Source organism: Scardinius erythrophthalmus, assembly GCF_964197995.2.
Source record: "Scardinius erythrophthalmus genome assembly, chromosome: 4".
In the NCBI taxonomy this organism is placed as follows: Eukaryota; Metazoa; Chordata; class Actinopteri; order Cypriniformes; family Leuciscidae; genus Scardinius; species Scardinius erythrophthalmus.
Window position 1 is genome coordinate 7130097 of NC_138224.1, and position 60983 is coordinate 7191079.

General features: G+C 37.9%; 5 protein-coding genes and 1 pseudogene across 8 annotated transcripts in view; all 6 read right to left on the reverse strand.

Moving 5' to 3' along the window:
• Nucleotides 1–4228, reverse strand: part of LOC308690047 (putative polypeptide N-acetylgalactosaminyltransferase 8) — a 6136-nt pseudogene extending 1908 nt beyond the window's left edge. Inside the window, exons 1-5 of the transcript in view lie at nucleotides 4036–4228; nucleotides 3262–3478; nucleotides 3020–3186; nucleotides 2742–2925; nucleotides 2220–2417 (exon numbers count right to left, since the gene is read on the reverse strand). The product of the transcript in view is annotated as a putative polypeptide N-acetylgalactosaminyltransferase 8 (transcript). The remainder of the gene's footprint in view (nucleotides 1–2219; nucleotides 2418–2741; nucleotides 2926–3019; nucleotides 3187–3261; nucleotides 3479–4035) is intronic.
• A 4530-nt stretch (nucleotides 4229–8758) lies between these two features.
• Nucleotides 8759–12412, reverse strand: rad51ap1 (RAD51 associated protein 1). 3 transcript variants are annotated; one of them, XM_081364291.1, is made up of 10 exons: nucleotides 12004–12412; nucleotides 11730–11773; nucleotides 11518–11647; nucleotides 11297–11403; nucleotides 11125–11202; nucleotides 10890–10961; nucleotides 10591–10713; nucleotides 9975–10142; nucleotides 9256–9393; nucleotides 8759–9147 (listed from the first exon to the last, which is right to left on the reverse strand). In XM_081364291.1, the coding sequence occupies exons 1-10, from the start codon at nucleotides 12018–12020 to the stop codon at nucleotides 9020–9022; spliced, it is 1005 nt and encodes a 334-aa protein (XP_081220417.1). In that variant the 5' UTR covers nucleotides 12021–12412; the 3' UTR covers nucleotides 8759–9019. The 3 variants fall into 3 exon arrangements, with proteins under 3 accessions (XP_081220417.1, XP_081220416.1, XP_081220418.1); XM_081364290.1 differs by having other exon boundaries at nucleotides 10881–10961; nucleotides 12004–12396; XM_081364292.1 differs by having other exon boundaries at nucleotides 11518–11608; nucleotides 12004–12213.
• A 1061-nt stretch (nucleotides 12413–13473) lies between these two features.
• Nucleotides 13474–16028, reverse strand: fgf23 (fibroblast growth factor 23). Its single transcript, XM_081364297.1, has 3 exons — nucleotides 15515–16028; nucleotides 15220–15323; nucleotides 13474–14309 (listed from the first exon to the last, which is right to left on the reverse strand). The coding sequence occupies exons 1-3, from the start codon at nucleotides 15753–15755 to the stop codon at nucleotides 13878–13880; spliced, it is 777 nt and encodes a 258-aa protein (XP_081220423.1). The 5' UTR covers nucleotides 15756–16028; the 3' UTR covers nucleotides 13474–13877.
• A 1929-nt stretch (nucleotides 16029–17957) lies between these two features.
• On the reverse strand, nucleotides 17958–27510 carry fgf6b (fibroblast growth factor 6b; the record flags this gene model as incomplete). Its single annotated transcript, XM_081364301.1, has 3 exons — nucleotides 17958–24881; nucleotides 26627–26730; nucleotides 27162–27510. The coding sequence occupies 3 exons, from the start codon at nucleotides 27508–27510 to the stop codon at nucleotides 24705–24707; spliced, it is 630 nt and encodes a 209-aa protein (XP_081220427.1). The 3' UTR covers nucleotides 17958–24704.
• A 12666-nt stretch (nucleotides 27511–40176) lies between these two features.
• Nucleotides 40177–43948, reverse strand: tigarb (TP53 induced glycolysis regulatory phosphatase b). Its single transcript, XM_081364296.1, has 6 exons — nucleotides 43797–43948; nucleotides 43454–43491; nucleotides 42865–42986; nucleotides 42668–42745; nucleotides 42274–42384; nucleotides 40177–41107 (listed from the first exon to the last, which is right to left on the reverse strand). Exons 1-6 carry the CDS (start codon nucleotides 43826–43828, stop codon nucleotides 40700–40702), a joined length of 789 nt encoding a protein of 262 aa, XP_081220422.1. The 5' UTR covers nucleotides 43829–43948; the 3' UTR covers nucleotides 40177–40699.
• A 597-nt stretch (nucleotides 43949–44545) lies between these two features.
• On the reverse strand, nucleotides 44546–58975 carry ccnd2b (cyclin D2, b). The gene is made up of 5 exons (XM_081364304.1): nucleotides 58606–58975; nucleotides 57365–57580; nucleotides 54692–54848; nucleotides 53686–53834; nucleotides 44546–47164 (listed from the first exon to the last, which is right to left on the reverse strand). The coding sequence occupies exons 1-5, from the start codon at nucleotides 58798–58800 to the stop codon at nucleotides 46997–46999; spliced, it is 885 nt and encodes a 294-aa protein (XP_081220430.1). The 5' UTR covers nucleotides 58801–58975; the 3' UTR covers nucleotides 44546–46996.
• Nucleotides 58976–60983: the final 2008 nt, after the last annotated feature.

The window sequence follows — 60983 nt, forward strand, 5'->3', positions numbered from 1 at the left end:
CTTTTGTCGCACTTGAACTTGGAATACACACAAACAAAAAATTTACTGGATTCGAGGAGTTTATCTGGTTGTAATAAAAAAGTAACAAATCCTTCCCTTGCGGGTCAATTTGACCCCCCATAGGAATGAATGGAATGCGATGAAAAAATAACAAAAACACACAAATTAAAGGGTTAGTTCAGGATTTTAGACATGAATCTCTATAGCTTCCCCATAAGCAGTTAGGTGCATTGACCATGACTTACCCCCGACAGCGTACTGTGAGCCGAGCTCCGGTCCAGTTTTGGTCAAGATGAAATTAGTCCGGCAAGTTTGCTGGGGTCACGGCAATAAAGCTTTTTTCTTCTCAAATCAATATGTGTTCAAAAGAGTGATATATTTGCGTCACTAAAACGTTGTCTATGGAGAGGTCAGACCTCGTAATGGCTTGGCACTATTTTCTCCCCTGTCATAACACTGCGCGCTGCCGCTATCTACAGCCAGCTGCGAGCTGCGCAGGCGCACACCACTTTTTCAGTTGTTCGGCAGTGTTTACAGCAGTGTTTACGTGCTCAGAACAGCTACACGAACGAGCTAACATAGCTACTCACCAAGAGCGATCAGTTTGTACAAGCTTTGTAGAAAATGGTGCGGACTTGTGACTATCCGGACTGTACAAACAAAGATGTGGCGCTTTCTCCTCACACATTTCAAAGATTTCCTGTGGCAGATGTTGCTCTGAGGCGACTTTGGCTCATTGCTCTGGGCTTCAATGTGAACTCCAAATTGGCGAAGATAAAGAAGCTATCCTTTTGATATCCTAAAAGATATCCTTTTGGCTGTGTGTCGAAGTCAATGTTGTCATCGTCGCTGCTGTAGTCAGACATGTTATCGTTCTCTTTACGCGCTGTAAACAAAGTGACACGTGCGCGGCTCGCAGCTGGCTGTAGGTAGCGGCAGCGCGCAGTGTTATGACGGGGGAGAAAATAGTGCCAAGCCATTACGAGGTCTGACCTCTCCATAGACAGCGGTTTTGTGACGCAAATATATCACTCTTTTGAACACATATTGATTTGAGAAGAAAAAAGCTTTATTGCCGTGACCCCAGCAAACTTGCCGGACTAATTTCATCTTGACCAAAACTGGACCGGAGCTCGGCTCACAGGACGCTGTCGGGGGTAAGTCATGGTCAATGCACCACACTGCTTATGGGGAAGCTATAGAGATTCATGTCTAAAATCCTGAACTAACCCTTTAAGGCACAAGTCTATAGAATATCCCCAATGCAGAACACACTCGCATGCATTGCATACATACACACATACACAAAATTCCCATTAAAATTAATGAGGGGTCATATGACGGGGCCAATGTGTTTTTATCAGTCACAATGCAGACTGCACACAGATATAAAGTGGTTTTGATTTGAACACATGTACAATGCAGATAATTATTTTTAATGTCAAATTTCTAATTTGTTTATTTAACTCTCATAATATTATTTCTATTCACATGGCTTTTTTGCTCCTTGGAAACCATGATAATGATATTTCAACTATCCAGTCAAATCAAATGTGTTATGTGGCATTCAGTGACATGCTTTTTAAATGATACATAGGCCTCTAGGTGAATAATAATAATAATAATAATAATAATAATAATAATAATAAAATTAATAATATACATCTAAATAGATAATATAAGATCAAAAATAAGATTTAAATCTTGTGGGAAAATAAAGAAAATAGTTATAGAAATGTTCAGTCTATTTGTATTCATAAAGGACCAAATTAAACAAATTAAGTATAAAAAAAATAGTAATAATACTATATAGGTTAGGCTATTCAAAACACTACGTCCTTGTTGCTTAAAGTCAAATCACAGAATAATTTGTCTAATCAAACAAAACCATTTTTATCTATTTATTCTATCTTTAACTTGGCATTACAGTTTACATTACAATCAAATATGTCATCACGTCTATCTTTAAGAACGTGCTTGATTATTTATTAATCAAATCTAGTAATTTAAAGGTAAATAAAATAAAAAATAACAAAAAAGCTGCAAAAAAAAATTGCATCAAAATAAAATGATATAAGCTTTCTGGACAAAAAATAGGTATAAGTTTAGGCCTTCGCGAGGGAAGGCCATGTTACAACTATGGGAGGAGAGGATGCATCAAATGTTCTCTTTAATACGGAGTCACATCTTAAACACAATATTGCAAAACACACACTCACTTTCCTGGCTGTGAAGGGTCTTTCTGATCGTACCACTTCTGTGGGAAAGCCACGTACGTGCACCAGAGAGCCCAATCAAAACCATGAGCATAGGCAGGATAGTTTATCACTTCCAAGTCATAGTAATTCACTTTGTCAAACACTGGGCTCAGGACCAGTGTACGATCAGCCTGGATACGTGCAAGCAGAGGCTCCGCCCTAAAAGTGAGAGAGTACTTGAGAATGTGATTTCATTATTACACTGTTATTGTGTTCAGTTGTCCGTGTCTGTGGTGGTTGTTCACAAGTGTTGTCATTGTTAACTAAATTTAAAGCTATTCAAATAATTTTCGGTAATTGAATTACAATGAAATATAAACATAACAATTACTACTAAAACTAAAAGCTAATTCAAAATATTAGGAAATTACTCATTTGAAAACACTGCTTCGCACCAGTTATGCAATTTTGTTTTAATATCATCTAGCTGAGCAAATATTGATTGTTTTGCCAGATACTGAAGTCAGCTGAGCAGTTTCACACCATTGGACATGGACCTCAATGTGGGCGTCCAAGATGGCAACCACATCTCCGGTGGCAGCCTCCCAGCCTGAGATTCTGGCCTGGGACAGGCCTCTCTGCTCTGGATGGGTCACCATCTTCACCAGGCCTGGGTGCTTCTCATTGATGGAGCTGACATAAACATTCAGCTGTGTCTTCAGCTCTTCTGTGGAAGACATACATCCAGAATGACTAGCTCAGTTTGTTTATAATATGCATCTGTAACTATAGGATTTGATGAGGTTTTGAGAGAAACGAACCATTTCTGCTGTGGTCGTCCACCAGTATGATCTCTTTGAGCAGGTGGGCTGGAGTTCTGTTGATGATGCTGCAAATGGCTCTTTGAATGATAGACAGAGCCTCATCCAGATAAATCAGTACCACGCTGATGGTGGGCAGATTGTGCGGATATTCACGGCCAATGCATCTACAGAACAATGACAAAAGGAAAATTGATGAATGCAAGAACGTCAGAGTGTTTCCATGAACCGCTGAAACTCACCTGTGGTCTCGAGTGTCCGGCAGCTCCCGGTCCAGAGGCATCTGGTCACTGAGGAAGGCATTATAGCCGAATTTCTGAAAGAGATCTTCAGCCTTCCTCTGGTCGTCCTCAGAAAGTTCCACAGTCCATTTCTTGAAGAGATATGAGTTTGGAAACAGCTTCTTTGCTGGCTTCTTCACTGGTTTCTTCTTATTTCTCACTTTGAGGCTTTTCTCTTCTGCAAAATTGTTTGTGTAAGTCAATAAAATTTGTGTATGATGTAATGTAGTATTCATTAGAACTTTTTTTACTCTGGTAAACCAGCGAAGTTGAAACCTTACAGCTCATATTAACAGATTTCTGCTGTTTTATCTATTTGAAAATCATTGTCTACTTCAAATGACATTAATACAAACTGTCCATGTTTCTTCAAAATAATGATGTTGTGCATGTGAAACTAAAGGTGAACTCAGTACTTTTTTTTCTCACGAATTTTAATACTTTTGAAATACCATCATGTTTCTAAAAAGATGTTTAAAAAGAGATATCCCGGTCATATTCGTGACCTAGTAACAGCTGTTTGATTTTTTTTAAATCATTTAATTAGAAAGATCTTCATTTGTGTTCCGAAGACATGAGGGTGAGTAATTAATGACAATTTAAATTTTTTAGTGAACTAACCTATAAGATTATGACAGACAGTCAGACAGATAGATAAATAGATCTTTAAAGAGCGCATAAAGGGTAACATGTGAACAGAAATTATTTTTGTCAAATTTGATAACAGAAACTCACCAACAGCGTATAAATGAGCCTCCAGTTTGTCCAGCTTGTTGAGGAGAAGTGCGTTGTGTAACGAGAAATTCTGCTGGACTTGGTGAAGCTGCTTTTCTTGAGTTTGGATTTCCCACTTGACAGAACTCATATAGAGAAACACCACAGCGACAGACAAGACTGGAAACAAACTCTTCACACAGCTAATTCTCATGATGATCAGAACAGCAAAATCACAGTTTGAAAACTATCAAGATGTTATCCCTCTTCACGCACCAGTTAGTCTGTGGGCCCTAGCCCATGTTGAACTGTTAGATTTTGTGACACCAATGTTTGCTGAGTGGTTTTTTTTTTTTTTTTTTTTTGCCTTGATGTTTTTTACTCTAACATGATCACATTTTTCTTGGGAAGTAAAAGGAGGAGACCAGGACATTGAATCCTGGTAAACACTGGGTACAGCTTGGAAAATATTAACTTTACCAAACTTTCTGAACCTCAATCATATTATTCAGTAAAACCTTAAAAAAAATGTTTTTGATTAATTCTGATTTAGCCTAAATGATTCCAAACAGCACTTGTTACACCAATAACCATTTTATGTAAAATTAAATTGAGATGTACCCACATAAAGTTCACCAAAGTCAGATATTTTATTTTAAGTCACAATAGGCACATAGTGAGAGTATTCCCAAAGAGATTATCACCTGTTGCAGTTTTCAGTATTCACAAAACCTGTGGCATTGAAAGACTTACTTAGAAAGAGTTGACTTGTAGTATTGTAGCATTAATTTATTTAGAAACACCCTGCCTCTGCAAACAAGACTTTTACAATTTCCAGAGGCTATTTAACAAACTCTAAAGTTTGTGTTTGCAGTTTGTCTGAAAACAAAGTGCTGGGTGAGCTGGTTTTCAGTTTTATTTGCATAGTACATTTAATATATGGGCCATTCTACAGAATTGGTTCAAAGTCAGAGTTGGAAATGTCTGGAAAAAAAGGTATGTTTTTGTATGTTTTCAAATTTTGTATGTTTGCAAATTGTATAATATCCAAGGTACACATTTCTAGTAATTGTGCAGTTAACTAGATGTACCGCATGGCGGTACAAAATATGACCGCCGCTCAGGCCTGCACTGGCTTTCCACAAAAATAAATGACGTGGAGCAATTTGGCTGTATTGCATGTTTATGTATATACCTAAAAAAAGTAGTAGTATGTGCATGTCTGTCTGTGTGTGTGTGTGTTTGTGTATGTGTGTGTCTGTGCGTGTATGTATGCGTGCGTACATGTGTGTGTGCGCGTGTGTGTTTGTGTGTGTGTCTGTGCATGTGGATTTGTATGTGTGTGTGTATGGGTGTGTGTCTGTGCGTGTGGATGTCAGTGTGTGTGTGCATGCTTGCGTTTGTTTGTATTCCTGCATGTGTGTGTGTGACAGTTAGGATTGCCAACTTCAGAAAAGGAAAATGCGGGACAATCGTGGTTATTTATAGGAAAATGAGGGACACTCAAAATATTTGTACTGTATCACACAGTGTACGTCATTTCAGTGTCTGCAGTTAAGTTTGTGTTTAAAAGGTTATCAGACATAACGGGACAAATAAATTAGGCCCAAAATACGGGACGTCCCGCCTAATTCGGGACAGTTGGCAACCTTAGTGACAGTATCATCCTAAACCAGCAACCCTTCGCTCAACACCACCATCTACAGGCCGATGAGTGTACAGTCACTAAATTTATTTTATACCCCCCATGGATGAAATTCTACGAAACTTAGCATACCCCCAGAGGATGTCAAGTTAATCATACACATGAAATATGGTGCAGTTCTGAACATCTCAACTGAAGATAGGGGCGATTAAAGCAGAATAATATTGCATTTTCATTTTTTATGGGAGGGGCGCAAATCACAAATGAGTGATTATGGGCTAGGTTGATGTGGGCCTTTAAGAGCAACATACCATAAAAATGTATTCATCCTCGGTGCCACGGTTCAGGTAGTTATTTAGGAAAAACTGAATTTTTTTGGGTTTGGGGGGGCCCAGCGCGGGGGGGGAGTGGCCCCCGGGGACCAAACAAAATTTTTCCGTAAGTCTAGTGGGGCTACATGCCCACCAAATTTCATGTTCCCCGGTGTTTCGGTGTCCCTGGTATCGTTGACGAAAAATTCAGTAGATGACTAAAAAAAAAAAAAAAAATCATTGTATTTTCAGAAAGTTTTGGAATATTTTTCCTCTCCCCAGATTTGTCGCTACCGAAACACAACAATAAATAATTTAATAAGAAGGCTTATAATGACCTATTAACATTTTGTTTACATCTACCTTGCTATTTTTAAAAAAAGTTTTCACAGGTAAATCAATAACAATTACAATTTTAATAATATTTCAAGTGTATTATAAGATTTGTTGTATTTTTAACCCAATTTTTCTTTGTAAAAGGCATTAAGTTAATCATACTGATTTCAAAGTTAAGGATTCATTAGTTTGAATATACATTGAACCAAACACTATAATAACAACATCTTAGTTGATAATTCAGTATTATTTTAGACAAAACATCCATGACGGCACATTTTCTGTAGTGTAATGTTTTAGTAACATTTTACAGAATTTTAACTTGCATACTAAAACATACTAAGATACTAATGATTTGCATCACTCTACAAACATTTTGTTTATTTCTCCCAAATAAATGATTATGTGTTCCCTTTTGTCACTACCAAAACAATGATGCCATGTTTCAGTCATGACAGTTTCAGTAGTAACAATTTAAGATACTTTTGTGCCTAGTTCAAAGATGATTACCTAGCACAATTCTGAACAGTTATACTCGCATAAAAACTAAATTTTATCGAATAACACTAAAAAAAAACATGATGTCACAACCCAAAACTTCACCACATGTTTTGGTAGTGACTGTTAAGGTAGTGACAATTTAAGATACTTTTTAGCCTAGTTCAAAGATGATAGCCAGCACATGGTAACCTAGCACAGTTCTGGGGTCTCATTTATAAAACTGTGCGTAGGAACCTTACTAAAAGTGTACGTGCGCCCGAAAGCCAAAAATGGCGTACGCAAAAAAATATTCGGATTTATAAAACCGTTCGTACGCCAGAACCTGTGCAGAATTCACTTTATAAATCCCAGTCAGCGGAAGATTGTGCGCACATGCGTCTCCGCCCCGAAATAACCATATATGGAGCTTACAACGCCTAGTTTTACTATGCAGATCCTCATCTGCATATCATTTGCATATGATTATTCATCCACGTGATAACGTTTAACGGTACAAGACACATTACATTAATAAAAATCAAGTAGTTGCCTATCCTTGCCTTGTTTTTGAATACATAAATCAAATAGTGTAAAATACATTTCAGAGAAAGTTTTTCTCAATCTTTTCCACAGGCCGAATTGTATTTTTAATTGATATTTTTAATGGAAACAGATAGGCCTTGGGCATTATTTGCACGAAACTATTTTCTCAGACAATCTGGTATTATCACGATAAGCAGTTATCTCTGTGGTTAAAACATTAAAACACAGCATGCCAGAAGAAAAGTGTTCAAAAACACTGCATCCATTCCACAACAAATATTTCTATTGACTGAATTTGAATATAAAAATGTTGTAACTTCTCAGTAATGATTTCATGTTTAAGTGCTTAACTCCATTAATTTGAATGGCATATTTAATCTAAATGTTTATATCAGAAGTAAAACATAGTTTAAATCATTATTGTATTTATTTAAACTGTTATTTGCATCAGTTTCACTAAACGGCCCAACGCGCTCGCTGGCGCGGACATTTAAGAAGGGATGGATATTTGCTTCAGTGACAGGCTTGGTGAGTGAAATTATATTTGTATTATCTTTCTGTATATGTTAAATTTTCTTTGTCTTTTTTGGTCACTTTTAGACAGAAAATCTACTTAACTCCAGCTCACCATCGGTGTCGCCAATTCCCTTTGTCTCCAGAATGTGCGTACGCACGGCTCAAAGTTTGCTTAAAGGTGCGCACATTCTCCCGTCAAGTTTGTTTTTTATAGATCACAACCTTTGCGTGGGAACTGGCGTACGTACGTTTCCAGCCCCGTTTTGTGCGTACGCACGCTTTATAAATGAGACCCCTGAACAGTTGTACACACATAAAAACTCAATTTTAAGTAATTACACCCAAAAAGGTTTGCTTAATTGCAAAAAAGGGTAGGTACTAGTGATGTCAACCAAAAGAGAAAATAAATCAAAAATAATTTTTTAAAAACAACAATGGAAAAAATTAAAACAAATATTTCAATATCATTTTCACAAGTTGAAATTTAGGGGTTTGGGTTCGGGACAGCCACTTCCCAATTGAAAGTACCCAATAAATGATGATTTTATATATATTAAGCTCACTTATATTTTAAATATTATTGTGGGATTCAATAGATAATAGAAGGAGGATCTTAGTAAATATCTAAAATTTGAATAATTAAATGCTTATATATAATGGCTCATATATAATGTTTCAAAGAAGCTTTACAAAAGTAAAGCTCCACCCCAGATGACCGTGGCAAGGGCAGCTTCTCTAGTGTTCCCCACTCATTCATTCATGGCTTGTTTTGGCAACTAGAGGGAGACATGGCTTGAGTGTTCACTTAAGACAGGCGCCGTTTCTGAAATCGCCCCCATACCGTCATTCACTATTCCTAACATTAGTCCACTAATATATCACTTCAGGGAGTGAATGAAAAAATTCAGATTTTAGCATATTACAGTCTTTAATGTTTATCAAAAAGTGCATATTTACAGAGCTAAAACACACCACACAAAAGACATTTAAAAATATTACACTGACAACAAAAAATAATTTATTCCCTACATATTACTGTAAGGGATGAAAGACCTTAAAATTCTGGACAAATGTCAGTACTTTGAAAATAGACATCTTACCATTTTTTTTCCCTGCCATGGAAACCTAAAGATGTGCAGCTTCTCATTCTATAGTTTCTTTAAAACTAGTCTGTTTAGTTCACAGCAGCATTTTGGTGAAGGGGTTTGATTCGAGCCAGACGGGAAAGTCCTAAACGCAGCCCCGGTCCAGGAGACTTCATAGGTGCATTCTGAGACGCACCGGGACTCCGGCCAATCAGACCTGAAAATGGAGTTAGAATTTACAACAGGACCACAAATACAGCACTTTTCAGTTTTTGGCAGTCAAAATTGACAACTTTGCATTGATGATTTCAGCCTGTAGTCTCACCAGGGGGATTCCACTTAGGCAATTTGCCCCCTGCAGGACTGGCGCAGAGAGCAGGTTTAGAGATAGGTGGAGTTTTTGGCGTGTTCTTCAGTCCAGACACAGGAGCAGCTGGACTCCGACAGATCGCTGGGCTGGGAGCTGTCAGAAAGAGAGAGATGTTAGTGTGGCATGTCTTTCATCGGACGGTAAAATGTAGGGTGTTCACAGCTTGGCAGGTTTGGTTCAATTAAAATGAACTCTGGTGCGATTGTTCTTTTAGTGTGGTTCATTTGAATGACTGTGAACGCTGCCGAACCCTGGTGCGCACCAGACAAGTGGACTGAGACCCATGAAAAGGTGGCTCTCGCTCCGCATCCAAATGAACTCTGGTACAGTTCGACGGAAACCTAAACACAACACGGACCAAAGCCATCTAAACTTGCCAAAACCAGGACCTGGTGTCACAAGATGCGACCCCTAGAAAGGACAGAATACTCAAGCATACCTTTTTTTCTCATCGTAATTTTGTATTTTTAAGTTCAGTGTTAAAAATGACAGTAAGTTTTGTCACAAAATATATGTCATAAAAGCGTTTTTTGTTGTTTTGTACCTTTAGTTTCGGTGTTAAAAATGACAGTGTGAACCAGGACTAAATGTATCATTTTCTCTTTTGGTCCAGACCAAAAGAACAAAGAGAAACAAACTACAAGTGTGAACATACTCTTAAGTAACAAAAGTACCTGAGGTTTTAGCTTTCGAGGCTTTCGTGGGCTTTTTGTCTTTCTTTTCCTTCACGGGAGGTGGTGCCTTTTTTTCTGTCTTTAGTTTCACCACCTTTATCTTCTTCACCGTGAATGTCTCGTCTTCACTTTCATCTTCTTCAGTGAAGTCTGCATCACTCTCCGAATCTGCAACCGGAACAACCATAAAACTTAACTTTCTTTATTGTGTAATGTTGCTATTTGAGCATGAAAAAGGTCACAATATTGCTCATTTAAATAATTCCTGCCCAAAGCATACACAAAATAAAGGGACGAGGCCTGGTTCAGTTAGTTAGTAGTGTGTTTAAACTCGCAGTCAAGGAGTGAGACATTTCCCAAACACACTCGAAGTGGTTGACCAATCACAACACACTGGTCCAATTGACCAATCACAGCACATTGTGCTTTTCAGAAGGAGGGGCTTCATAAAGACAGGAACTAAACAGAGCGTTACTGACAGACTGGAAAAAGAGGTGATACAACAATGTCAAACATGTGAATTTTTTTTAAACATTCAAGCATGAAAACTTGCTCTATTAGACATAAATACATAATATGGCCTCATTAATTAAGATTGTGAAGGTCCTCAGATTACCTGGTGTGTTTTGCAGCTGGTAGTCCTCATCTCTGGTTTTTCCAGGTTTTCTCTGCTTTTCTGAGGCATCAGTGTGTTTGGAAACTTTGGGAGGGGAGGCATCCATGCTGATCAAATTCAGCCCTGAGAACAAAGACAATAATAAACATAGAGGCACACATGCATAGAAAATGTAACATTTGTTCTCTTTTTGTCAGCCCCAAAGATGCAATTTTCTGACACACTGATTTTTACACTTTGAAATTTCAATTTTGTTAACATCAAAAGTTAAAATCTGCATAATAACAAACCTGCATTACCTAAACTTCTGCCATCAATGCAACAATTTGACAGCACAGGAGGAGAATCTGGATGGGGATGACTGTCACCTACTGTACAAAATCAAGAACAGAGTTTTGTTTAGAGAATAGACAAAGGTTTTTACATGGAACTGTCGAATCAAGCTGCATAAATACGTACAAATAATCATAAAAATATATAAGAGAAGAGATAATCAGTTTGTGACCAGTAAAAAGACAAAATTATTGTTGTTACCTAAATGGCTGCTATCAGCACTGCAGTGTATCAGAACAGGTGGAGAACATTGAGCAGGCTGAGACACGTCACAATCATCTGCAGAACACAAGAAGACAATAAATAACAGTAAAATACAACTTTGCACTTCATGAATGAGGTAAATTAGTACTTAGACCAGCAGAATATTCACCTGTTTTGATTGTAGGCTCTTTATCTTGTGTTCTTGGAGAGCTTAGCAATGACAATGTTAGAGCTGTCTCCAAATCTCTGTCATAAAGTTTATCATCCAGAGAAATCCTGAAATAACACAACAGTAAAGGGTCAATGGAGTCATTACATACACTCAGTGGTACATTAATACTTTTCTGTGCGTGAAATGTGTTTTGAAAAGGCAAAAAAGCTTTTTGTAACCTCTTGCTGCTTCCTGAGCTGGTGGGATCAACAACTTCATTTGGAGATGCACTTGTTGTCTTGTGGTTTCTCTCCGAAACAGCCGTCCGAGCTTTTTTGGGAGGAGGTTTCACACAGGTAAAGTCCTCATCTGTCACATAAATCATGTTAACATCTTTATAGGTTCTAAGTGATTTTAAAGTGAAATCCTCAAAGCAAATCAGATGTCTCACCATCATCGTCTTGGAAGACTGCGTAGTTAACAGATTTCCTATTTCTGATGACAGGTAGAAAACATAGTTTGCATCAAAGAGGACACTGACTTTCCAGATTTTTTAACTCACGGTGATTGATTATGAAAATATCAGGAAGTAACAGGTAATTACGAAAAACAAAACCAACAGCTGTCATACAGAAGCAGGCACATATGGAAAGTGACAACACAACACTAATCTAAAGCATGGATTAACTCATTAAATGTTAGAACGTTATAACGTTAATACGCACCTGGAAGGTCTGTCCATTATTTAAGAATAAAATCGCACTTTATAAGAATGACACTACTGCCGTATTTTTCTACAACCTTTCGTGATATCTATTGCTCGAGTTAAAAATATAATGGGCACTTTTAGAAAGTCTGTATTTGTATCATTTTGTTTTGATGTGAGCTGAGGTAACGTACAGTCCCGCCTGAAAACAAACTACGGAAATCTATCTGAATATACGAATTTGCAATTCACTATAAGCGTGTCTACCGTTGTGTTTCCAGTTCAACACAAAGTAAGTGATTGAAATACAATAGTAGTTTTCAATTATTATATGGTCTTAAAACTCTCGAAGAAACTTGTTTTAATTGGTACAAGCTTTGTGCGTTTATAAAAATGTCGAATCTGCGGTTACGATTCTAAGCGTGGACGCGGAGATCACGTCACGCTAAAAAAATATGTTTTTTTTTCTATCTTTTGATTTTACTTATTTATTTTTGCTATTTATCATAGTGTACCCCCTGGGTGTATTTCTAAATCTTAATACTACTACTACTACTACTACTACTACTACTACTAATAATAATAATAATAATGATAAACAATAATAATAATTAGCTATTTTTGTTAGATGGTAATAACCTGATGATCCTTTGCTTATTTAACAGTATATGACGTTACGTCCTCTCTTAGTAAAGGATTTCAAATCGTTTAGAATTACTTCACAGAATATAGGCTATTTTGGTAATAAATAAATAAATAAATAAAAAGTTTGAGACTATTGCAATATTAGCCTAAAAGCAGATTTAGACTGAAACAATCATTAAGACCTCCACTGAAATTTTACATCAGAAACTTCTCTTAAGTAAATTAAAAATGTACTACATATTTCTTATAAATTGCGTAACTCAAATTACTTTTAGATTTTACATAAGACACTGTAAAATGTAATTTTGTCATAAGGCTAGGCTAATATCCTCCATTCAAAACATACTGCTCTCAAATCAGCTACAAAATCTAAATCCTCTTTCTAGTTGTAGAGCTTTAACATAAACAGGTCATAGTGTAACCTAAAGGTGGGCTCTCTGTAAGGCATTTCCTTCCAAAAATAACCAAAGTGCAGCCTTTGACATTGGAAACAAAACAGAATGTGGAAAGGTTTATTCTTGGAGACTCAGATTTCAGATTGATTCTGAGTGTTCATTATTCCCCTCTAATGACAGGATGTTAAACCAGATAGCTTTCCACTGAGGGACAAGTTCAATCAAACAAATCTCACAGTGACCAAAAGGTGATAAACTAACTCATTTTTCTGCAAAGATTGTTTTTCTTTTTCCCAAATTCTTTTCATCTTTGAAAATATAACACTCAGGCCTGTTTTATGTCATAGCTTACTGTTTAATGCTTATTAAAAGAATAAAAAAAAAACGAACTTTTTAGATTTACTGCAAGACGAATAAGACACAAATAAATCACAGAACATATTTTCTTTAATCATGAAAACACTTTTTATTTATTTAAAATGAGTAAAACGGGTAGGTCTATAACATTTCCCTGCACATATAACATTTAAAGCATCCATATAAATACCATAAATAAAACTTATGTAATTAATTAAATAAATAAATACTTTCTTGGTAGACAATTGTTATCCACAGGTGGTGTCCAGCACCAAAGACAAATTCATGGGGGCAGGTGAAAAAACAACAACGCAGGTTCTTCAGATTTGGTGGAATGCAGATATTAAACAGCCTAAAGATTCTGCAGATCTATGTGAATTTGATTTTTAGTATATGTCCTTTAAAATATTTATTTATGACCATTGATGAAAATATTATGGAGTCGTACTCTTACGTTGGCAGGTCCACGGTCACCTGCATGGAGGATCAAGATGGTCTATCCGACAATTGCTGTAATCCGGGGACTGCCGGGGCTTGAGTCGTGAAGAAGGTCCCAAGGGTCATCATCGGATGGGGAAACTAGGGTTTCTCTGGAGATGTTTTGTCGCTCCGATGGCTCAATGTCCAAGTCCCCATCGTCCTCTTGAGCAGCTCTGGAGTCTGACTCCTCTCCGTACCGGAGCGCGTTCAGCGGGTCTGACGGATTCACCTGACGGTTCCGCCGCTCCCGGTGCTGCAGGCGCTCCAGTGGGACAGTGTTCTTCTCTGATAAGAAGAGAGATGACTGAGGGAGGTTTTGTCCAGCTATGAACACCTGTTTTGCCCCATCCAGGTTAAGCAGTATGCCATGCTTGGTGGAGTAGTACACGTCACGATTGTTTTCCAAAAGTTTGTGGTGAAAAAGACAATCTTCTTTATTGCAGACCGTCTGAGGACATAAAAAATATACCAATAGTAAAATAACGAATCCAAAGAAGGCAAAGTGTCACGGCTATTATTATGTATCAAAACTTAAGGCCCATTCACACCAAGAACTATAAATATAACGATAACTATAACGATAACAATTGACCTTTGCCACATTTCCGGGTTTCTCACAAGCAGAAGTCATCATAGTTGGGTAAACTTCTATAGTGGTGAATGAGAGACTATTTTTCATGTTCCCATTTGCACAAATAACAAAAAGAAAAACTGCACAGTAGTGTTTTGCAACTTTCAAAAGAGGGGAAAAAATAGAGAGAGATTGTTAACGGCAGTCGGAAGAGAGATGTCAATTTTACCGTCACTCCCACAGCTGCTCAAAAAGAAAGGCTATACCCTCAAAGCTGAGTTAGTTTTTTGTAATTTGATCCAAATGTAATATAATTTATAGTGTTAGAAATGTACATACGAAGAGTTCAGATGCAAAAGCCTCTAAGTGCCATCTGAAATTTTCTTCTAGAATGATCATTTTTATCAAGCTCGTATATTTAAGTTCAATAGTTTCACTTAAATGGCAATGCAAATTACCAATTAATTGTCATTTAAGTGAAATTACTTAACTTAAATATACAAACTTTATAGAAATTATCATTCTAGAAGAAAATTTCAGATGGCACTTGCTTTAGGCTTCTCTCTCTCTCTCTCTCTCTATATATATATATATATAATTTTAGAACAATATCTTTATAGTTTTCATCCTTGGTGTGAACAGGCCTTATGGCTACTGTATTAATAATGATATGTGTGTGTAATTTACATAAGATTAGACTATGCCTTACTTTATATACTTTTTTTATATACTTACTATATTTTTTTTTTACCTTTTTCAACTTAAATGCATTTGATTAAAAACTTACAGATGTAAAAAGGGTCCCTCCTGCGTCCATGCACAAAAATCGGTTGCTTTTCACTCCAAATATTGCCAGACGGTCTCTGCTCTCTGCCTTCAATAAAATTACACCTGTTGAAATGCAGGATTTAAAGCAGATTAAACTGTGGAGATATAAAGGACAGTGTTTGAAATGAAATAAAAATTGCTTTTATTTAATCATCTTTGCTCAGACTGGTGTAGTTTGACTTTTATTTTACTGGTATTAATATCCGAAATATCGGTGGCATGCTGATGAAAAACAGTAGGTATAGGCTACTCACTGTAAGACCCCCGGTTTGTAGTTTTGCGCACATGGCCGTTCGGGCTGATCTCCAAGTAGAAGTTGTTTAAGTCTGAAGTTGTCTGAAGGTGAATGAATCTCCGCGGGTTTCCCCAGTTGGATCCCAGGAGAGGAGAAGGGTTGGGGGCAGCATCCGCAGGTCTGAAGCCCTGGAAAGCTGTGAACCACAGCGCAAGGACGGAAGAGTGCAGCATGTGCAGGTTGGAAAGTGCGCAACGCATCTTCACAGAGCGCAGAGTATCGATGCGTAAAACCAATGTGCAGAGCTGAAGAGGTTGTGATGGGTAAAAGTTTGTGAGCGTGGCTATTTAAACGCATCCTGTGCCACTCCTCGCCACCATCCTTTACGCAACACTCGCCCCCAGAGCCAGAGGATGTGAGGGGGCGGCTTCAACATGTCCACCTTGTTATGAAGGTAATTGACATGCAAACCATAATTGGTTTGTCAATTTGCCACAAATTTGACGTTCTATGTGTCTTAACTCATGGGACACAAGGATACAAAGTCCCTCTCGGCTCATTTCAGTTGTTATTTTGCATGTGAGAATCATTTGGTGGCCTCCAAATGTTTCTCAAATGTTAAATAAGATGTATAACTTTATAGGCTTACGTTTATTTATATAGGCTATTTAAGATCCTCTAACCTATTCGTTGACTTCTCTGCACGATCAGTAGGCTGAACGGACATTTTTAAGTCGCTGTGGATAAAAACATGTGCTAAATGAATAAATGTAAATGTAATGTAAATGTAGTATGACCCCAATCTGAGCTTCCTCGTGTTGACCAGCAGAGGGAACTTGTGCTTCATTCACGAACAGGGACCGATTCAGATGGGCCAAACTTGAACATAACTGTGTATACTATAAAAAGATAGAACAATAATGATAATAATAATATAATAAATAGTCATTTTCATTATATAGCAACAGAAGTAGCCAAAATTGATGTCCGGCCTGAGAAAATTGAAATTGTGTTCCTTTGTTAAAAAATAAAAAAATTCGTAAAGATTTTATTAGCATTGCTTAGTTGTCCTTGGAGCCACTTGTTTGTGTGTGTGTGTGTGTGTGTGTGTGTGTGTGTGTGTGTGTGTGTGTGTGTGTGTGTTTATTTTTATTTTTTTTATGATAACGCAATGAAACATGACAAATGGTGCGGACATAATTTTTGGTCAAACGATACAAAGAAATTAGGATGAACACATGCAAAAACGAAATTGCCAACAACATATTAATAACTGATTATGTTGGAGTCAGTGTATGCTTTTTCCTGTGAGTTTTTTGTTTTTCTATGTAAAATAGTAAAATAAAACCTGTAGTTGAAGTTTGCCTTTTTTTTTTGCCAAATAATTTTGTCAGATAAATACCTTAACCAAGTTTAGTGTTTTGTTCCTCCCTCATATTTATAATATCCTCATATTTTGATGGTTTATTCAAAATTGTAGGGTCAATAAAACTAATATCCCCTCCAGACATCACTTTTGGTCACTACTCTACATAGTCTAATTATACTTGAACTTGTTTTTCTTTCTATTATTCTTTATCATATTTTCATTCCTTAAATACTTTATTCTTTTTATATTTTATAATAATAATTTATATTTTTGAATTCCAAAATGGAAACCAAACAGGAACAATTTGTGAAGAAAATAAAGGCCAAATAATTAAATCTAAAAGAAGTAAACATTCCATACTAACACACACACACACACACACACACACACACACACACACACACACACACACACATATATATATATATATAAACATATATATATATATAAACATATTTATAGATAAATTGTATAACTCTCAACAAAAATTCAAATAACCATGACAGGGAAGAAGTTTATGAATACTTGCGAGTAGTTTATTGAACTGTTTCATGTTGTATAAATGATCCTGTATGAGTGTGACATCCTGACAGCATGACTGGAGTGGCAATTATTTCTAGAAAAGAATCAGTTCTGACTGCTCACTGTACTTGCTACTTTGAGCATAATTAAAATGTGAAACAAATACATACACATATGAAAAAAAAAATGAAAAAAAGAAAGAAAATAGTTTTATTAACATCTGGAACATGATTAAACTGCTGTGCACAGCACATACGTAGAAAAGTAAAGGAAAAAAAATATTTTTCAATAAATCTGTATTTATACATAGCATCAGCGCTTGCTTTTAGAAACACATGATTATGTCCTCAGTTTTCTGTCAAAAATCATTGCAAGAAATCTTAACTAAGGCAAGGGTGAGAGATGTGTTTTACAAAGAGGAGCGGACAGAAACACAAAACAGCCACACAAAATCCTGGATTGTACTAATGTGTGTGTGTGTGTATATATATATATATATATATATATATATATATATATATATATATATATATATATTCCTAAAGAATATCTATAAGTCAAAACCTGCTAAGGGGTAATAATGGAACAAGTAATTTTTCACTAATATTTACAACAGGATCTGCATTTTCATGGGTTTAAATTAAATATTTTTGTTATAGGAGACAATAAAAATAAATTTGTGCATCAAAACCACTCCTTTCCTGGTAAAAAATGTTTTCAAAAGTCAATGGATTTGCAACAGCTGAAAGTAACATTTTGGACAAGCCAAACATGTCAGTCTCTGAGTTACAAAATAAACGTCATTCAGTAAAATAAGTATTATGAACACAAAAAGCATTTTGAACGTCTCCAGCACGTTTTATTATTACCCAAACACCCCTCATGCACATTATCGCGTCCGTCAAAAACTTAGGCAGGCTGTCGGTTGGAATATTCTAACTAAAATTGGACATAACACACTCATGGGCATCAATCACTTCACTGAATAAATAATTATGAGCTTACAATTCGTCTGTTTTCAAATCTACATCATTAGAATATCACAACATCGATGTCTGTCAAAAAATAATGTGCACAATACACTGTATTTACTAGAAGTAGAGGTCCAGAGTCACACATTTCCTGCAAAACCCACACTACCGGTTGTTTTGACTACGTCATCGCTGTCCGAAAAGGAGAAAATGGCGGCATAAGCGGCTTCAACATGCTGTCTGTCAGAGACAATAACGTACATAATAGATTACGCATGTGAGTATAAATTTGTTCTTCCCTCGCTGAAATAGAATCGGAATGATCAGGGAACGGAGTGAAATACTTCACACTGCATGCTAAAGAGAATAAACGCCAATCCAATTGAAAAACTTCGCCCTGGTTAGTGAACATTGTTCAAGGTTAGTTCTTGACGGAAACAGGAAGTTGTACGTTATATTTTGACGGACATTTTTTTTTTAAATGCACAAACTAGCTTTCTGATTCTGACATTACTGATTTTAATATTTTCAATAGTTTTTTACTCTTGACTTCTTGACCTTTTTTTCATAGATTTGGCAAGATGAACTGTATATTATAAACTTGACAGGTGATTTTTATAAAATGTAGTTTGATCACTATCTTCTCAGTTGAATTATCAAAGTTTGATACAATTTTGTTTAATTTTCCAATAAAATATACATTTTTACCTGAATTGTTACATTTAATTATCCCATGGCAGATTTTGACTCACATCCTTTCTTATTTTCCTTTGTCTAATTTGTCTGTTTACCCTTAACAAATTGAAGTAGCTTATGTATTGAAGTAGCCTATGAAATGTGCTAGTGACAAAAAAAGAAGAAAAAAAATCCAGAAATCACTCTAAATGATTAATGACCCCCCTCAGACATCGGGGTCTATCCTCTCACTGTAACAGGATCAGCCACACAAAAGCCATTTCAAAACAAAAACACTGCAAAGCCAAGAACTGGCATCCCATTCTAATGCCCAGTGCTTCCCAAAAGCCTCCCTCCATATGTGAGGAGGATTCAGACGGTGACAGCTTGCAGTCATTCATGCACATACGTTTTTCTCATGAGCGTTAAGAGTCCAGAGTCTACCAGGAAACTGGTGTCTATATTCTATGCCCAATAAACATTTTTACAGCTGTTGCTATAAATCCAAGCGACATACATCAGCAGATGAGAAGGCTCCGATTCCCAAATGTTCACGCACATCGCTCATTCTTCAGTCTTAGAAAAAAAGGTTCAGTGGGGTTCTATATAAAACCCTAGGGTTCTTGACTCAATTTTAAAGCCAAAAAAGTTCTATATAACGAGAAATGTCTTAAATGATTGCATAATAATTTCATAATTAATGTGTTACTTTAATATTTTTCTAGTGATAAAGTGTTTCATTTAAAAAAAAAAAATTATTGAAAATGAATTAAAACATTTATAAAATAATCCATGATGGAACCCCTAAAAGGTTCTATAAGCGCTTACAGAATCCTTTAAGGTTCTATATAGAACCTTTTCTTCTAAGAGTGTGGTGTTGTCACAATCAGAACACAAATTAAAGAAACACTCCCTGATTTCACTCCCCTATTCTTAACGCTTCATTAGTGCTCAAGATATTACAACACATTCAGAAGACATACTGTATTAAAATAGATTTATAGGTTGACCATGCAGTATAGTTTGCTAAACCGATTAATCCTTGATCTTTATTGAATCAATTAATCTTAAAATAAGGTTCTAATGAAGCCAAAATGTTAGCTTATCCACTGACATCATTAAATGTGTATGAAAAGCTATTGAATAGTGACATTTATGTCTTATAAATGTGTTTTATTGTTTTTGTACGTGTACAAGTTTCACTGGGACTCACAGTGATTTGAATTCCGAGGCACATCAGCTAAATACAGTCCTCAATGGCACAGCAGAAAATGTACAAGTAATGACTGAATGCCTTTAACATATTTTAACAGATGAGACCACAGAACAAGCATCGAGGCATAGGCAAGAAATTATTAGGCATTTTTGTCTCCCTAAAGTATTGCGTCAGTCCTGCAGAGGTCTGTCCTCATATATTCACTGTGCTAGAGGAAGGAGCCAGTTACATTTTTAAAGTGCCCCATTATGCTTTTGTTTTTAATATTACCTTTTATGCAGTGTATAATATAGCTGTTTGTCAATGTAAAGGGTCTGCAAAGTTTTAAAGATTACAGTGCATGATAAATAAAGTTATTGTCTCCCAAAAGAAAGAATCGATTCTGAACTGCATGAAACAAGTCGTCAGTAATTCACTGTTGTAACAAATTTGCATAATGCCAGTCTATGGTCATCATTGGCAGCCTGTGAACGACATCTACACTGACCTGCCCTAAAACACTGCTATATGTAGCTGAGACTGGAGTTTGGTTTGTTTTGTCGACATGTCGAGAAGATTATGGTTTTTGCGCTGTGAAAGCAAATCCACTTTGCATAAACTTCCAAAGGATGAGGACTCAGGCTCGAATTTATACAGTAAAACCGACGCCATCGTTACTGTATGTTTCACTGTGCATCAATTGCTGAGGAAGCCTCCGGAGATGAAATTCAGATATAGTAATGGGCTTTTAGTTTCCGACACATGCTGTAAGCAGTGGACCAATCACAACAGACTGGGCTGTCTGACCAATCAGAGCAGAATAGACTAATAACAACAGACTGGGCCGTCTGACCAATCAGAGTAGAGTAGACTAATAATCACAACAGACTGGGCCGTCTGACCAATCAGAGCAGAGTAGACCAATCATAACAGACTGGGCAAGCCTCAGAGCAGATCAGAGCAATCAGAGCAGAGCAGGCTCTCGGAAAGGAGGGGTTTAGAGAGAATGAATCTTCGAATTAACCATTTTGAGACTGTGGGAAATGAGGCGATGCTGTAATGTATATAATGAGAAAATTAAAGTGTTTTTTTTTTTATCTTGGATGCATGTAAACTTATTGCAAGAATCACCAAAAAAACTAAATTAGGAACCTTTAAAATTGCATATGGGGCACTTGAATAACCTAATAAGGTCATATCACTAATGGATCACTAATAGAGATTGTGTTGGATTTGGCTGATTCGTGGTGATCTGAAAAGTTTGACATTGAGATAAAATCACAAAGCATGTCTTCAGATGCTTAAAGTAAACATGAACCTATTTTACTTCTGTAATGTGATGAATTTCTGAGTGAATATTAGGAATAATGTAGACCAATAAATTGTGCACAGACCAGGAATGGGCATGGAAAAAGTAAATATGGACGATTTTGAGGAGCAGGAAAGAACTCAGGATATATCGGCATCATAGCCTCGTGCCGAAATATACTGTGCTTCGGGAGACCCGAGTCTGAGTCCCGGCTCGCGGACCTTTCCTGATCCCTTCCCCCTCTTTCTCACCCACTTCGCTTCCCGTCTATGTCCTAATAAAAAGACAAAAACAGCAAAAAGAAAAAAAATCTTAAAAAAAAAAGAAATCAGGATCCAAATAAATGCTATCACACAATAAGGGACTTGTATTAAGTGATATTGGAATAATGAGAAAAGGAAACGAGACCTTGGTCGGGCATTTTCGACCGGTTCAACTCTTGTGCATAGCTATGACCTTGGACTAAAGTTGGATGGAAAACCGGAAAGAACCCTTGTGCTACAGGAATCTCAAGGCTCCTGGGCACCGTGGCTTTTACAAGACTGTCTATGTGCGAGAGGGACGTCAACAGCGGGGCCTCTGCTCAGGTATTCCACCCCCACCCACGAGGACATACTTCAAACAGATTGAACAAACAACCAGGCCATGGTGTCCCATAAGTCTTTCTAAAATAGTGTCATTCCTTTTGATTTCCCTTTAAGGCAAGACAGCCAAGGTGAATAGGGAAAAAATAACTAATAGATTTCACCATACTTCCCAAGCTGGTGACATTAAGAACTGCAAACATTTTTTGTATTACAAGTTTTTTGAAAGTACAAGTACTACAACTTTCAGAAACACTGGATTAAGCCAGGTTCAAAATTCTTGTTTCATTTTGTTGACGTATTAGAGTTAAAGGTTTTTATGAATAAAATCAGGCAAATTATATATGACCAAAACCCTTTGTAAAAGCCTTCAGAATACAGTTAGGAATAAAACTGTAAAGTTAAGCCCAAAGTATACTTCCTTTTTGTTTATGGCAAGCCATTTTAGCTTAATATGTTCCCAGCGTTACTCATCATAAAGTAAAAAAGCAATTACGACGAGTTGCTGGGAACATTTTAAGCTAAAAATGTAGCTTTTTTACGCGAGGCGCAGATTTCATCACCACAATAGTAAGCATTCTGCCCGACTTTTGTAACCAGTTGCACATGTGCATTGAATTTGTTTTGCACTGATCAGTTGTCCCAAAAGGTGGCAACACTGGCCCGGCCGTTGTTTCACAGTAGAAAACTAAACTAAAGAGACAAAACAACAACAACAACAAAATACCAGACTGGAGAAAAAATTCTGGAGAAAAAATAGCACAGACACTGGACAAAGATGAAACTTTCTAGAGCGCACGTGTCGATCGCCTGCGTTCGTGCAATATACTTTGGGCTTTAAAGTGCTGCTGAAGTGGAGAAAAACCTCACAGCCTTTAAATATGTCTGTCCACTAGCAATAGTAAAAAATGTATTGTAATTGAAATCAACAGGCGCAAACAGATCAAGTGTAAAAAAAAAAAAAAAAAACCCCGCTTAAACGTCTATTTTAGATGCATTCTTAGTCCAAAACAACACAGTATGGAAAGCCAAACAGCCCAGAATCGGTGAAAAAACAATTTTGTTGCCTATAGTGTCTTGCCTTAACAATGGGGCAACATTTGGTGACAGAAACTGATGCAAACAAAGGCAGGCGAACCAAAATCATAAAAAAACAGTGAGCGTCCCTCAGTTTGGATGCCACAGCGTCTACCCTGTAATTACATTTGCATAGAGCAGCAGCAACGGGTGCCACTGCAGTGCCTCTGCAGCAACAGGAAAGAGTCCAGGCTCCACTGCCCTCCTCTACCAGGATTCACACACACACGCACAAACAGGCATCCACATGGACAGGTGCGCACACACATACACTCACACCAGAAGCAAAAATAAATAAATATATACTGCACGTATTCCCTTGAATCAGATACCATCATTGATGGCGGTGTGCCTTTAGCAACAAGCGACAAAAGCTCAGGGCTACTGGCTTCTTCAGTGCACAGTCAGTATTTACAGTATTTTCATTGGTTTAGAAGATGTTCTCATTCACAGCAATGCTTAAAGCTTATTTCCAAGTGCTCCTTTTGTTCAGGCAAACCTGTGATAAGCAATAGTATAATTGAACCAGCCATTTTCAGTGTGCGCTTGCATCAGTTCCCCTGCAGATTTCACATTTTTTCATGTTGCTTTTTCCCCGTTTTCTTTATAAAAAAGTTTCAATTGCAAAAACATAAGAAATTCTAGACTAAATAAAAGGTACAGCCTCAAAGCTCCAACAGGGGTTCTGCTAGAAAAGATCAGGTTTAGTCGACAGCAGACGATGCTGAACGCAGCCTCTTCATGAGTCACTCTCGCACCTCATTGGACGTTCTCTGAGAGAGAAAGGTAAAGGTAAAATAAAGCAGAGATGCACACCCCTCCCCCTCGCCCCTCTTCGGGGCCTTTGTGGGAGAGTCCCCGCGGGGCCCTGGCTAACATATCAGCCCTATTTCTGACGCCCCGGGGCGTTCAGAGCATGCATGTTAAAGGGGCGGTGTGCGGGAATGCCAAGGCACCTCAGCGCAACATGCAGCAAGAGAGATCTGCTTTCTTTTAAGTGCTCACACAACCCTACAGCATGAGGAAAAACGACAAAATAACTGTCAAAGATACAAAAAAAGGACTCGTTATGCTTGTGTCGGCTCAGACGGAACTAAAAATAAACAAGCGTTCGTCTCTGCGTAACTTCATGCATCCATTCAAACCATCTAGGTAGCTCTTTGAGGTAATAAGCCGAGAACTGTAAAAAGCAGAGGAGGACTTCCATCATCCAGCCCAGAGTCTGTTCAATTCTTGGCAAGCACCTGACTAGGGAAAGGAAGGCTGGGGAGCCTCCACATCCATAGTCAATATATATGTTTGTATATATATAAATAAAAGAAAGAAGCAGCGACGGATAGCATATTCAGAGATTCTAATAAAAAGCTGGCCTATCCAAATATACATATAAAAAAAAGAATAAGTACTATTTTGGTGATATTCTTGCAGTTCCTTGTAATGTTCGTGTGTCAGTTTTCAGATCTCTCGGGGAGACCAGTGCAAATGAAGAACTATTGCAAGAGTCTGCTCATATTCGAGGGAGGAAGTGGGTGACCGTCATGGCGGTGGTGGCCTTGTTGCCTCGCTTCACTCGGCCGTGTTTGCTGAGAGCGACATAGAATCCCTTGTAAATGGAGGACTCGTAGGCATTGTAGTTATTTGGCAGCAGGGTCTCTTTGAACTTGCATTCATCTTTAAAGGTAGCCTGAAAGGAGGACAAGAGAAGGGATGTGAATGCCAGCATTCGGTCAGATGCACATTTTTTGCCAATAGTGCAAACAAATGAATGAAAACAAATGAAAAACTTAGTGAACACATCGAGCGGTTTAGTCCAAATTTTCTGAAGAGACTCGATCGCTTTATATGATGAACAGATTGAATTGAAGCTTTTATACACATATAAACATTTATCAACGCACACATCATTTGTGGTAAACAGAAGCTCAAGCATGTTTGCTTGACGTGCGAAAACCAATTACGTTCATTCTCGTGTTATGCAGCATGTTTGTTTTCACAGCATGTCAAGCATGTTCGGTTGAGCTTCTGTTTATATTCACTGATCGGTATGTGAATAAAAGCCTAAATTCAATGTTCATCATATAAAGCAATCGTGTCTCTTCAGAAAATTTGGACAAAACCGATCGATTCATATGGATTCGCTTTATGATCTCTTTATGAACTTTTTTAAGCGTCAAAGTGGTAGTTGCGTAGCTGTCAATTGAGGGACAGAAAGCTCTCCTATTTCATCAAAAAGATCTTCGTTTGTGTTTGGAAGATGAACAACAGTCTTACTTTTGGAAAGACATAAAGATGAGTAATTAATTTGTTGCCTTAGCAATAAACTGAAACGAGTTTAATTAGATCTGCAAGCACAAGTAGATCTAACCTCTTGAAATGCTCCGTTTCTTAAATTATCATGGCTTGATTTTGCTTAACACCGGGGAAATGGACAACAGAATGAGAAAATGCACACACATGCAAAGAAACTTTAAGGTGAGTCTGGTTCCACTCGACTACAAGAAAACCATTAACCTGAAGTATTTACCTCATACACTAATCCCAAACAGGTCTTTTAATTATTTTACTGATGACTGCTAGGCCGGCCTGTGGAACAGTCTACTTTATCTCTGCTTCTCCAGTAGATGCCCTTGATACACTCAGCAGTTTTTGGACAGAGCTGTCATGTGCTTATGGGGCCCAAAGGACCAGTGTTGCACTGTGCTTGTCACACATATACCAAACTTCAGCTAAGTGTAACATTTTATTTTCAAACCTGCATGGGACACACTTTATACTGCATATAAAGAATTAAATGCACATGACTAATAATCACTAGTACTACTATAAACAATTCAAAACAACAATAATGTGTAAATGCAAGCAGCTCCACAACATATTTTAATTTACGCAGTTATTGAGGGTTCTTGGACAGTACATGAACTATAGATGAAAACTGCAATTAGGCTTACACATTACATGTCTGACTACTCTATAACCTATATCTACCAATATTACAACTACCAGCGAATAAAAAGGAATGAGGCGTTTGTTTATAGACTTAATGCAAGTAATTATTACAAACCTTTTGATAGTGCTTGCAAGCTGCTTTGGCACTGTGCCTGGATCTAATGCACCCTGGAATTCGTTTAATAATAATTTGCAAAAGCCGTGCAGCAGTTGCAAACGTCAACAAAGAGCACATTATATTTATAATGCATGAAAAATTGAATGCAGCACACATCCATGCACGCCGTAAACACTATTATTAGTGGCGTACGAGCCCCCCTCGCACGAGCCAAATGCATGGATCATCAATTCTACTTGAAAACGCACAATGGAAGCATCACCTGTTTAACACACGCGCACACACACACTCGATGTCTTCGGGGATGCAAAGCCTCGTTGTATTGGCAGCAGGCAGAATGAAGGGAAACAGTTGCGCACACCTACCGTTCCGTACAACCTTCCTCTGCTATTCATTGCGACAAACAGCTTGCTTTTCACTCCGTACAGGCTAACCACTCCTCTGGCCACAGTGGAGATCTCTATGAGACCTGATCAAACAGAACAAGCATGTTACACACAATATAGCGGCTCCGCGTGACTCAGAACAACAAGGCATGCGGTGGGTGGAACCTCTGCAGGTGCCAATTGTGGATGCGCAAATGGCCTCTCGCGCCACTGGGCTACTACATTACTACATTATTGCCAAAATATGAACATCCCTCACACTTTGAGTGCATGTTCTAAGCGCTTCTGGGCCGCTCAAGGAGCCGGTGTAAAAATAAGTTGGCATCTATATCCGTCCCAGCATTCATGTCATGTTTAAGCCCGCGCAGATATTTAGCACTAATGGATACGGTGTGTTTTAATAGATTTGTCTTCGCCTCCAAAGACAGCGGACTGTGCAAGCACACTGCAAGTGTCGCCTATAAAGAATACGGAGCTCTGCGCAATTAATTATTGCATTATTCCATGAACTCACTGTACTGGTTCTCATTATGTACACCGTTTATCTTGCCGTCTGGGAGGACCTGAAGATGAAACCCGATGCCTACATTGCAGTACAGCCTCCGCACTCTTTTGATGCCCAGCAAATAGTCATTCTCCCAGTTTGGCTCCGGTCTCTCTCCAGAGATCCCCAGCACGGAGCGGGAGAACAGGCTCTCCCATCGCTTCTCCAATAAAGTTGTCCTATTAGTCCTACTCGGAAGCGGACTGGAGGACACAATCCCAACTAGGAGCAATCCCAAGAGCAGAACGGCAGTCCTTGGCCAGTGTTGCGCGTTGGCCTCGCAGGACATACTGATGAGGAACCTTTGCGCAATGGCCATCGGGTTTACCTTCGGGGCACGTGGTCAAAATTAATGGCACTAAAAATACCCCTCTTCTAGTTTTTCTTCCCTCGGCATGGTGGTGCAGGCTTAATTTAGCGAGGCAGGTCAGGACTTCGGGCATGCGACGGTGGCCCGAGATGAGAGCAGCAGAAGAACGGGCAGAGAGCGCAGAGACACAACTTGAGGTGGAGAAGGTGGTGATGATCATGTTTTGCAACTCCGAAGCCTCGTGTCGTGGAGAATGCCACTCACCAAAATCCCTATCTCACCTCAGAATCCACCCTCATCCTTACATGACATCATATTAGGGGAGGGGAGGCAGAAGAGAGAGAGAGAAAGAGAGAAAGTTGCAAGCGGCGAGAAGAACTGGCCGGTCTGATGATGATGGGACGCTGCTGTCACTCCACGTGTGAAATGGGGGTCGCATGCTGAGCCTTATTGGACGGCTTGTGCGCGATCATGGGATGCGATGGGCACTCTGGCAGCGCCCAAATCGGGACGGTGGTCATATGTCTGACAGCCCTGCTTCCTTATTTAGAAGGATGGTGTAAAAACAGTCCACTTGTCATCGGAGAGCAATGGCACCCCTGTCTGTCACATCCCAGGCTGTTTGTGCAGGAAGTTTACACAACGACCCAATTCCTGAATATTGCGCTCCCACAATGCGTGCCGATCATATAACGTCCGCCGTCTCGTGCAGCGTGATGTTTTTATTTTCCGGGAGGCTGCCTGTCTCTTGATGTCACGGTGATGATGCTGAGAAAACGCACCTTCAAGAATGTTCGGACCGCGCGCAATGTCCGGACGTCAGCAGATGCTGCGCTTCGCTACGCGGCTCCCCAGGTGCGCAGAGAGTACAGCGAACGCGGGCTGGATGACGTTTGGGGAGGCGCTGTTGTTGGCAGTGTGAAAAGCACCAATCACATTATTTGAGCAGGTGCCTGTCTTCTCTGGAATGTCGAACAAAAATTAATAATCACTCCGAAATCAACAAATATCAGGAGCATAGAATTATGCAACTAAAATACATTCTAAATAATAGCAAACCACAACCATTAAGTCAGTTTTTGTTTTATATTGTCCCATTAGGGTAATTTATAGGTCTAAAATATCGTTGTGGTTTGCTATTGGTCGATCTCATGTCAAGGTTGTCAAGAGGGATGGGACGTTATTTTGATTAAAGATTAAGAGGGCACATGAATAACAATAAAAAAGATGTGCATGGATAAATCTTTTACAATAAACACTGCAATATTCCATAAAAAAACAAACAATGGTCAGTTTTGATTTCATGGTGACCTTAATAGAATCCTTTAAGATTGACAGCTGTCATTCAGCAGAGCAGGTTGATTGCTCTAAGAAGAACTGCAGTGTGTAGCAATAAAATGAAAAGTCATGACTTGAACATTTGTCGCTGAGTAGTCATCAGCTGTCACGCATCTTTCTAAACAGTGACAGTCTAATTAGCAAAGAATTCTAAAATCAGTAAAATACCCACGCACCAGCATGAGCAGACCAGCATTCGATGTTACAATAATCAGCATCAGTGATGTCATTGCAGGGCCTTAACGTCTATATGCATGTAACACGGTGTAAAAAAAAAGTAGATTTTTCCAGGAACACAATCATATGGTTCTTTTAACATCCCATTTAAATCTGGTTGCATTGCATTAAAGCTGATGCACTGCACAGCAAACCCACCCCGTGGCATAATTCATGATTTCCACACGTCCATGTTGATAACAGAGCAAAACTAAGATCAAAGCAGAAACATGTGAGAGTTTCTGCATTCAGCTGTCATTACCTCTCAAGTTCAGACAGATTGCGCCGCACCCAATCATCTGCTGCACATCTCTTCAGTTTACCTGAGATAGGATTCAACAGCCTGTGACTCACTCAATCATTTCTCTGAGGAAAAAGCAGAAGCTTTGATTAATAAATGACTTCCAACAGCTTCTAATGGTGTATGCGAATATGTATATCACATGTTCAGAACATGATTTTTTTTAAGGTTAGAGGCAGAACATAGCATTAGCACACATACACACAAATACTATCGAATATAGAATATAATTGTTTTGAAGAATAGTAATTCCACAGGGCTTTGTGCAAGGCGGGGTTGTCACAAACGCGGTAACTGGATCTACTGTGGTTTCAAACCCTTTCAATTAGATTTTTATTAACATGGGTTTAGGTGGTATTGAAATGACAGCTGAGGAGAGCCACTGAAATCCAGGAGAGAATTACTCAAGCATGACATCAGGAGCATCGGCGGACGTTTAACATTTAACACGCCGCCCAAATGGCATTTTCTCCAGCAGCATATGCTCCACTTTAACATGTATTCATCCAGCCATTCATTAAAAACAAGCTGTGAGCTCAGGGACTAGAACAATCTGCACGATGGCACTCTGCTGAAAGTAAAGCTGGCAGTCTGTAAAAGTGTCCAGTAGAATGGCAGAGATGGATATGAGTCAGGCCTGTGATCTTGCTGACACAGCTGATCAATAATTCAACATTGAAAAGTGGCACGACTGCCTTCAGTTCACCTTTTATTTTTCTTAAAAAGCACAAAAAAGGCGCTCAGAAACCAAGACTGGTATGAAATAATGGATTTTATTACAAATGGTTGATTGGAGCAATTTTTATAAATATTAATTCACAAATATATAAAAATTGGCAGCTACAATACAAATGCTACAAGGTATTGGGGTTAAAATACAATAAGTATGTGTGTGTGTGTGTGTGTGTGTGTGTGTGTGTGTGTGTGTGTGTGTGTGTGTGTGTGTGTGTGTGTGTGTATATATATATATATATATATATATATATATATATATATATCACACTATTCAAAAGTTTGGGATCAGTAAGATTTTTTGAAAGGAATCAGGAATTTTATTCAACAAAAAAAAAATTGGATTCACTGATCAAAAATGTAATTTTTGCAATGTTACAAAATATTTTCATTTCAAATAAACAGTGTTCTTTCTATCTTTCTTCATGAAATAATCATAAAAAATTTAAAAATATTAAATATAAGAAATATATTAAGAATTTCAAAATTCATAATAATAAGACATTTTGTGATAATAAAACTTCCACTTCAACCATATTAATAAGCAAAAATGACTATAGATAAACATTACATGTGTTTAATATATATATATATATTTTTATTATTGCTGAAGTAAGCGATGAACTTTCTTCTCCTGCATCCTATTTTTCTTCAATCCAGAATGGATGCACAGCCAAAAGGTTTATTTTAACTGCGCCCCCCAACTAATGTACATGTGTGAATTTGAATTTCTTTCAGGCTAAGGCTTATTCATTTCACTTGTGAATTGGCTTTTACATTTGAAAAAAAATTAAAATAGAAAAAAACAAGCAAGCCCACCCAGGTGTGAAAAAGTAACGCAAAAGTAATGTAACACATTACTTCCATAAATAAGTAACTAAGTAACGCAATTATTGTACTATAGTAACACAAAATTGTAATGCATTACTTTTAAAAGTAACTTTTCCCAACACTATATATATATATATACACAGTGTTGGGAAAAGTTACTTTACATCACTGGTGGTAATATATATATATATCTCACCACCAGTGATGTAAAGTGGTTTCTGCAGTGGTGAAGTTCCTCTTGTGGCAGGGATTTTGTGTGCCAGGTCGAGCTGCAAGAACAGCACTAAAAGCACAGTGTGTTCATGAGCTGACAAGAACTCAAGAGAGAACATCTGACCCCTGCAGAGAGCAGGAGCTCTGCGCACACTATTAGCACAGCTGAAACTCACAGCACAATGACTCAGGTAAAATTTCTGTCCACCTTAAAAACAAAGGTCACTTTACTTTTGCTGATCGAGTTCAGAATCCTGATTAATTTCCAGTGTTTAAGCTTTTTGCGCTGTTGTTTCTCTGTTTGAGAACAGCCTGATGCCGTCTGCTTCTTTTTCTTGTGAGCTGAAAAGTGCACAGTCATTTTATTCAATCTCACCTCTCAACACTCATTATATGAGTCACTGTGTGTCTCTGCGTGACATCAGGCATTGAGTATGGATCGTCCTCATATGCACTCTGATCTCAGACGCACAATTATGAGATATTGTGTTATAAATTTATAAATAATCAATCGATACTTTAAAAAAAAATCCATAAAATTTATGATAAAAACAGCAGCTTGACACCGAGGCAGTTCAGGACGAATACATGTACCATTACATCCCTACCATAACAACCCCTAATATATATATATATATATATATACATATATACCGTCACAGTACAGACATCACGGTTCAGTGCATAGAGTCAGACGCAACAGCCCTCATCTTAACCAGCATTGCTGCTAAGTTCACAGTTCTATCAGAAAGACTTGGGAGAATAAATACCGTAACAGTTATACATGTATTAACAGCCCAGCAAGCAATATTATAATATAAAGTTTTTTTGGCGTAGGCCCCGTCCGTAGCTCGCAATCTGAGGGTACGGAATCTGCACTTCCTGCCTGAAGACGAAGGCAGGGGCGCAGCCGACCCCATGAGGTTTGGGAAGGGACCATCCTGGTGGTGGTGGGGAGGATGGAGGTGAAAGAAAGCGTCAGCATCTGCGAACTCAGACATGTGCAAGTATTGATCTTTTATACTACAAGTATTAGAACACGATTGGATAGATGAGAAGGCAATAAGTGACGTAACAATTGAGTCTTCCCGGCAGAACTTACGCATATCCTGCTGGAATAACTTGTTTGCACAGAAACAGGCTGCACTAAAGAGACTAGTTAAGGCAATTTTTCTTTTGGAGAATTTCGTTCTGTCAAATGATGAAGTAAAAGCAGAATGATGTCAGCGGAGGGTTTCTGCTGAGTCAGCAAGACACAACCCCAGCGTTCCCCCAGCATTCCCTTGAACTCTACACCAGCCCCCGGCTCCCACTGCCCAGCCCTGGAATGAAAGGCATTCTGTTAGACATCCTTGCGCCACTTTACACATTCTCACTCCCTACAGGCGAGAATGGTGTTGCCGACTCTGATGCGGGTGTACGGTGGGTGTATCCACCTCTTTCCATTCTGTCATTTCAGCAATAGAGGGACCAACTGCACCAAAGGACAAGTGGTCGGGGCTTTGGTGGGCAGATGAGTAGATCAGGGCAATTTGTTTGATGAAGCGACACACACACACACGTTGCGTTTACATGTTTTATGGGGACTTTCCATAGACATAATGATTTTTAAACTGTACAAACGGTATACTCTATCCCCTTTACACTAACCCTACCCATCACAGAAAACTTTCTGTATTTTTACATTTTCAAAAAACATCACTTAGTATGATTTCCTCATGGGGACCAAAAATCATCCCCATAAAGACAAGGATTTCAGATATTGCCAACTTTGTATATATTTGCATAATGTAGGGTTTGCCAGGCCACACACACACAAAGGGAGCGAGGGGAGTGACTCATCCACGACACTGATTCTGTCCCTGTGCCAATAAGCACTGCAGCAGCAGCAATCATTTACATAATAAATATCTCATTACCTAGACAGTGAATGCATTCATTAATCATCATTAAAGATAACACTCTCTAGATACTCATTAAGATTTCCCAAACCAAAACAGCCCTTGTGAATTACAGTATATTCCCTACAGCCATAAAAAGGTCACAATGACTATAGATGGAGCAACAGACTTTGTTATAAAAGCAACAGTTGGACAGTAAAAGCAATTCCCTTCTCTTTATTGTGTTATTTTGCTTCTCTATAAATTAATATAAATTAGTGTCAGAGACAAAAACAGGTTTTCCATTGGGGGCTACTGAGGGGGGAAAAAAAAGTGTTTTTCCCCCATTCCGAATGTGAAACGGCTTTTCAACTAACAAAAAATGTAGGGAGGGACTTGATTTTGTCCAGTGGACATTGATTGGATGGTAGTGGTTTGCTATTGGTGGGTCTCACGTGAGTGACAAGTTGCCCCGCCTTCACGCCAGGCATGAGAGAAGACGAGAAGAGAAGAGAAGAGAAGAGAAGAGAAGAGAAGAGAAGAGAAGAGAAGAGAAGAGAAGAGAAGAGAAGAGAAGAGAAGAGAAGAGAAGAGAAGAGAAGAGAAGAGAAGAGAAGAGAAGAGAAGAGAAGAGAAGAGAAGTCGCTACAACAGGGAAGGGAAGTTATTTTGATTATAGATTACTGAGGCACATGAATTTAAAAAAAAAGATGTGCACGGATAAATCACTAATAATAAATACCACAATATTTCACAAAATACAAGAATTGTCCATTTTATTTCATGGTGACTTTAAAAGAACTATGAAGTGAAAGTGGGGAGTTTTTTTCCTCTAGGAATGCTATTTTATACTATTTATATACTACTTTTTTATATTTTTCCTAGGAATAGCCTATTATTTACTATTTTTCCTGTAGTGCATTTAATAATCATGTCTTAATATAATTAGCCTAGCATATAGTTTATAGTATGTTTTGCAAGAAATACTGTTTTAGTCCTTCTACTTAAAAAATTCAATTACGCGAACAATTAAGTGAAAATGTAATCATTTCCTTAACAAATTAACAAAACCCAATGATCTTCATTTTTGATGGGAAAACAAAAGCACCAACATTAGTAGTAAAGTATTAGAAATGTATTTCTGTAATCTTTTAGTAAGTTATCTCTCTCTAAATTATTCTATCCTGTTTAATAAAACGTGCGTGAGCTTGAAGATCTGGTGTAGCCTTTAATAGAAATGTTTCCTTCCAGCACAACTGGAGTGATTTAGGTACCTTTCATCACCGGCATCGCCCTCTGCTGGTGCAACGGGCGGAGTGTCCAGTGGAACCGCTATTAATTTACTGCATTGCAGCACTGGGACATTGTCACTCATTTTGGCATGGCGTCTGCACAGATCACACCCAGCAGAAGTATGGAAAAACTTATCCAATAGATGTCCTAGACAAAAAAATTAAAAAAATTAAATATTAAACTTTTCAGAATGCAACATCAGAAAACTTCAGAGTTGCTTGGAAAATCAATATAATAAAAAAAAAGTTATAAAGGCAATCATGCACTCTCTAGTCAACTAAAGAGTAAATTTCCATCTTAGTTCTTTGTTATTTCCCAGCCAAGCCAAAATGAGTCAGGAAATGCAAAACACAGGAAACTTAGATAATTGATTTAAATTAAATTAAGGTAGGATGTAAGCTTAAACACATTCCATTGATAAAAGTAGATTATTGAATCCAATCTGCAGTGCTGGAGCCAGTGTGTGAATATGACACTGCATTTACTATTGTTGAGCTACTGATACTTCACAGAACAATATTATTTAAAAAAAAAAATTAAATTCAAACAAATTATCTGCTGTGAATGCAAGGTTTGCCAATTTTTAAATAAATATTAATTATTATTTTATTAAATTTTAAACATTAAACATTCATGCAGTGTGTAATATAGCTGTTTGGTCCATCTGACCAATCAGAGCAGAGTAGGCTCTCAGAAAGGCGGGGTCTATGGTGTATATGTATATGCAAATGCGAATGCATTTGCCCATATGACATCACAGATCCCACAATATAAGCCGCTTTTGGAGCTTGATTAAATAAATACATTGTTTATAATGAGGAGGATGTTTTAAGCTATGAACCTCGCAGGATGTTTTAAAGCCCTTTAACCAAGATTAAAAAAAAAAAAATTGCATTCAAAATTAACTTGTTTTTACATCCTCTCACACCTACACACACACACACAAATCCACAGCCTCTCTCTTTTATCAAGGCAATTAGCAGACCGGCTGCACAGCAGTCCGTGTTCTGCATAAAAAAGTCTTCAAAAGCAACCGTTTAGAGACACTGAGGGAAAATAAACTCCGGAACACAATGCACCGCTAGCTTTCTCTACCCATAATGTCCCCACCAAGGTCTGTGGCACAATCCAGTGTGGTCACACTGCGGTTTGTTTCTGGGGAAAACTGACCTCGAGCAATTCCTGGGTTACAGGAGCACCGGAGCGTTCCACAGCCCTCAAAAAGCGGATATCCAAAAAGCCCGGTCCAGCCCTTGGGGCCTTTTATAGAGAGCACAGGAAGTACAATCAGTACCCACAAATTAAACAGCTCTAATTATGAGCTGGAAATGTAGAGCTGAAGAGATCAGCATTAGCATGCACCCTTCGAAAGTCGCTCTATAAATACACCTCTTCACCACCACGTCCTCCATCATGCCATCAGACAGGATGTTACCTTACATCCTTCAGCCCTTTTTCTAATTTTAATATTCAAGATAAACACCGCTCACAGTTCTGGAAATAAATTTCCATCATTAACGGCATTCCAAATTCATATTCCAACAAAAAATGGATTCTGATATAATTAGCAGTAGGATGATGTGGTTTCTTTATGCTCCATTAGGCTTTCAGTATGTGATTAATGAAGGTGCTAAGCAAACCTTATTGATTGTTCATTTCACAGGGCCCATGAAGGTGTTGCTGTGTCATCAAACCACTGAGGCTCAACTATCACTACGGACTATACAGCAGAAAAGGCAGAAATTAAGAACTGTAAACTCTGCTTTCAGAGGTGGTAATAGGGGAGTTTCACCAACAAAGCTCAGACTGACAGCAAGAGAGTAATTACAACTACTTCTTCAGGTGAAAGCCCATATTCGTAGAAGGTCCCATTCAGTTTCCTCCGAGTTAAGGCCGTTCACAACAAAGACGATAACTATAAATATAAAAGAATAGCAAAGCCCACACCTCAACTATAACCATAATGGCACAGAGAAACAATATCGTTGGAATCACTTTCAGAATAATTTTTTTCCAGCAGATGAACAATAAAATAATGACAGCCAATCAGAATCCACCCTGCTTGTTATCGGTCTTGGTGTGAACGAGATTTTACAGTTCCGATGAGAAGTGAAACATTTCCTCATGTCATGCCAGTTATACTTTAATTTATCATTTAAGTGTTTAGAAGACAAAGGAAGTCAGCTCTGTAAATGAATAAACTGAGAAAAATATATATTTTCTTACTTAGTAGTTTTATCTTGTTATACAAATATCTAAACATTCTTAAATTAAATTTACTTGAGAAGCAAAATTACTTAAGGTATCTTTTTTATATATATTTTTTTAAAGATTAAAAATAGAGAAAGATAATCTTGGTTTCCCTCTGAAGCCTCTTTTTCTTAACTGACAGATATTTAACTCAAAACATTTTTTATGAATTTTTCAGAAAACAAGGCTTATTATCATAACCCATTTCCCTTTTAAACGTAAAGTAAAAGTAAATCTTGATTTGTGAAATTTTTTGATATTTGAAAAGTGTTTTTGCATTGTACTTAATGCAATCATATTAAATTCTGGAATAAATCAAATTATACAATTACATATAAATTTAGGATTACACAACTGAAAAACTGTGCAATGTTGTTTGACGGTCTTCTTATCTGGTTTGATCTACTGTCAGATTGACAACCAGCAAACCAGCTGGTCAAGTGGGACTGCAACAGAACAAAACATTGTGAGCACGTGACTTTGTTTGGGTGTCTAAACTTTGTGGAAACTAAATAAAACTGCTGGTTTTATTTAGAAGTGGTATTTTTCTGACTATAGACGTAACATCTGTTTTTCAGCAACTTTACAGGTTGTGCACGTGTGTAAACAAATTGTGCAATAACATAGGCCTACCTGAAGATGCTTTGATGGGTCACAATGACTCATGCAGCAGTGTGTGTGTGTGCGTGTAAAAAAAAATGTAAATGTGATTTGTTTGAGCAGATATTTTAGGACCTTCTGTAGGAGTTGAAGAATGTGTGGCCACAGACTAGTCTATCGTCTGCTTGGATTGTAGGACGTCGGTACATTTGAGCCGTCCAGGTCCCCTGCGTGACCAACTCAACCAAACTGCCGCCCACTTACCGGCAGGAAAATGACAACCCTTAGAAGATCACTAAGTTTCCTTCGTCGGTCGGCAGGGAGAAAATGAGGGACCAAAGATGGTGATAGTTTCCTGTTGGAGTGGGCGGCAGCGGAGACGTGTCCTGTTCTTCTCTCCATCGGCAGGTTGGCCCATCTCTCCTTCAGAGGTCAGTAGCACAGCGCCATCTTCTGGAAGACATAGCACAGACCAATTAAACACTTTTATTGTCTATGATTAAACACAACAACGGAACCACATGGAAAATTCAAAATAAACACAATCTCAAAATGGTCTTATGTGGACTAGAATGTGGTATTTTTTTGTATATTTGAAGGACATTTTAAAGTTTTAATGGATTTTGTTTTAATTCATGTGTTATTTTTATTCAGTTTTTTAAATTAAACGGCTTGTAAACATACTTTTTGTTCAGGAAAAAAAAATGTAATAACCTGTTAAACATTAAAGTATAATGCAATCATTTAAGACATAAAGTGTTCTTCAAAATGGAGTCAAGCTGGGGTTCTATATATATATATTAAATATTAAAAATATTAAAAACAAATATTGCATCACAATAAGTGTAATTGTGATTGTCAAAACATTTGGTAACTAAATAGAATTTTATGAAGTTTAGTGACAACATGTTACAATGTTTACATTGTACAATGACTGGTAGGATACAGTTTTTATTATTGCTTGAAAAAAATTCAAGATTTAAATTCCATTCTTGTGATTTGATTCCGATTTTGATTAAATATTGACTAATTTGAATACATGTTTATTTTACATTTTATTTAAAAAAATAATCTCACCTAATGCTGTAAACATAGAGGGCCCAAACTGCTGGTATTATTAAAGGTTAAAAATAACAAATTAAATTAAATATAATGCAGTTTTTGTTATAATAGCAATTATTTAATGACATAAGTAAAAATATAATAAATATGTAATATAGTGCTCAGCAAAATCTCCTCTCTAGCTATTTTTTCTATTCAATTAACATGCTATGGTCATGTGGTCATTGTTCTCCTGCTGTTATATTGACCTCTTTCCGTGGTTGAAAAACACTAATTGGTCGATATTATGTATACTCTCGGTAAGTTGTACTGCATCTTTAAATAAAAAAGTAGGCTAACAGATGATCGGTTCACGTGCACTTGAACTGAGGCGCTCAGCGATCTGTCACGTCACATTTACAAGCGCCAAACGTATTTTTGTCTGAATTTCGAAATAAAATTGACGGATTCTATAAGAGCTGAGATTTAGTTTAATATTAAAAGTACCTCTTTGCTCCGCAATTTTTCTGTGCGTGAGAAAATGGATGTGTGGCGTGAGAGCGTGTGAAAAGTGTCAATGCGTGAGAGAATTGGCAGCCCTGTATTATATATTTTTATATATTACTCTTTTTTCCTAAGACTTTAACATGTTTACCTCTGTGCATCTCACAAATCACATTTTTAGCATTCACCCTCGAGATAAAAAATACAATTAATGATTTCAGAAACCCTTAACCCGTTAAATGAACTGCAGCCAACAGCTCGCTCCGATCGATATACTCAAGTCAAAGTTCTTTTAAAAAAAAGTCCCGAAGAATCCCATTAGGAGAAAGTTTCGAAAAAGACCCAAATATACCCCATTCATTCGCCTATTCATTCTTTTTCTTACGTGAATAGGGTAAAATGTTAACCTTTAGATAAAGTTAAAGTTACTTTAAACCAGCCTTTATTAATTATTATTGCAGAGATGGGGTTTGGGGCTGGGTCCGTGGGACTGTTTCTGGGGATTCACTTTTTATTTTACTTACCTTTTGTCTTCTGCATTCTCCTTACCATTGTCTCCTGTTCTTCCCTCAGACTCGTCCCCCAGAAACAGTCCCACGGACTCAACCCCAAACCCCATCTCTTAAAAAATAATAAAGGCTGGTTTCTAAAGTAGGCTACTTCTTCCTGCCTCTATGGGTAGCCTAAATAGATTCCATTCAGACCTTAACATTAAGTATTTTACTGTTATGTGTCAACAAGATTCATCAAGACATTTTTACGTGGCTATACCCAATGTTTAGATCTGTTGTGGTATTTATGCAAATTAGCACACGTAATTAGATTATGCACCGTTTGTCCATGTTAACAAACAATTTCAAAAAACTTGTAATACATTTTTTGTTTATCTTGATGTAAGTAATCAACTCAGTAATTTTCATGATGATATCTAAAGGTTACATTTTTTACCCTATAAGAAAAAGAATGAATAGGCTATATTTGGGTCTTTTCGAAACTTTCCCCTAATGGGATTCTTCGGGACTTTTTTTTTCTTACTCAGGACATATTGAGGATACAAAATCAGTTGAGCTTGCTTCTGTTGCAATTTGTTCAAGGTTGACCCCCATTTTGGCTTAAAATGACTGGACTATTTGTCATCTTAGAAGTAAAAATAAGTTGGAAATACCCTTGCAGCGATATACTGTTAACGATCATCGACACCTTCCACACTGCTGAGCGACATTTCATTTAGAATGAATATGTAAAAGGGCCTTTCCTATCATAACAAAAACACAAATGACAGCAATGAGAAATAGAGGTCAAGAAAGAGGTTATGTGAGACTATAGTTTATCCCTTTTCTGTGCATGAAATATTGCAATTATAGTAGACCTAGAGAATGTTTTTTCGGTATTATCCTGAACATTGTATAAGCATTTGTTTATGTGTCAGTCAGAGGCTCTCGGGAGCGCGCGTAAACGTCACATCCTTCTGATTTTCCGGGCAAATCCGTCCCGAGTCCTTTACATAAAGTTTTTCACAGATTGGCAATAAAAAAGCAATTAATACATTATATTATTTACATATAGCCCCTTTAAAGGTAAAGCATCACAATATTTGACATTTTCTGTGCACATAAATTACACAGTAAACAGTCAAGATTTAACCACAAATGTAAAGAAAATCAAACATTCTTAGCTTCACATTTCTCTGAATCTCTTTATTGCATAAACATGAATATATATGTTCATTATGTGTGATTACTGCAGCATTTCAGAGGCCAAAACCACAGTAGTGTGAGTATAAAGTGCTTATATAATGGACAACATCAAAAAGACATCTTACGATTGTTTGCATTCAGTCAGCTGACAGGATAAATAAATCACTGCAGTTAAATAATTTACACAATAAAATCAATCACACACACTTATATGTGCTTTTCGCTTCAGTCACTGAAATTGTAAGGAGCAATAAATAAAAACACTGGCCATGCCAGATACACCAAACGGTCACATAATACTGTTAATCAGAGTTTTTGACATCATCCAGGTGGTCTTTTCTGTTGATGAAGACACACTGGATGCGGGCGGCCCGCGGGTCGCTCTCCTCTCTGCGGAGGGTGATGATGAACCTGCTGATGCCAGTGTTCGGGCATGGGGAGAACACCTGGTTCATCTTCAGGCCTGCTGGCAGACAGCACTGCAGGTCCTCCACTAGGTGACGCACAGACACACGAATAAACGCCCCGTGACTAACGATCAGAGCATGGACGGGTACGTTGTGGACTCCGTCAGTGGCTAGTCCAGCGATGACAGGCTGTTCTGGTTCTGATGATCCAGAGCTGGATGCAGAACACTGGTCAGATGAGCCGTGTTCCTCTAACATGCACTGATATAAGGATTTGAGGAACTTCTTGAAGCGTGTCTTTACCTGGATAAACACAGAAACAGTTTCTTCTGTCAGAGCATTCAATCTGATCAGTCAACAGTTACTACACTCATGGAAAAAATACAGTGAAAATGATTAATAGTAAATTTTATAGTTGTGTATTCTACAGTTTAAAAGTTTGGTTAAAGGGGACCTATTATGACTGGTGTAATGATGCTGAAAATCCAGCTTTGATCGCAGGAATATATTACATTTTAATATAGAACACACTTATTTTAGATTGCAATAATATTTCACAATATTACTGTATGTTTGAAAATTTTTCATTTTTAAACTTTTTTACAACAACAACAGCCAGCTGCTCCAAATTCATTATATAAGCTACTTCTGATTTCCCTCTGGATTTAAAGGAGAACTCCGGTCAATTTTAACATTGAGCTAATTTTTTTGTACATTTGGAGTGCTGTCAATACAGAGAACAACGACAAAAATCTGTGTTGCCTACACCGTGTTATCCTCTTTTTAAAATTTGCACCCTGTTGACTTCAATGGGGCAAGTTTTAAACCTGCTTTTAGCCTCTTAACATCCTTGATGTGTCATTACAAGTGCACAGAAAATGTGCGTGATTCCTTCAGAGTGATCACGGGTGAATCTGACTGCAGTAGATGTGAAAGATATTAATAAAAATTATGTTTATTCAGCCAGCGCACATACCTGTATTTACATCCTGTTTTCGGTCGAAGTCCAAAGTAATCAATTGTCGAGTTCACGCGCGTGATCATAGGTACTAAACCTATGCGCGTGAACTCGACAATCGACTACTATGGACTTCGACCGAAAACAGGATGTAAATACAGGTATGAGCGCTGGCTGAATTATTATCATTTTTATTCATATCTTTCACATCTACTGCAGTCAGATTGACCCGTGTTCACTCTGAAGGAATCACTCACATTGGCTGTGCACTTGTAATGACACATAAAGGATGTTAAGAGGCTAAAAGCAGGTTTAGTACTTGCCCCATTGAAGTCAACAGGGTGCAAATTTTTAAAAGAGGATAACACGGTGTAGGAAACACAGATTTTTGTCGTTGTTCTCTGTATTGACAGCACTCCAAATGTACAAAAAAATGAGCTCAATGTTAAAATTGACCGGAGTTCTCCTTTAAGTGGCATCATATTTGGCAACATTCAAGCTCAATTTCTACCTGTTCCAGCGTCTCTCCGCCGGGAGGTGTGTAATCTCGGCAGGCCTGACCCGCTGCGTTCGCCATGTTCTTCAGATGTTCCTTTGGTCTTCCCTCTGCCACCCCAAAACCCTGACCGATACATCACACATGTGCATTTGAACTAACACTGCCGCAATTCTTATGGGATACCAAATTGAAGAGATGCTATTTTGTTTTATTAATATTATTACTTATCTTTTTCATTATTATTTCTGATGTTAATCTTATCATTAACATTATATCATATATTTATATATTTAATGCACAGTATAAACAGCTGACCAAGTTTACATTTCCCTGCAAGTTGTTTAGTGTATATAACGGTGCATGTGACAAATAAAAATCTCGAATCTTGGCTAAGATAGACACTCACCCTCTCTCTGAGTAAAGGATCCAATTTCATCTCAGTCGCAGAAGAATGAAGATTGTTTCCTAAAATGATTTCAGCTGTCTTGAGAAGGAGAAGAAGTTATATTTCACATGATGGATAAATCACTCACAGAATCTAAGAGTTGCAGTCTCTCACATACACACACACACACACACACACACACACACACACACACACACCTGGACGGCTCTTTGCAGGTTACTGACAAAGACATTGGTGAAATGCAGATCTTTGAGGTACCGGCCAGCTGCCGCCGCCTGCTTATGTCCCGTCTCTGACAGCGGTGTGTCAATGCCCTGACCTACACATTTGAGGAAAAAAAAGCAATACAATATTAAAATAAAAATAGATAAATAAAATAAAAATAAGTGAATAATGTATCTAACTCTATAGTGCTATACACTTGGAATATAGGGCACGTGTTGCATATCATTCTGTAAAACTTTGCATCTTTTTATAAAAGCTTGATGATGGTCGCTCGAATGTCATTCTTTCTTTTATTTGAACCACAAAAGGAAATTAATAAATATATATCCCGCTTGCGCTATTAGAACACCAGGGTGAGTAAATGATGACTTAATTTTACTATCCTTTTAAAAGAAACGAAATATTTTCCAAATAATATTTATTCACAATATTAATTGGGTCAAGAAACTATAAAACAGATGGGAGTCCCTCACACGAAAATGATCATATTTTGGGTGTTCGTGGCATCTAACCAATTGAAACCACTGAGATAAGCATTAACATACACATGTATTTACTTACCTTGAAGCAATTTATCTCTGTTGTATTGCGTTTCCCCACTAGGAAACAAGAGCACATAATAAATAGAGATAAATCACTTCAGAAGGGACAGCTCACATGCCATGCCATGTCATGTAGAGGTCACTGTTATCAACTAAGTTACAGACAAAACATGTCCGATCACAGCGTTGACTATACGCAATATAAAGCATTCGTGTAAACATTTAGTGATGCGTATAAGCAGAACAGATGTAGATCACGTGCATGTGCTCTCTGTCCCTACCGTATCACCTAAAGAAATCATAAACATTCGTATACATGTACAACAAAAGCAAACATGCAAAATACACAAGTGCTCACTTACTGTCGAACGATCGTTAATGCAAATGTGAGCATAATACAGATTTGCAAAAGGTGAAATGTATGACAAGTGTTCTTCCTGGTTCATGAGTCAAAGTGTTGCAGATAAATGACGTCACTTAAATGAACGGAACACTCTGTCACCCTCCTGTGGTGATTTGTGGGAAGTGCACTGCTGCATCTTATGGGTTTATTATTTATTTATTTTACTACGAGTTGCAAATGTTGCTTTCTAATATATGTTACTGTTTTTGTACACCAGTAATCAGTTTGTAAATTATAACGTCAGTAAATTGTTTTGTTTTATATACCCCTGGCCTGGCAAAATAATAATAATAATAATAATAATAACGTGTCAAACGTTTTCTTGAACCGCATTCAAATTTAAATCGGGATTTCAAATCAAATTTATTCCTGCCATTAAAATAAATTAAAAAATCTTTTTTTTTTATGATAACCGTTTGCAAGAATCACGAACCACGAGTTATTTGCGAAAAGAGTAACTAAATAAATAAATTACACTGAACAATGTAACTGAGAAATAATAGGCTACTTCACACATACCTACCCGTTAGAATCAATATCTCAATTTTGAAATTCATATTGTGTAATTGACTAAACTCACCACACGAGGGCGTTATTATTACTATACAGCGTTCTGCTGTAACTCATTTAAATCACCACAGAAGGGCGCCATTCGGGTTCTTGTCTACAACACAACAAAACAAAAAACTGCTCAGTTTTGTTCAAATTGATATTTATTGAATTGAATGTGTGATAGGCCAAAATGAGGTAAATATTCAAACTTACAGTCAAAGTGTGAAAATAATCATGGTATTGCTGAAATGCCACTTCTTTGGATATTTTTGGAATGTGGAGGTGGAACTTTTAACAGGTGGCTGCTTCAAAATAACAAAACAAAATAAAATAAAAATAATATCTTGTATTTAAACAATGTGTTGCCCCGGTCTTACATCTACCACCTGGTAAGTTTATATAGTTGTTTGATGAAAGACCAAGTTAATAAAAGAAGTTTAAGACTTCAAGGTTGAAGTAGAAGGTTCAACTACCCTTTTTAATCCTCCATATACTCTTGACTGAAGTACTGTGAGGTAATGCGACTGTGGGCAGGAACATTATTTGAAAACAATTAAGGCATTTCATAACACATATTAATATAATAGCTAGGGAAATAAGTCAGACAACAGTCAAGTTAGACAGCATTGACCGAATGAGGCGAGACTGTTCATGCCGATATGAAAGTAACACTTGCATGCTTGTTTGCTTGTTAAAGGTCCATCTGCAGTAAAATAAATGACAGTGTAAATGCAAACAGAAAACAGACATGCAGCCACCATGAAAACATGTTCAATGATTCTGTGATATAGCAGCAACATGAAAACTGAAGGTATGCAATAGCTCTTTTTTCATTTTTCTTTTTCTTTTAGCAGCACTGGAACACAAGTTTAAACATTTACACAGAAATAAAGGAACTGGGGAAAAATACTAAATTAACACAAGGATATGATAGCACACAAACACACAGAAAACCAAATGTGTGAAAATGATTTAAAATCATGAACAGTTTCAAAAACACTCATAATCAAACTTTGAGCATAAACGTAGAGTTCATTTGCAAAGACGTGTTGGAATGGAACATTGGTCACAACACGTTATATTTTTAAGTAAACGCACCTCTGAGTTACTTTTAGGTCCACTAATATAAAGAGAACTGACTTAAGAAATAGATGTTCAAAAGTGCAAGAACAAACTAATGAAGAAAGAGAAAGGAAATTGGCATAATGTTTCAAAATATCTTCTTCCTACATAAGAAAGTTCAAGTAGATGACAAGATAAAATAAAATAGACAAATAAAATAAAGTGATTAAATGAAATTTGATGATGTCCTATCTATGCTGACATGAATTTAACACAACTAAAAAACAAAACAAAAAAAAAACTAATCTTGGCATGTCAAACCTCACCATTTCTATGGCAGTTGCTGACTGTTAGATCAGTTTATGGTCTGAATTTGTTGGTCTAAAATTAAAACTATAACCCGCAAGCACACCTAATATGGGAAACCAGCCCCAAAACAAAAATAACTTAAAAAAGAAAAACAATGCCAAAAAATTTAAAACCCTTGCCCTCCTCTTGTATAGCACGGATAACCAGCGAGAGGTGATATCACAAAGTGCATTTGTTAGGAAGGATTCTAAGACTCCCAAGTTATTAAACCACCATAAATCCCTTCAGCATAGCGAGAGTCTCTGACTCGCATGTAATGGTGTTTTTAAATGTCAAGTGAGCAAACAGCACATTTTATTTATCCGACGATTACATTGTTCCAGAAACCACCTGTCTAAAACCTTTCATATTTCAATCACGTGCAAAATCTTTCCTTCTGTGTTCTTCAATTCACCTCTTTTCTTCCTAGCCTACCTCACCTTTACTTCACGTTCACTACATACTTAGTCTATCTGAAACTGTCCAGTGTGCTCATGAAGCTGTGATGGTCACCATGTATGGATAGAAACCGTTTAACATATTCATATTCGCTTATTGCATGCAATTACATTCATCTGTAATCCCTATGCTAATGGAATTACTCATACCCAAGAAGTAACTCCTCAGATCATTGTATTAATATCTTGATGATAAGCAAACTGATCCCACTGAAAGGAATGATGGATGTCTCTGTCTAGAATAGCATTTCGTGGGATCACATCTGGAAACACCCTAAATTACCTAGTATATAAAAAACGGCCTCTGGGAATTACTAAAGCAATACATTCTATACGATATAAAGCATAACATTCTTAATAATAATGTATTATTGTCCTTATTATTATAATTATTAAATAAAATATCAATAGTATATAGATAAAGTTGCATATGATAGCCAATACAGATGTATGCTCTTTGTTAAGCAATATACAACATACTGTATTATTTAATCATGGCTTGAGGCCGATTCAATTTAAATTCAAGTATGTAAAACGCCACCGCCTGCAGATATGAGACGGCAGCAGCAGCTGTTTTGCTCCTTAATAAAACGTCAAGCTTGTGTTTGTTTATTATGCGCATATGACCATGACGTCACAGTCACCTTATGTGGCTTTGAAATAAAACTTAAATACAGTAATACAATAATAACTAAATCAGTTGTAGGCTAAGTAGGTGTGGTGGATAGGAACAGGAACATCATAAATTGACATCACGGACATCTGTAGGGGTGCAGGACAGGTTTTGAGATTGCGTCCCTTTGTTGTTGGCTCTGCCGTCCGGTTGTTGTTGATGTTGTTGTTGGCTTTCTTTCAGGCTGCTGGTCAGTAACTGCTCAATCTGCTCTTGACATGATTTCAGACAGTCCTAGAAGAAATAGAAGGAAAGAAGTAGAAACCAATGTAAGCACTATACTCACTAGTTTCATCCTCAAACACACTGCATACTGACAAATTAAAATTACGCTGTTGTGCCATACGGGCCACCTATAGGGATATGGTGACGGTTAAAAAACTGTTTATCGGGGGGAAAGCAATCCTTTTGTGAGAGAACGTAAATGTTTCTCGTGGGAAAGCAATATTTTTGCGAGAGAACGTAAAGTTTCTCATGGGAAAGCAATACTTTTGAGGGAGAACGTTAAGTTTCTCAGAGGAAAGCAATACTTTTGCCAGAGAACGTAAAGTTTCTCATGGGAAAGCAATACTTTTGAGAGAGAACGTAAAGTTTCTCGTGGGAAAGCAATACTTTTGAGAGAGAACGTAAAGTTTCTCAGAGGAAAGCAATACTTTTGCCAGAGAACGTAAAGTTTCTCATGGGAAAGTAATACTTTTGAGAGAGAACGTAAAGTTTCTCAGAGGAAAGCAATACTTTTGTGAGAGAACGTAAAGTTTCTTGGAGGGAAAGCAATACTTTTGTGAGAGAACGTAAAGTTTCTTGGGGGGAAAGCAATACTTTTGTGAGAGAACGTAAAGTTTCTTGGGGGGAAGCAATACTTTTGTGAGAGAACGTAAAGTTTCTCAGAGGAAAGCAATACTTTTGCGAGAGAACGTAAAGTTTCTTGGAGGGAAAGCAATACTTTAGCGAGAGAACGTTAAGTTTCTCAGAGGAAAGCAATACGTTTGTGAGAGAACGTAAAGTTTCTCATGGGAAAGTAATACTTTTGTGAGAGAACGTAAAGTTTCTTGGGGGGAAAGCAATACTTTTGTGAGAGAACGTAAAGTTTCTTGGAGGGAAAGCAATACTTTTGTGAGAGAACGTAAAGTTTCTTGGGGGGAAGCAATACTTTTGTGAGAGAACGTAAAGTTTCTCAGAGGAAAGCAATACTTTTGTGAGAGAACGTAAAGTTTCTTGGGGGGAAAGCAATACTTTTGTGAGAGAACGTAAAGTTTATTGGGGGGAAAGCAATACTTTTGTGAGGGAACGTAAAGTTTCTCAGAGGAAAGCAATACTTTTGTGAGAGAACAAAGTTTCTTGGGGGGAAAACAATACTTTTGTGAGAGAACGTAAAGTTTCTCAGAGGAAAGCAATACTTTTGTGAGAGAACGTAAAGTTTCTCGGGGGGAAAGCAATACTTTTGTGAGAGAACGTAAAGTTTCTCAGAGGAAAGCAATACTTTTGCGAGAGAACAAAGTTTCTCAGAGGAAAGCAATACTTTTGTGAGAGAACGTAAAGTTTCTCGGGGGGAAAGCAATACTTTTGTGAGAGAACGTAAAGTTTCTCAGAGGAAAGCAATACTTTTGCGAGAGAACAAAGTTTCTCAGAGGAAAGCAATACTTTTGTGAGAGAACGTAAAGTTTCTCAGAGGAAAGCAATATTTTTGTGAGAGAACGTAAAGTTTCTCGGGGGGAAAGCAATACTTTTGTGAGAGAACGTAAAGTTTCTCAGAGGAAAGCAATACTTTTGCGAGAGAACAAAGTTTCTCAGAGGAAAGCAATACTTTTGTGAGAGAACGTAAAGTTTCTCAGAGGAAAGCAATACTTTTGTGAGAGAACAAAGTTTATTGGGGGGAAAGCAATACTTTTGTGAGGGAACGTAAAGTTTCTCAGAGGAAAGCAATACTTTTGTGAGAGAACAAAGTTTCTTGGGGGGAAAGCAATACTTTTGTGAGAAAACGTAAAGTTTTTCAGAGGAAAGCAATACTTTTGTGAGAGAACGTAAAGTTTCTCGGGGGGAAAGCAATACTTTTGTGAGAGAACGTAAAGTTTCTCAGAGGAAAGCAATACTTTTGCGAGAGAACAAAGTTTCTCAGAGGAAAGCAATACTTTTGTGAGAGAACGTAAAGTTTCTCAGAGGAAAGCAATACTTTTGTGAGAGAACGTAAAGTTTCTCGGGGGGAAAGCAATACTTTTGCGGGAGAACGTAAAGTTTCTCATGGGAAAGTAATACTTTTGTGAGAGAACTTAAAGTTTCTCAGAGGAAAGCAATACTTTTGTGAGAGAACTTTACGTTCTCTCACAAAAGTATTGCTTTCTCCTAAGAGTTCTTTATTCTAAACTGTTTTAATTATTTTTAGTTCTTTCTTGTTTCTTTATTTTAAACTGTTTTGTATATTCTTATTTCTTCTGATTATTTTTAATAGTATGTAAAGCACTTTGAATTACCATTGTGTATGAAATGTGCTATATAAATAAACTTGCCTTGCCTTGCCTTAAGAAACTTTACGTTCTCTCTCAAAAGTATTGCTTTCCCTCCAAGAAACTTTACGTTCTCTCACAAAAATATTGCTTTCCCCCCAAGAAACTTTACGTTCTCTCACAAAAGTATTGCTTTCCTCTGAGAAACTTTACGTTCTCTCACAAAAGTATTGCTTTCATCTGAGAAACTTTACATTCTCTCACAAAAGTATTGCTTTCCCCTAAGAAACTTTACGTTCTCTCTCAAAAGTATTGCTTTCCCTCCAAGAAACTTTACATTCTCTCACAAAAGTATTGCTTTCCCCTAAGAAACTTTACGTTCTCTCTCAAAAGTATTGCTTTCCCTCCAAGAAACTTTACGTTCTCTCACAAAAGTATTGCTTTCCTCTGAGAAACTTTACGTTCTCTCTCAAAAGTATTGCTTTCCCCTAAGAAACTTTACGTTCTCTCACAAAAGTATTGCTTTCCCTCCAAGAAACTTTACGTTCTCTCACAAAAGTATTGCTTTCCCTCCAAGAAACTTTACGTTCTCTCACAAAAGTTTTGCTTTCCCCTAAGAAACTTTACGTTCTCTCACAAAAGTATTGCTTTCCCTCCAAGAAACTTTACGTTCTCTCACAAAAGTATTGCTTTCCCTCCAAGAAACTTTACGTTCTCTCACAAAAGTATTGCTTTCCCCTAAGAAACTTTACGTTCTCTCACAAAAGTATTACTTTCCCCTAAGAAACTTTACGTTCTCTCACAAAAGCATTGCTTTCCCCTAAGAAACTTTACGTTCTCTCACAAAAGTATTGCTTTCCCCTAAGAAACTTTACGTTCTCTCTCAAAAGTATTGCTTTCCCTCCAAGAAACTTTACGTTTCTCAGAGGAAAGCAATACTTTTGTGAGAGAACGTAAAGTTTCTCAGAGGAAAGCAATACTTTTGTGAGAGAACGTAAAGTTTCTCAGAGGAAAGCAATACTTTTGTGAGAGAACGTAAAGTTTCTCAGAGGAAAGCAATACTTTTGTGAGAGAACGTAAAGTTTCTTGGGGGGAAAGCAATACTTTTGTGAGAGAATGTAAAGTTTCTTGGGGGGAAAGCAATACTTTTGTGAGAGAACGTAAAGTTTCTTGGGGGGAAAGCAATACTTTTGTGAGAGAACGTAAAGTTTCTCAGAGGAAAGCAATACTTTTGTGAGAGAATGTAAAGTTTCTTGGGGGGAAAGCAATACTTTTGAGAGAGAACGTAAAGTTTCTTAGGGGAAAGCAATACTTTTGTGAGAGAACGTAAAGTTTCTCAGAGGAAAGCAATACTTTTGTGAGAGAACGTAAAGTTTCTCAGAGGAAAGCAATACTTTTGTGAGAGAACGTAAAGTTTCTCAGAGGAAAGCAATACGTTTGTGAGAGAACGTAAAGTTTCTTGGGGGGAAAGCAATACTTTTGTGAGAGAACGTAAAGTTTCTTGGGGGGAAAGCAATACTTTTGAGAGAGAACGTTAAGTTTCTCAGAGGAAAGCAATACTTTTGTGAGAGAACGTAAAGTTTCTTGGGGGGAAAGCAATACTTTTGTGAGAGAACGTAAAGTTTCTTGGGGGGAAAGCAATACTTTTGTGAGAGAACGTAAAGTTTCTTGGGGGAAAGCAATACTTTTGAGAGAGAACGTAAAGTTTCTTAGGGGAAAGCAATACTTTTGCGAGATAGTATTTCTCAGGGGAAAGCAGAACTTTTGCGATGGACTGTAAAAAAAATGGTGAAGGATTTACTTTGAAACAATTTTCACTCAGAAATTGATAGTAAATTGCCTGGTTCAAAAAGTGACTTCTGTGTGAATTGTGTTGCCTACATCACTACACTACTGACAAGAGACAATAGTGTAGTGAAATTGAATGCCAAAAGTTTGCTAATGTGACCGCACCTTAAGTTTGCAGTTCCCAGCCAAAATTAAGTTGCAAACTGGTTTAGGCTTTATGTCGATAGGCTACAAAGGACCATGTACTATCAAACAATAAGACTTTGACTTCTTGTGCCTGCCTCTTTCTGCAGTAAAGTGGGAGGTCTAATGAAATGATCCCATATCAAACTCTTGTCTTTCTCAGGATAATTGAAACCTGACAGGCTGTTCTTGCTCTAAACCGAATGAGACAGCCACAACAGGCCCTGTTGTCCTGACAACTACAGGCACAGGAAGGAATGATTGCTAATGGAGGCATGTGGTGTTTTTTCCAGAACTTCAGATGGAGAAAAAAAAAAAACACATTACATTGAGGAAAGACAAAGAATGTGTTCAACCATATGAGTGTATGTGAGGAGTTTAAATGGGGCGTTGACTCTCTGGGTCTAATTCAAAAAAGTTTTACTGTGAGACTTTCAAAACAGCCTGAAGGCAAGATGTGTACATTTGTGTAAGAGCATGAGTGTGTGTGTGTGTGTGTGTGGGGGTGTGTGTGTAGCACTGTGCTTTAATCCACAGATGTGGTTGAGAGGCCTGTGTCTCGCCACAAGTATGCAGCTCTGAAAACACACTGCCATCATTGCATTGAACACACACTAACATTCATTCATAAAATGACATTTCTCAATTTCCATACAGTCATGCATTAATGTTCTGCACACACACATGTAGGCTATGTCCACAATTTGTCTCTCAAGAAAAATTTACTTGTACACATTTAAAAGCGTACAGTCTTTCTCTTGAAAGACCAACATGTCCAATTTAATGTTCAATAAATGCTATCTAGAGAAGTGGATCACTGTACGGAATATTCGAAGGCCCCCCACATATAGGATAGATATTTTCTGTTGTAATTATGACTATCACACGCACTCAGTTTTGCTTGTTCTAAGTTTCTGTTTTCATGGACTTTCAGTTTGTTTTCATCAGTCATATGTGTTTCTTCGTCTTAGTTTCCCGCCAGTCATCAGTTGTCATGGACACTCAATTGTAAACTGTAATTTACCGTGATCTTTTGACATATAAGAGGTCTTAATACAGTTAAAACAAGTTTTATAGCTTAAAATGTCTTCCTCATTATAAACGAAGCATTTATTTAATCAAGCTCCAAAAACGACTCGTTTTGACATTGCGGGATCTGCGACATCACACGAGCAAATGCATTTGCCTCCAGAGGCACCATAGGTCCTGCCCACTGGCATTCAGTCGCTTAACGGCTGACACTTGCTCACTGAATGAATCACTGTCGCTGTCTACACTGGATACAGTATACAGTTACTGACGCACTCCATGCGCTTGAGTCTGCCGACAACAGGACAAGTGGAAGAGTAAATGAATGCATAAAGGAACGTTTGCTTTGATGCATCCAATTGCTCGTTTCTGTAGAGACTTCAGAAGGATACCAGCATCAGGAACAAGTGGATGGTTTATTTTTAATGACATCATGGATTGCATCTGAGGATTATAGGTTTGTTCAGAGAATTTGACTGCAGGTTGTTTTTTCAACAAGGCACAGTTTAATGAGAGTTTGCAAAGGAACTTTTGTTGAAAGATGAAGCAGATGCTTCAGAAAGATTTGGTTTGATGTGGATGATGTTTTCATCGAGTGGTTTCCTATGCAATGACGTTAGCCAATCATAACAGTGGCTGTTTACTGACAAAACTTAAAGGAGACACCCCTTAAAAACTTATAATTTATGACAGTCAGAATGAGGGAGGAAAATAATTGTTTTTCCACATATGTATTTGTTTTTGTTTTTTTCAAAAAAAACTTTAACATTATAAGTGAACCTCAAGGAACATTAAAATAATTTTAAAAAATCCATATCATGACCCCTTTAAATACTGTTCAGAAACAGAAAGTAGTGCAGCTGCTTTGTTTACGGGGATAGCATACACACAAGAGTTATACATTTTAACCAGTTGATGGAAAAGTATTCTTAAAAGGCATTCTAAAAATCTTAATAATTTGAAATCTAATATGTAAAAATATGTTTTAATATATAATACATTTCAATGATGCTAAAATAACATTGCTTGAAATAAAGCTTTTAAAAAAAGAGATGAGGTCCGAGATGTGTCCAACCCCAGCTGTATTTTTCAATAGGAAATGCGTCAAAACAGAAACGAAAAAAATGGGATCTACAGGAAGTTGTTCTGTAGGTCTGCCACAGAATGAATGGATTACTGTACAAATAAGAAAATAAACTTTAGCTTAACCTGGGTTAAACTATATCTCAAAAGGTAATTTGCTATGTAGCATGCATTGTAATTACAGAGATTTTGTTTCAATTGTTTTTAGCATGAAGATGTTGGGACACTTACCACCTCAGTGTGGGTGATTTTAGCCAGCAGCTCCGTCAGATTGTCCCCCCACAGATTTTGGTTGCTCTGGTTGGGCTGAAGGCCACATACTGCTGCCCCCACACATCCTGTGGCGATCATGGAGGGAGGGTACATGGTGAAGCTGTGATCTGAGGAAAAAACAAACACACGCATATCCCGAAACATTAGTGACCAGGTCAGTAAGCTCCCTAGAACATTACTCACCTGAGAGAAACTTCTAAATAAATTCGAAGGAAACAGTTCTGATTACGCAATCTGTGGTGTCTGAATGAGGAGGTGCATCTGTTTTGAATTCCACACAAACCTTAACCTGACATTCACACGCTCTCCGGTTTCAGACCTGTTTTAACATCACTACCTCGCTTAAATCCTCCTGCAGCTGCGAATGGAAAATGAGGAGAGCCTTCCTTCTCCTCCCACCCCTTCTTCCTCCCTCCCTTCATCTCTCAGAGGGCTTTGAGGTTCCAGGAACTACTCCCCCTCTTCCTCTGTCTTGAGATCCTGAGAACGGGCCCTCGGTTTTCAGTTGAAGAGGAAAGCCTCCTCTATTCTGTGCTGGAAGTCGTTCGTTTCATCTGCTTTGTTGGAGTTATCGTGCTACTTTTTTCAGATGCAGAGGATGCAACAGTCATCCCTGAATAAACACTACACTCGAGTGACTGCGCTGTTTAGCAGCTGTGCAGTAAACCAACATTCCTAACTTGAGAAAATTGTTAAACGCAACGACAAAAACATTTGCAATAGCTCAAAAAAGCTCTTCTCATGTTTGCTTGGCTCATGTTCAGGCCTCAGCCTCTTGAACAGATGCAGGGCCGCAGAAACACACCCAGTTAAATATACAACACTTTTATAGACGCAAAAAACAAGGCCGAAAGGAAAGCATCATAACACATTCACATCATGGATTTCTAACACAGAACTGGCTGTTAAATAGATTCAGCCCATTAGTTTTTGATGAATGCTGTCAATGTCACTCAGCACCTACCTGTTGCACAGAGGGCGATGAAGGTTTGCGCGTGTTTGCGGATCAGCATCTGTCTGTCTTCAGGGAAGGGCAGTTTGTGCAGGATGTGTTCGATGAAATCAAGAGGAGTGATGGCAGCCAGGTTCCATTTTAATTTACTTAGAACCACCAATTCCCACTCCAACAGAGAGACAGAGAGAGGCAAAAACAGAACAAAAAATAATGAATATGATTGGCAGGATAACATACGGAGATTACATTACCCACTATACATGGATTCAGGATGCAGAAAGTTTTGGTTATTATCTACGAGCAGGCCCAGATGGCTTGAGGATGATCTTTTTCAAAATTTCAGCACAATCTGATTGCCCGTTGCTGATTCTACAGCCAATGAGACTGCTTGCTCACTATTTACATAGTCTAGTTCAGTGCTCTGCTCAGTGTAAGCTGGTCATGCATCACGCCATCAGAGTTCCTCTGAAACGCTCTCTCAGCTCCACCTGCCTACATCTGCTATATCAGTGTCATGCAACATTTTGCAGCCATAAATTCCATGTGGACCTAGTAATGTCTACACTGAAAACAATTTGGTGTAGGATTTACTTTGAAAGTAAATTTCACAAATAATTACAAAGAAATGACAAAGGAATTGAATTAAACACGAAATTCGGTAGAAAGACTGAAATGGTATTTTCTCAGAAAACGTACTCCAAAAACCTGGTTTACTTACAACTTTAAAAAATCGCCTTTTACAATGTATATGAACTTTAATGTCAATAAGTCCAAGAGTTTGCAAATGATTACAGAAACTATATGATATAAATGCCATGGTTTCACTAGTTCGCCTGCCCATTCAACCTTAAAGGTTAATAGTAAACTAACTTGGCTTGCTGTCCTTGGAGGAGGCTCGAACCCGAGGCTCGGCTTGAGCTCCGAATTAAAAAACCCTATGATGGAATTGCGCATAAGAGGATAGAGATAATTTACTGGAGAAGGGGAGGAGATGTGATGAGATGACGTGGTGTCTGCTGCTTATATAGTACGCTCATAATGATGATTGACAGGACTGAATGCTTAGGCTCCTCCCGAACCTACGTTTTGATCTTAATTTATTATGTCAGTACCATATTTATTCAGTATTCATAGTTTATTTTTTCAGTACCATAGTATCAATATCTGATGCCATCACTTCTCCATTGTTTGTCAATGAAAGTGTATCTGACTGAATCAAACTTCTGACTGCAGTCTGTTTTATTGCCCCCTAATGTTTAAACTGGGCAACTGCAATCTTGTGTGGTAATTACATGCTATACTTACTCCAGACAGAAAGATTTTAAAATGCAAAAACATGAATTGCATTAACACACAAGGTTGTGACATGAACCATAAGCTGTACTGACACTGGTATTTAAAAAGTCTAGGTTGTGTCATTGTGTCACTCAACACATTCTCCAACTTGTGATTCTTCAAAACAGGAACACTGAGTCAAGTTGCTTTTTAAATATGGATCTTTCTTGCCCAAGGGACATCATAGTTGTAAAATGTATCAAGTCATCATGTAAAGCTCCGCCCCTTGTCTTTGATTTCCACCACCAATGAAGGAGCATTCCATGCACACGCTCAACTTCCTTCCTTGCACGTGCCCGGCTGGCTTTGTTGAAGCTGCTTTCTGAGAAACTCTCAAGAGCAAAGACACAAGGGAAAAAACAGTCCAAATTGAGAAGCTCTCCACCCTTATTGTGTGTGTGTTGATGAGTGAAGAGAGAGTGTGAAAGATCTTAAGTTAGTGAAAACTCCGCCAAGTGGGGACAGTCCCTGAAAGTGACACAAAATCAAGGTCAAGACTCCTACAGACACCTCCAGTTCCTTCTGGATGCTTCAGTCTGCTACTAAGAATCTGTGTTGGTACTAAAATTACCACTGCAATTTATGGCAAACCTTTTTGTTAGAACAGTTGCCTTAATTTACCTTCCTTCCTGTGCTCTCTCTCTCTCTTCCTCGGTCGATAAACACACATCACATCCTAAAGCGATCATCAAGAGATCATTTCAATCCAGACTTTACCAGGGTTTTACCAGCTCATATGAGATTAGAATAGACTGTCTGATGGAAGTAGAGCGTCTTTGCCAATCTACACTCTTAAAAATAAAGGTTCCAAAAGGGGGTTTTCACATTGATGCCATAGAAGAACCATTTTGGGTTCCCTAAAGAGCTCTTAAAATAACCATTTTTTTTCTTAGTGTGAAGAACATTTGAATAACCTAAAGAACCTTTTGTGCAATGGAAAGGTTTCATGGATGTTAAGGGTTCTTCATGGAACTGTAGATGCCAATAAAGAACATTGTTTAAAGAGTGTAAGCATGAGAACCTTTCAAAACCATTCTCACGCTCATCAGAGATCCCTCACTCCAGCCACAGAGGCCAAAATCACAAGAGCATTTCATCTTAGCTCAAACCAGAAGATTGTTCAATGTCAAAACAACCATTATGTGGCAAAGGAAACTCTAAATTCACTTACCCAACAATCCCATAGCTACATTTTACAATAATAAAAATATGATGAATCAGAAGATCACAAACTAGGGCTATTTAATATAAAATCTATGATGTATTTAATCTGGGGTTTGAATAATATAGAATTACACAACAGATGGAAGACTTCTTGCTGTAATCGAGGCCATCAGCAGCTCTTACCAGCAGTTGTTGAGATGTAATAGAGTTGTCCGTGTACATGCAGAGCTTCCTGGCCGACAGCGGCTGGCATGCTTTTAATTTTGAAGCCAGGAAGAGACACACAGCCCCTAAAAGCTGCAAGAAACATTTTCTTGTAGGAACTGCAGCTAAAAACCTGTCCAGGTAGTTCATTGCCAAGGGAAAGATATCCTCTTCACATTTCTCCTCTTCACACACCTACAGGGACACGGACAGAATTAATTCACAATTTAGACTGTCTGTCAAATGCTTAGTGTGCATTGAACAACTTCATTATATTGTTATACTCTTCAACCAGGCCTTTATGTTCTTTTCATTTGATATTTCATTTTTTACCTTACTACATGGGACATTATTACGTTTCTATAATGTATATTAGCTATAGGCCTGTACTTTCCTGAACGTAAGCTATATGAATTCTACTTTATGTAATATTAGTTTAGTAGCCTACAATTTGCAACTACAATATGTTCTTACTGTAACTCTTTTCATGAGAAAGAGGAAGTTTCCAGTGGTAAAGATCTTCATTCATTTCAAGCCGGGTGTGCTTTGAAACCAAATGACGCCCACACATGACTGCTTTGGTGATTCGTCACGGTAAAAAAAAAGTGATCTAAACTCAGTTTCTAATGTCAATGACAGCATTTAATATCACACATATGTGTCGCTCTAATTAAACTCTATGCGACTATTGCGTTGCATTGATGAACTGTAAAACATTTAAATCGACGATTCTCAACATGGTTGCACTTTCGTACAAGCAACTCACAGGCTGTTTAAAAAATTCGCAAAAATTACACAAATGCAAAAAAACATTGAACATGCACACGTAAATAAAGCGCAGATCCTCATCTGTCCAATAAAGCAAGTCTTGAAAAAACACACAAAAGCGTTTAATATTAAAATTACATGTGGGCTATCACGAAGTGTCGAGGTTTGAGTTGCATTTCCTGCCGATTTCTCACCGGATCAAAATTTCCTTGCCAATATTTGCACATCGATGAATAAATTACACATAGGCTGCCTATATGCTATCCATACAGGTGTGGGCTAATGTTTTTTTAGTTTGTACTTCAGAAATGGTTCTTGACTTTGACTGTCTGCCAAAGTCCAGCTAGCTACTTCAGATTCTTGCCAACATAATCTGCATTACATAATATTTTTGTATAGTCTTTACACACTCCAACCAAACACTTTCCATAAATAAACCTTTAACTACAAACCTCCAGCATCCACGTCGCGACCATCCGCCTCATAAAAGGCTGAATATCTTTCTGGACACGTTTAAAATAGGGTCCCTGCGGAACATATCTGTCCTCCACTGTTAGAAGACTTTGCAATACTCTTTCATCGCAGAAGATGTTGGGATCTCTCTCAGCTCGCATTATTGTGTCCTTTTCCAAGCAAAAAAGTTCCATGTTTGGGCTTTTCTCGGTGTTATAGGCTATCTAATATAACCACTCACAGTGCCAGCTGCATGTGGCTGTGCCTATGCAAAGAGGACGATGGTGTTCTTTAGGCATCAATAAGTCGAATGCACTGTTAAAACTTTCACTTTTTACATCACGGAGGCTTCAATCCCAGGCACGAGTCTTTCCTTCTGAACTACAGACTACAGATGAAGCAGATCAACTCCAATGACTTAATGACCACCCAAAAGGCAATGTCGGTCCCTCCTCCTCCTCAATTCACGTTGCAAAAAATGCTCATATTCTCTCCTTCCTGCCCAGCCGTGGCACATGCATGGCATTCTAGCCAATCTTTTATTAAACAACTACTTAACCACCCGTGCAGAAATACATTCAGTGTATTGAAACAGGTCCCGGAAGAGACAAACATTTTTTTTACATGCATGACATAGCCTGCATGACACATGATGTGATTTTTTTTTCCTGAATATTATTTCCCCTCACGTGCTGATGCACATGTCCAACTCATTTTACTCACTCAGGGCTACCATTTACTGGTGAATGTAATTACTCCATTTGTATATTTACTGTAAGTGTTACCATTTCATGCTAAATTTAAATGCATTGTTTGCACATTATGCGCACTTGAAGTTTGTAATAATAGGGTCAAGGTTTTAATATCTCACTGTAAGAGTTCTGATTCATGCAGAGTGGAAATCCTCATAAAAATATAGGGCCTATACATTGACAATTTATCACTAAATTACTTACAATAATGTGTAAGAATGATTAGAAATGCTGTGTTGTTTCAACCCATGTTTGGGTCAAATACAAACCCAAGTGTTGGTATACATTTTTTAATTGGTTGGGTTTGTCTATATTTGACCTAAACAAGTTGAAAACAACCCAGTATTTTTAGAGTGTACCTGTGATAGTAAAGAGCAAAGCTATACACACAAAAATGACACAAAGACAGAGCTATCAAAAGGGGAAGTGACAGGTTGTGCTTGTTGGGTTACATAACAGTGTAATACCAATAGCCAATAAGAAAAGAAAAGAAAAGAAAAGAAAAGAAAAGAAAAGAAAAGAAAAGAAAAGAAAAGAAAAGAAAAGAAAAGAAAAGAAAAGAGCTTAAATGGACAAATTTAGGTTGTGCTATAAAAACATGCTGAAATATCTGGTCACCCAAATGATAAAATACGTTCCTGCACCCGTATGTCTGTCTTTCTCCATACAGCAGATGTTGGTGGAAAAGAAATAACTGACGAATTGACCATGTGTTACAGCCCTGAGAGATGAAACCACAGTTAAATGATAAGCTGCCAACCCACAAACCAACACATGTATTCATTAATTATTTGATCATAACAATCTGTGACAGGTGATGTGTCATACCGATACCTCTATCTGTAATACCACGAGTGCACCACAGGAGGGAGCCGTCACCTGAGTATTGACTTCCGGGTCACAAACACACCTGAACTGCATCATGTTCATTAGTCTGGCTATAAATAGCCCAGCTCGCGCGCACACACTTGATTTGCAAAGTCTTGTTCTTCCTTTTGGACACAACCCATTTGCTTTATGTTTTGGATTTGTTTGCCTCGTCTGTACTGCCTGCCCTGTTTACTGACCCTACCTGTATTCATATACTATTTTCTGCCTGCTGTTTCATTAAACACTCTGCACATGGATCCGCATGAGCTTTCTGAGTCTTCATCATTACAGAAGACTTCGCAACCATCCGATCCAGCGGAGCCTCCGGTACACGTCAAGCTAGCGTCTCAGGCAGCCATGTTAAGTGAGCACCACCACCAGCCCGCCCGTTTATCGGTTGCCATGGATGAGATTTTAGGCCATCTTCGCCAGCAGTCAGCCACTTAAGCGGCGACTTCAACCGGTGCTGTTGCACCCGCTCCTCCCGCTCCCTCAAGCCCTCAAATGCCTGTTTCTGTGGCCGGAAATCCCTGTCTTTCACTCCCTGAGAGGTTCGACGGCACCCCGGGTCGATGTAAAGGTTTTTTTGCTTCAGTGTTCTCTATATTTTGCTCAGCTGCCCCAGACTTTCCCCATTGAAGAGTCTAAAGTAGCATTTATGAATAATCTGTTGAATGGCAAGGCCCTTGATTGGGCCACAGCGATTTGGCAGCACGATACCGCCATTTACAGCTCTTTGGATGTGTTTACCTCTC

What these genes read in the sequence shown, in the direction of transcription:
- rad51ap1 (XM_081364290.1), bottom strand. An exon ending in AGAGCCTACAATCAAAACAG is followed by an intron (nt 11,203 to 11,296) that starts GTGAATATTCTG and finishes TGTGTTCTGCAG; the next exon opens with ATGATTGTGACGTGTCTCAG. An exon ending in CCAGCTGCAAAACACACCAG is followed by an intron (nt 10,143 to 10,590) that starts GTAATCTGAGGA and finishes TTCCGGTTGCAG; the next exon opens with ATTCGGAGAGTGATGCAGAC.
- fgf23 (XM_081364297.1), bottom strand. Translation starts at nt 15,755, where the DNA reads ATGCGTTGCGCACTTTCCAACCTGCACATGCTGCACTCTTCCGTCCTT. An exon ending in TACAAACCGGGGGTCTTACA is followed by an intron (nt 15,324 to 15,514) that starts GTGAGTAGCCTA and finishes GCATTTCAACAG; the next exon opens with GTGTAATTTTATTGAAGGCA. An exon ending in GAGGGACCCTTTTTACATCT is followed by an intron (nt 14,310 to 15,219) that starts GTAAGTTTTTAA and finishes TTATGTCCTCAG; the next exon opens with ACGGTCTGCAATAAAGAAGA.
- tigarb (XM_081364296.1), bottom strand. Translation starts at nt 43,828, where the DNA reads ATGCTCACATTTGCATTAACGATCGTTCGACA. An exon ending in GCATTAACGATCGTTCGACA is followed by an intron (nt 43,492 to 43,796) that starts GTAAGTGAGCAC and finishes CTTGTTTCCTAG; the next exon opens with TGGGGAAACGCAATACAACA. An exon ending in ATCCTTTACTCAGAGAGAGG is followed by an intron (nt 42,385 to 42,667) that starts GTGAGTGTCTAT and finishes TGTATCGGTCAG; the next exon opens with GGTTTTGGGGTGGCAGAGGG.
- ccnd2b (XM_081364304.1), bottom strand. Translation starts at nt 58,800, where the DNA reads ATGGAACTTTTTTGCTTGGAAAAGGACACAATAATGCGAGCTGAGAGA. An exon ending in TTACATCTCAACAACTGCTG is followed by an intron (nt 54,849 to 57,364) that starts GTAAGAGCTGCT and finishes TCTCTGTTGGAG; the next exon opens with TGGGAATTGGTGGTTCTAAG. An exon ending in AAATCACCCACACTGAGGTG is followed by an intron (nt 47,165 to 53,685) that starts GTAAGTGTCCCA and finishes TATTTCTTCTAG; the next exon opens with GACTGTCTGAAATCATGTCA.